We start from the raw sequence: 61915 nt of genomic DNA on the forward strand, positions 1-61915 counted from the left end.
AAATATCTAACAAATTATCATATAAATGTCTAAAAATTTGTAATATCTTTCATAAAAGCTAAAATGTTAGCGGAAAATTGCAAATTAAAATTTAATTTATTGATAAAATTAACTACTTATTAAATTAGTCGACAAGTCAAAAATAGCACAAAAGAACAAATTCAATTACTTAAACATAACTTAAAATTTGATAATTATATATATTTATATATTTATCACTTTTCATATTTCAATTTGTTTCAAATCATTTATCATAATACCTGGGAGTAATAACATACTTCCCAATAAGATGTATAAGACCAAATAAATACTTACCTAAGCAATTATTAGGTTTTAAATTTCCGCTGCAACAAAGACCTGTGACCAGCAATGATGCTCATATTTTTATTATTTTCTGAAAGTTGCAATGATGAATGATATTGATGATTACATATGGCTTTTGTCTCTGATAAGGCTTTAATTTTGTCTATAGTAAAAATAACTGCGACTATAATACAGCTATGGTTAGGAAAAGGAGCGTTTGTTGCGATGGCACTTGTATACTCGAAACAAGCGACGGACGTGACCAAATAAATTTATACTGTAACGTGCATGCATGTGTGATCTTGGATCCAAAGTTCCAAACCATTGTAGGGGTCACTATTAAACTTTTTGCTAAAAATTAAGAATATTAAATTGCAGTGTTTGCTTGTTACCATTAATTTGGATTCTTCAAGGGGAAAAGAGATGCTTTGTCATCACTCTCTTTCTCTCATTTTGATAAAGAAATAATCGAGCACAATAATTATTTTTGTCACCTAACATGAAAATATAATTTAATCAAATTTGTTTAATACTTGCTCAAGACGATTTACATCTTTAATTAACTCACTTTTGTGATCACTCTCTTTCTCTCATTTTTATCCATTAACATTTTTTTAATAATTATCAATAATCATATTTAAAACTTTCATTTCATTACTACAAATAATAACTTTAATATTGTTACGTTAAAATTGATTTTTATAAAAATTGATGACATATTCATAAATAACACAAATTTGTTAATATTGATTTTTTAAAAAATAGATATTATTGAAAAAACGTAGAAAAAGTTAAACATCAATTTTTTTCAAAAATTAGTGTTAAGTTACTTCGTCAATATCAGTTCTTAAAAAAAATGTGGAATTTTTTTATAAAAAAAACAATAGTTTTTATCTTTTTTATTACTTAAACTAACAAAAGTAATAAAAAAGTAGGATTGAAAAGGTGTAGGATAGAGTTGAATTTATTTCAGCTTAACTCAAAACTCAATGTAATAAGAAAATTAATTGAAGTCAAACTTCGAGTCAAATTTAATTAATATTTTTTTAACTCAAACTCAAATCAATTTAAGCCACCAAACAACTGAGTTCAAATTGTTCGTTAAAATCACATTAATACCATAAAATATTTTGACTTGTTTTTATACTTAATCATTATATTATATATTTTATTTATTTATTTAGTTATATTATTTCATATAACAATAAACCAATATAAATTAATTAGAAAAATAATTATATGAATTTAATATATATATATATATATATATATATATATATATATATTAAATTCATATGGTCATTTTTCTAATTATTGATGTGCTGTATATGTGTATTCAGGGGTGAATCAAATGAGTCCTAATTAATTTGCTAGACGGTTAGAAAAGGAGTAAAAGTCCAATTAATGTTTGAGAAAGATTATTTTAGATAAAATTAGTTGAAAAGTTACTTGGAAACTCAAAAGTTAACTTGTTAAAAGTTGGTATTGAAAAGTTAGTTTATTAAATGATAAATGTTCGATAAAATTAATTGTTTAAGTAGTTGAAAAGTATAAAATAACAGAAAAAATAATAAATGTATGATTTATTTTTAAAAATATAATAAGAAAAATAAATAAATAAATATATTAAGGATAAAAATAAAAAAAATATATAAAAAATTATAAGTTAAAACTTAGTGTTTAAAAAATATTACTTAAAATAGTATTTCAAAAAACGTCAAAAATTATTAAAAAAATTATTTATCAACCGTCAAATAAATTTTTTACTAATAAAAAAAATTAAAATATCTTATAAAACATAGCGGAATTCGAACTTCTATAACAATTTGATTCACTTTAATTTTGGGATTGCACATTTATCATAATAACGTTTGATATGAATAAATGCAATTTGCATCAAAGGCAACGACTGATTATGCCACAATACCCTCCAAATTACACTGCCACCTTCTCCTAATTAATCAATTATTGATTTGCTAAAGAATAGTCCATCTCATATCCGAAGCAACTTTAATTTATTGCGGCCCCTTTGATGTAAGATGCCCAAGAAAAGGGATTGATTGAAAATTTCCCTGTAAAACATTTCTTTGTGAAGCTGGTGTTTGCTTTTCGTAATTTCTCATCTCAAAGGCTCAAACAAATATCAATAAGCTCATATTTTAGCCAATGCCGTACATCCAATAATTTATTTAACTTTTGACTTCTCTCCTTTTTAATTTCTTTCAAGCAATTACACATGCCCGGAGGAGTTGCTTTAGTGCAATCATAGAGCTTTGTAATGATTAGTTCTATCTAATTTCCAAACATGAAAGAGGGTAAGAAAAGAGAAAAGAATGATAGAAACATGTTAATTTTTTTCATGAAGAAGGAAAAATCACATCCACATGCTAAGGGTCCTGTTATATTTTTTGGGCAACCAAGTATTGAGATTAGATGTCATCAATATACTGTCCCATGTGTTACTCTAAAGTGTAACCCAACTAATAGCCATTTTTTTTTCTTCTATAGATTGTAGTAAAGAGCACGCACCTAATTAACTAATTATTAATCTCAAAACTTGACTCATTTTGTGTCGTTCAAGACGGACTCACCTGCTCATTAAGAGTTAACGTGAACCACAAAGAACGTAAATCATAACCCTGTTTAAATTAGTGTATATATATATATATATATATATATATATATATATATATATATATTAGCTTTAAGTAAAATAATTATTGTATAGAATTTATTTTAAAAATAATTGGGATAAATAATTGTATAATTGGATTTATTGATTTAAATTAATTTTAAAATAATATATTTCATTTAGGTTGTATAAAAAATCACCTTTATTTAATAAATTATCGGAATAAATATGAATGCATCATCTTATAATATTATTTGTTAGAGAATAGAAAAAGATTTTTGTGATAAATTTGTTAATAATTACGAATAAAAAAGGTTCAACTTGACCCTTTTAGAAGAAAAGATGATTATTTAAGATTAAGGTAGAGATAATATAATCAATCCATAGCCTTTTGTTTTTCTATCCAATCATGCACAACGTGAGAGTGAATAAAACAGACCCAAAATTATATTTAGGCCACATTAACTAAATTTTTGGTTCATTGGTCTAGTTATCTTTTTTGAATTATACAAATAATGTAAATGTTTCTTATATTATTATTTAACAGATCGTAATATTTTTTTAAACTATCATAAATAGGGTCCTTGTCTTTTTGGTGGAACCCCGAAGTAGAGTGACTATACTCAATTATAGTCTTTTGTCTTTCGATCTAATCATGTACAACGTGAGTGAATAAAACATAGGCACAAAAGTATATCTAGGCCACATTAAATAAATTTTTTATTCATATACGGTCAAGTTATTTTTTTTAAACGGTAATATTATTATTTAAATAATGTAAATGTTTTTTAAATTATTATTTAATTATCAATGATAATATTTTCTGTAACTAATTAGGATTTTTTGTTCTTTGGTAGAATCTTGATGTATTTCCAATGACTTTGATCATTTGAGCCGATAATGAGACTGATTCTCGGTTTAGAGTTTAATTAGACTAATATGTGTGCATTTATAAACCGTTGGTAAAATAATAGTTGCAGGAAAGGGTAAAATAGGTATCAAAATAGTCAACTTAGGTTTTTAAGGGTAAATTTTGAAAAAAAAAACAAATTAAAAGTCTATTAATTGTTTGGTTATTAACAACATTTTTTTATTTTCACTTATAACATGTCTTTTTTTTATTTTAAAAATTGTTTGGAAAAAATTCATTAATTTTATATAATAATTAAAATACATTAAAATAAAAAAATAATATTTTAATAATTAAAATAAAACATTTTTTTTCTCAAAATATTTACCCATTTTGATGATCCATTGTATATTACTTGCAAAAATTATAACATAATTAATGATGGAATTGATGATAAAATTGGGGACGAAGGAAGAATAAGAACATCTCCAAATAAAGGATCGTGCAGGAAGATCTTAGTCTCAAAATCTGATTTTGTTAAAATCCATTATTGAAGTAAGATGTTGGATCTCTAAGTGAAGATTCAATTCATGTAGAAGAATTGATAAGATTTGTAATAATTTTTTTTAAAAAATTGATTTTTTACTCTCTCTCTCTACAACATCTCACGGGAAGCAACAACCATCAATTGAAAAAATAAAAGCTCTTTGAGAAGAAATACACAACAACACCAACACCAACATAGATGTCGTCCTAGCATTGAACAAAATTCAACAACAATTAAAAATGAAAAAAAATAAAAAATAAAAAAGATGTGGAAATGCTTGTCTTTGAACCCATTCGTTCAAGTTGTGGTGGTGTCATCGTCTTCTTCGAGGTTGCAACGATGTTTGGTCAGGTGCATGCAAGGTCATTGTCATCTTCTCCGAGGTTGCGGCGGCATTTGGTTGGTGTCGATTTGAAGGAAGATCTGGATGAAGGACCATCGAATTTGAGGAAGGAGAGATGGGAGAGGGAGAGGGGGCGTGACACACTATGGGGGAAGAAGGATGAGATTTGAGGAAGGAGAGATGGGTGGGGTGAGAGGAGAAGGGAGAAAAAAAGAAGAAGAGAGGGAGTAAAGGGTGGGGGTGGAGAAGGAAGGAAAAAAAATGATGAGGGAGGAGAGGGGGTGTGGATAGGGAATAGAAAATTTTAAAAAAATGACACTTGGCCGTTTCAATAAACATTGACGCAAATATGGAATAGAAAATTAAAAAAAAATTAATGATTGGCCACTTCAGTGAATGTGGCTTATCAATGATAAGTGTTTCAATGAACATTGACTAGATGTTTCAGTTAACATTGGTTGAATTTTTTAACAGTTTACACAACACAAATTTATTTGTAAAGGATGTGAATAGGATATTTGAATATGAATACCCGGGAAGGTCTAACAACAACGACATCAATTACCTATTATAAATTGGAGAAACACATGGATTCTCAGATATGTTGGGTTCTATTGATTGCATGCATTGAGAATGAAAAAATTGTCTAGTTACATGACAAGACCAATATTGTAGAGGTGATCATCGAAAACCCACAATAATACTTGAAGTCATTGCATCATAACACTTGTGGATTTGACATGCATATTTAGGAGTTGCATGTTTAAATAATGAGATTAATGTGTTAAACCAATCACGCGTGTTTATTGACGTTTTGCATGGTTGAACTCTTCCAATGCAATTTATAATTAATGGAACCCCATATAATATAAGGTATTATCTTGCAGATGACATTTATCCTGATTGGGTTACATTTGTGAAAACCATCCAAATGCTACAAGGAGAGAAAACAAAGTTATTTGTAAAATGTTAAAGGGAAAGAAAGGATGTTGAGAGATCATTTGGTGTGCTCAAATCTTGATTTGTAATTATATGTGGTCCACTACATAATTGACAAACGAGTATAATGAAGAACATAATATTGACATGCATTATATTGTATGATATGATTGGTGAAAACGAACGAGATACATACAATGGTAACATTGATATTGATAACGATCATATTTCTGAAAAAATTTCAAACATTAACGTATCTCATGACATTCATTCTGACTTTATTGCATACATGCAAATAAAACATTATATGCATACAAGAGAAATTCATCAATGAATTTAAGCAGACTTAGTGAAACATATTTTGAAATATTTTGATCACAATAATGATGAAATTTAATTTTTGTTGTTCAATGTTGATGTCTGTATTTTTTTTATCAATATTATTTATTATCATAAGTTTAAATTATCTTGATGAATACATATTTTAATTATTAATAAATTTTTTCTTTTTGAATTATTATTTTTTGTAATTAAAATTATATAATAAATTATTTTAAAAAAATTGTGAATAAACATTATAATGTGAATTCCTTGTGGCGCCTAAAAAATGATTTAAGAAATCTAAGATTTATTATTAAACTAAAAAATGGAAGACATTTTAAGAATAATAACATTACGGAATCAAAAAAAAAAAATTAAACTGAGATCAGTTGACAAATGACACTATTAAATTATATCTCACAAACCAAATACATGCTTAATGTTAAGATAAAGTCACATCAACACCATTACCTACCAAATCAATGCCATTATCAACCACGTAAGAGAGATTCGTCATTGTTCTAACAAAATCATGTGACTATAAGGTGGGTAAAAACTGCTTTTACAAGTCCAGCAAGAATATTTGATGGGAAAACTTTTCTATTCTTTTATTATTTATGGACTGATACCATATATCACTTTGTACAAGTTAAGCATCATGCCTCATCTCCACAGTCCCCACCAGCAAGTGATGGATCAGCTGAGAGGTGAGGCATAGGGAACCATGGCATACTTAGCTGCAGTGGCTGTCCTTCGTGACAGGTAAGGCTTTCTCAACCATGCAGGGTAGATAGATATGCTTACATTCTATGTTTTTTCAGAGTTGCTGTCTCAAACAAAACAATGACTGGCACTTTGCATGCATGTGACTAGAGAGCTAGCTCCTACAGACGAAACTTTTGTCTCCAAAGTCTATCTGTTTTATCCAAAACACTGTATGCATGTCGGTTAGTAACTATATTAACGGCTTTAGTGTGTGTTTAGATTGGTGGTAAGTAGTGAGTTGAACTAGTTGAACTCACCGTGATTTTTAGAAGTAACATAGTTGTTTTTGTGGTAAACTTACCGTGATTTTGCACTTCTACTATCAAACCAAACACACAATAAGATTATATGGTTGGAAGAGTTTTAATTAATTGGCTTTAATGTCTATATAATAGCTTATAGAATTTGAGAATACAATCAATTAGTTTGTGTGAAATAGTGAAATAAATTAGCTAGGTATGTCAAATTTGTTACTATTTTACGTACTCGTCATTACTTTTCTGAATAACTATATAAGTATCACTTTCTTATATTTATAAAATTTCTAGATTTTGTGCAGTAAATTGTATTCATCCATATTTATTTTTATGCGTGTGGGAAACAAAAAAACAAACGAAAGGAGACTACAACCTAACAAAAGCAACACCAGAAGCATCTGAAAAAAGCATATATGCTTCAAGTATGTTGAACAAGATTCGAAAACTACAAAGGAAAATGAAGTTGAAGAGCCTATATTGCAAGTGAGTCGACACATTGGTTGGCCTCCCTAAACACGTGCTTGAAAGATAAATCACACTGCATGTTCTAAAAGATTTTTATCCTTTATTGAATAATAATGGCTGCATACGGAAGCAGGTGAGTATCTTCAAGTTTGATCAATTGAAGCGCGTTGCCGAGTCACTCTCACAAATCACAGACTTGAACCCAGCCTCCCAATGATATTTATTTTTTTAAAATAGGGCAGAGATAAAATTTTCACATCTTCTATAATGATTATGAAATTTATAGATATTAATATAAAGTGACTGTAGCTAGTGATATTTACTTGCATTATTTAGGAGTTTGAATCCTAAAATAATCTTTCACTCTACGAAAGACTTTATAACCATCATTCTCAACTTACAAATTGTCTCAAGAATATATGATAATGTCCACTGCACGCTCAGCGCATGTTTGGATAGTAGTTAGAGACTTAGAGTTACCGCAACGTTGATTTTGAGGCAAATCCAATGGACCAACGCAGAATTAGCGGTTTTGATTCGTTCACGAACATAATTCTGAAGGCACTTGAACGTTTTCTCAAACATACCATCAAACATAAATGTAACATACATGTTGGAATGACAAATTGGGCAATTGATGGTTTAAAAATAGCCAATCAAAAGCATACTATCAAACATACATAATTCTGTAAGTACTATAATGCAGTAATTAGTATAATCAAAACAAAAAATAAATAAAAACTTATATATAAATTAATAGAAACACTTAATCGTACTCGTCTTTTGATTGATAAATTTACAAGCAAATTTTAAAAAAGATTAAATATGTTTTTCAGTCTTGAATTCTTTACGATTTCTTATTTTGGTCTCTAAATTTTCTCAGACTAATCAACGTCCTTCATCTTTTTTTTTTCATTATAGGTTTTAGTCTTTTTCATTTATTTTGGTCGTTAAGTGATGATATGGTGTTGGTTTTATTAATATTTTATTTCATTATGTTCAACTAAAAATTATCAGAAATTATTTTCCTGAAGAAAACCCAAACTCAATTTCTATCCACGCCCTTTCCTCAAACCCTGAGCCACCCATTTCCTCCTTCACCCCCAAACCCTTTCTCTCCCAAACCCAAACGCCAACAGTGGTGAGAGGGGCGAAAGGTGCCAGTGCCAAGCGTGAAAAGTAACATGAAGGGTAAGCGAGATTACATATATCGGATTCATCGATTCTTTCCTTTTCCATATTTCAATATTTATGGCATTGAGTTTTGATCGATGGAAAAAAGATCCTTTCTTTAACGTCGTCGAAGATTGAAGTTTGAGAGGCTTAAGTTCATCAGTGTGCAGTGTGCGCAATCTTAAAAAAACAAATTGGTTCTGACAATGTTGTTGCTTTGCCTACTAGTGGCAGAGGAGATGAAAAGGAAGTTGTCAAGGAAAACAACAAAAGTGTTTCATCTTACAAGAACGGGGATGAGTGAGATTTTATTTTGGTTTGGGATTTGATCAAACATGAAATGCGGCTTGATTTTGATCTTGGAATAACTTATATCCTTGGTTTTGATTAATTTCTTTTTGTTGGTTTGAATAATAACCTTCTTTAATTAAGATGTGAGTTAGTTGAACGAAATTATTTTTAAAGGTTCTTGTAATTTGTGACAATTATAAGTCACCACAAATTAGTAATCCTTTTAAAATACTTTATCCATGTAATTTCTGATAATTTTTAACCAAAAATAAACATAATCAAATAAAATAATAATAATAAAATCAATCCACATCACCACTTAACAATCAAAATATATGGAAAGGACTAAAATCTATGACTCAAAAAAAAGTTGAAATAACATTGACTGATCATCAAAAAGTTTAGAGACAAAAACTAGAAGTTGCAAAAGGTTAATAGACAAAAAAACATATTTAACCCTTAAAAATAAGTAATTTAGCCGACAAAACAAAGGGAGGTAAGTTAAACACCTTTGGTCATATTTGCATTCCTACACCACTATCAATGATGCTGACACAAAGAAAGTCTCTTCCTTTCCCTTGAACTTCATTAATTTGGTGAGGAGCTAGGAACAAATGGTTCTTCCCTAATTATTTGATGAATACATGCACTTGGATGGAGAAAATTAGAAAGGAAGAGAAAAGAAAACAAAAGTGCACCTAGCTACAAAAACTTAGAGAGCGAAAGGGGGAGGGAAATTTTACACAGCAAAAAATCCTTAATCACTAGATCACGGTCAAGTTTGGTATAGACATTTAGCAATTTAATACCTTGCTTTATATAGATGCCTTAGCTAGTGCCATCTGTTAGAGAGATCAAGACAGTAACACTTCAAAGTTAGGTAGGCATGATTTCCTCATTGGAATGTTGAAATGTTGAGTGAATCATTTGCTACCCAAATTGGACTATCTTAAAATAACACAGCATGGATGCTGAGGTTCTAGTACAGACGTCCCCAGCACTTGGCGGAACCACAAAGGCAAGGAGATCCCTCTCCAGGTAAAAGATCATAATGATAATTATATGTCAATTCTTCTCCCAAAGCAATCTGATAACAAGAGACAAAGTGAAATCTAATTCATGTAGTACAAGCTAGACAAAACAGCGATGTCCACTATTGGCAATCATGCAGGATTTTGTTACATAAAAGGAAGTTTCATTCTTGTCAAGTGAAGTCCATTATCTAATCCATAAATTCATCCTTCACATAAACGTCCTTAAAGCTGGATATGGAAAGCATATTTCTAATACAACTTAGCCAATGGGCAATATCTAATAGAAGTATGGTCTTCAACACTTAAGGGTATGTTTGGAATTTGGAAGAGAAAGAAGGGGAGGGAAAATATTTTATTTTAAAATTGAGTTATATAATGTTTATAAATATAAATAAAAGATTAACACATTAAGTTTGTGTAGATCTATCATTATATTTCTTTTATTTTAAACAAAATTATCAATTGGATAATAATTAGAAATGAAAAAACTTCCCTCTCTTTCCTTTTCCTCTAAAACTGAACTCCCTTCTCCCACATCAACCAGATACCATATCAAGAAAAGTGTTTGTATGAGCATACTCCCAAGCAACATAAATATTGGGTCACTCTAAAGGGAACGTCATATAGAGAAGGGTTCTTACATCTCGATTTGCGTAAAGACCAATATGTGCACGCTCACAATCCATGCTCTCTACAAGAACTTGGTAACTCACAAGATTGGGCGAGCAGCTGCAATAACCCCAAATTGCAAGAGAAAACCAACAGGCGTTAGGAAGTAAAACAATGAATTAAAAAGTTGCTAGTGATAAAATCTTATGCTTCAATAAAAACCACCATAGCTCGAAAGAAAAAAAAAAGTAAAATCTTTATCATGTTGAAAAGAAAAGAAAAGAAAATTAACAAATTGCATCATGTTTTTGTTGTAGCAAATAACAAATATTCCTAGTCTCCTACATTAAATCCGTGTGCTCACCTGTTATTGATGAACCTAGAGACATTTCCAAATCTAGTTGTATCAATGACATAATGGGCCTGTCCTTCAATCAATCTACCCATATCATTAACATGATCATCAACGTCATAGAAATAACTGCAGTGTTCTTTGCCGTATCTGGTATTTATATAGGGCAAGTCAGTAAAAGAGAAAAAACATCAATTAACTAAAAAGCAATGTTATCAATGGCAGATGGCGCAACATGGGGGAAGGCCAAAATTCCGACATATAAGCATGCCATTGTGGCCTACGGTCCGCCATGGCATGCCTCCCTTCACAAATTAACAATGGCGGTTGGCAGCAAAACTGCCATGGCGGCCATAGTGCCACCATTTAACAACACTGCTAAAAGAAACTACATTGTGAAGAAATGTAAACCTTTTGCGCCGGTTTTGTGCCTCCTGCTTATCTAAAACCTCTCCAATGTACTCACACACAAATGTTCCACGAAGGATAGCCTCACCAGCCCTTACAGCCCATCCCTGTGAATGAAATAATAAAAGTCAATGTAATAGACCTTAAAAGTCATTTGGAAATCATCAAAAGAAGAAAAGTAGCACCTTCTTTTCTGTTTTAAAGACTTCCAATTTAATCCGTATTCCATTCTGCAATATTCTGTTTGGACAGGTTTTATTGCATTTGCACATCTGGTTACATTCATACACAAGGTAACCTTCCTGTAGTTTCACAGAGCAATTCCCAGCATGAGACAAAAAATATTTGTAGATTAGTAACATAGAAATCAAAAAGGGAAATATCTTCTGTATATCCTATATACTTAATTCTAAGTAGGGGGCGGGGGGAGACATAACTTTAGGATAAGCTGGATATGGTGTTGCTAAATAATGCCCAACATATTTAGAACATATTTTATATATAATGGCAGCAAATAATTAATACAAATATTTTACCTCCAATATTATTCGACCATTCTCATCATATGGGAACCTACTACGCATTGGTTTCCCAAATATGTCTTTTGCATCATCATAGTCATTATCAAAAAGGTAGACATGATCACACGTTTCAGGACAGCAGGCAGAAAATGAGCAAGCACATCTTAGTTGCAGACTCTGTTAATAAAAAAATAGGTTAAATATTATTGAGAACCAATTAAAATGATAGTGTACTCAACAAAAATTCTTTCTAGCTTCAGTTTGACAAAGAGATATGTATTACATAAACGTGTGACACTTGTGTGAGTCCTTGAGCATAGAACTCGATCCATTTTAGGTCCTTAAATGGACATGAGTATCAATAAGGTATCTTATGACAAATAAGTATGTGAAATAACATGCATTTAATATAAATGAAGTTTTCTGTTATCTCTGATTTGGATTTGATCAAAGGAAAAACTGAGTCACAATTAAGTACCTCAGTATCAAGGCTAAGTGATTGATCAAGCATTGGCTTTGTAACATAAGTAAAGCTCTCCCAAGGCCTAGAGAGATTTATATCTTCCTCAACGGACCCATGCCTAAGAAGAGAGTTTAGAATATCTTGATCTACTACACAAATCACTGGAATTGATTCCTTCCCAAAGCTTATGTCATCACACAAGACAGTAACCTTTTGTAAGGACCCTACTTTTAAATGTTGTGAATCAATGATGTAATGAAACTCATCCACCTCCAACTCGTCACAAACAGGATCTGATAAAATTACTGATTTTGGCTTTAGGAAACCATTAGGAAGAGATGCTAAGGGAGAGAGATCCCTTTGGTCCTTCAAAACCTTACAACCCCTAAGACAAATGAACCCATCCTGGTGCCAACCCACCTGAATGTTATGATCGCTGCAAAGTTTTGCTGCCTTCAAATAGAGCCTTTCAGGCAAAATTCCATATTTCTCCTCCAGTGAGGCTTTAAGACTAACTTTACAGCATACAGAACGACCAATTGACAAGATATCAAGATTGTTAGGCCGTGGTTTAGTCTTCTGAATCTCAGAAAATAAAATCTTTGCAACTGCCGAGCATTGATATTCTGCCAACTTACCAATATTTCCTGTCTCAGTTACATGAGGTTTTATCTTTCTTTCCACCATGTCAAGTGACTTTGTTGCCTGAATGTGTCTCTTTAAATTAGCATTAGCCCTATTCCTAATTCTAAATGATGCTGCTGCCAAACCATTTTTAAATCTAGGACGGCTAAGTCTGCCAGATTTTAATCTATGCGTATAATAACGAACTCCCCTTTTTGTAGAGCGGCTGGTACCTAAATTGCGGCCCATATGAGCAGCTTGATGATGGCGACCCAGGTCAGGTAGTAAATCAAATTTTAACCCACAAAACCGGCAAACAAACCTCCGCAAACCACCTGGATTCTCAGAATTATTCTCCAAAGAAGCTGAATTTCCCTGGTCAAGATTTTCCGGAGAGTCCTCACAAGGCAAAGTTTGCTGCTCAGGAGCTTTCAGTGGCTTGAATTCAACAGGGTGGACTGATAGAACATGCAGCCATAACTGCTCCATATTTCCAAAATGACTACCACAAGGAATGCATTGGAGAAGCAAGCACTGTTCAACAAATTGCACACGGTGTCTCTCCTGAACATGGGCTTCCAATAGCTTCTTGTTTGTAAAAGAATCCAGACAAATGGCACAAGCATAACCTCTGAACAGCCACTGTGCTTCCTTTTTATGGTTGTCCATCCAATGGTTACCAAGAGTTTGGTCATCAGGAAATTTTGCACAGCAAATCTTACACTTAATGACATTTTCATTATCAAAGCTGTCATTATCTGTGGAAGGAACGAGAGGTGGACCTTCCACGAGTGAGGATACATCTATGTCATCATTGAATCCCCAGATCAATTCAATTCTCTCCTTTTCACTATGAACCAACTTCATAAGGAATTCCCCAACACTAGTATCTTTTGAGGCTTCAGTTAAAGCCTGCTTGAACTGAACTTCCTTAGAAGCTGGGCTTCTTTGTGACAAAATGCTTTTGAATAGCCTGTAAAAAAGCTCACATGCTTTATGCAGGTGCACCTTTTGCTTCCATGAGCAGCAGTCCCTTAAAATTTCTGTGAACACTTCTTTTGATATTATCCTACTCTTTCCATTTCTTGCACGTTTTAGCCAGCTTGGAAGGTGCTTCTCACAATACAAGAAATACCTCTTTGGTTCTTCCAAACAGGGGTCCTTGTCATCATAAGGAGGAGAACCTATACAGTGAAGTACCTCCATTGCAATCTGATCATTGCCAGAAAGGGCAGGCCTCTCATCTAAGTTGCTTCTTCCAAGGAAGGAATCACCATCAATGGCAGGCACTGGTTCTACTTGCAATGAACTTTCAGCATTTATCAATACCATGTCTTTGCTGATCAAGCCCCCTGAACCAATGTGATTTTCTTCATGTTTTCTCTTCAGTGTATTATGGGTTAAATTTGAGATCTCATTTGTTTCAGCATGGGGACGATGTTTCTTACAGAATGAAGAGCCAGGAAGGGCATGATGCTTACACTTAGTACCAAGAACAGTTGTACCTCCACACATTGGAGTATCAACTGAAACAGGTTTTTCGGCTTTCCCTAAGCTTCCCAAAAAATGAGATGACAAATGCGCACAACAATATACCTCACCGTCATTTGCCCATCTCACACATTGTCTTCCCTTCGCTTCAACATAAGCTATGCATTGCCGATTCTTAGCACCAGGTTCTACAATTTTTTTACCAGCCATCTCATTCATAGGTGTTGGCTCCATTCCATTTCCATGCAACATCTCAGAATCAGTAGCCTCAACTACAATTTCATTCCATTTATTGGTCAAATTACTAGTTGCCACAGGTACCTCCTTAATATCTTTGTGTGTAGAGGTCTCAGCTGCTAATGTATTCAATATGTCCTGACTCCTATAGAAACCTGGGTCAGTTTCAAGAGTAATTTGCTGATATGAACCTTTTGTTTCCACCAGTGTAGCATGCGTATCTGCACGACGAACTTCAAGTTTGGGCCTTTTTCTACCAACCTGAAGGCTTACTTGGAACAACCCATCAGAGGTCATTTGATTCATATCCTTGCTGCTAGAAAAGGAAGGTGATGTGGAAAACCATTTCATCACATCATGCTTCCAGGTTTTCCACTCAGAACCTAATGTTGATTGCACCAGTGCATCCCAAAGAGCATTGACATCATTCCACAAAATAGAATCAGACAATTCCTGAACAAGAGGATAAGAAACAAATCAACCTAAGCAAAGCATAAGTTTTTGTGATTATTGTTTAAACAAAGTTATGTATTTATTTCAGCAGCTTTTAGAAATTTGACATATGATTTCAGTCTGCGCATCAGAAAGGAAGCACCACATTGCCCACATTCTCTATTATTAAAGTTTAAAATGCATTAACAAATATACCAAAAAAAATGCATAAAAAATGACATTAGAAGTGTTTAGTATATACTGATATCCCCAGATGGCAGAAGATAACCTTAGTTAATCAAAAGAGGCAATTGAGTGAATATCTGATTTTGGTTTTCACAAAAACCAATCAGATAAACTTCTAGAGACTACATATTTTCTTAAAATAATAGGAATTATGTAAGATCATAATGATTTTTCTTAATCTCTTATACATTTTGGGCACTGGTGAGTAGCAGTGTTCACAAACCAATGCAATCAAACAAAAAAAAAAACAGATTAAAAAACCCCAAAAAAATTTATTGAATTAGATCAGATTTGATTTTGATAACCTATCCAATATAATCCAAAATGAACTTATATATACGTTTATATTTTTATTTATAAATTTATGATATGATTCATGGTTACATGTTTATTTCTCTATATATTTGTAAAATTTTCACATGACTTATACTTATTTATGAAAAATATATTTAATTAAAGATAGTTTTTTTAGTAAATATTATGTTTATTATATATCTTACCATTTATTTCATACCATTTTTCAGAGCAAAATAAAAGTAAGACTAGAACCAAAAAAGGATTTGATCAAAGCTGCTTTAGAATGGATTGTATCATTCGATCGAATTTAAACTTTAAACCAAACCAATTGGATGATGAATTAAGTAAACAAAAGTGCTTTGATTGGATGCTTTTTCTTATCTGTGAACACCCTAACTAGTAAGGATTCGTGGCAGTGTGAGGGCAAGATATGAACGGATAAAAGCAAAAACTTAAAGGGACCATTTCTTTTGTATCTTCACCTCTTGGGTTTATTGTATTGAAGATTATAAAGATTTTTCCCTACTATTTTGTTTAGGTTTCGTTTGAGATAAAATCAATGTTGGTCCTTCACCTAATAGCTAAAACTTTTAACTGAGAGTTGCTCTCAGACATAGTATCAAAGCCTCTATGAATAAGTCATCAGAAGTTCAATCCTTGCCATCTTCCATTCTCTTAAATATGGCTGAGTTTTCAGCACAGGGTAGATTAAGCATGTGTATTCACACTTCAACCTTAATGGATGCATGCATGACGAGAGGTGTTAAAGATAAAAAATCAATCTTGAGCCTTCACCTAATAACTTAAGTCTTTATTTTCCTTGAATGTTCTTTTATCAAAATGCACTCTGGGAAAGAAATGGAGTCAGGGCGTACAAAATAATAACAATATGAGACAACCTTTAGCTGTGCTCTGCTCATGGGTTTTAAGCATTTTATTGTCCTATTTTTATGTTTATTATCCATTTGTGAGTATTAAATAAATAAAAAAATAGTCATTTGCCATGAAGATCATGCAAATATGAGTACACAGTCCTTTTTTCTAGATACATGAATTGGTCACCAAAATTATAAAGTACCTCCTTCAGTAGCTCTACCAATTCAGCACTATTTGCAGTCTGGCATCGTTCAGCCCAAGAGTAAGATGAATGTTGTATCCAGTCAGCATCTGTGTAGTGCTTCACTATGCTCTGTAATGAAAAATGATTACACTACTTAAGTCACCAGAAAAGGTTACCAAGAAATATTAATTGAACCATGATGTTTGTATTTATCTAATGAAAACTGAAAATACTAGGATTTATAATTTTAAAACTACAATATAGCTCAAATGACATAAATAGCACATACTATGCAAGTAATTTACATTAGGTGTTAGCATTCAACTTCAAAGAAGTGCCAGAAATTCAATTCAATCAAATATGATAATGCTTTTAACTTAACGAATTGCCATACTGGCAATATGTGCTCATCCATGTGGAGGATGTCAAGTCAATAGAATTGATGATATGCTATATTGAAATGATACCAAGGCAGTCTCTTTTCTCTCCCCTTGATAAGACATCAGGCCAACTATATTTAAATAAGATTAAGAATATGAATAGGTGAAAACTAAAATGGCTCTTATATCACAGTGGCATTGCTATCTTGAAATACATGATACAAAATGCTAGGTAGAAATTAATTCACCATTAGTTTTAAGACGCAATACTAAGTATGCTTGTGGACCCATGAGACACATCACCCAAATGAGAGGAAAATGGAATGATATCCCTTGTCAGCAAGTTGAATTCCATAAGTCCATAGCAAGAATAAAAAAGACTAGTAGTGAGGGTTGAAGAAACAAGCATGGAAACAATATAAATTAAAAGTGGGAGGATATGAAGTATAAAAACTTCAGGGCCAATGAACTACAATAGTAACCAAGGTATGTGTTAACCCTAAAAGTCACATGTAAGAGAAGAGCAAAAGAATGATCATCAAGGTGTAGTTTGCAATTTTTTCGAATTCAAACTTTATCAAAATCTAACATGTGTAGCACCCTCCAAATGCATTGGAACCCTGTCTTTTTTAGCTTGTAGAATTTTTTTCAACACAAGGTTCTAAAGCTGCATTGTTATCAAGTACTTTTCCAATTTTATTTGACTTGAAAATATATAATAAAAGCAGAACTCAATGTAAATCTATCACACTACTTTGTTATGTTAGTAGAAGCTTCATATTCACAAGAATATTGTTTAGTATATTTCTAGTGCATATTAACCCAATAGAGAAGCATAGCTACAACAAGTTCAGACATTTTAAAATGCAACAATGTTAAAAGATCGAAAAAATGTAAGCTCTCTACTCCATAAACTATTATCAAAAGTTGTAATTTACATTTAGTAACTTTAGAAGCATTCTGCCAAAATCTGAATAACTGTTACAACGAGAAGTCTCCATAGCAAACTCCTTCCAAACCATCACATCACGAGCAGTTTCTAGCAAGGCCTATATTTATCAAAAACATCAAAAGTAAAAAATACAATAAAAAAGTTAGAGATTACAAGAATAAGGAGTGAAGAAGAAATAGAACCATCATCACATACATTAGGATGAAGCTGATCAACAATGCTCAGTATACCAATGGTTAGCTTTTGCATTATAAACCGCCGTGCAACAGTCAAATCTTTTACCATTTTCAATCCTGCTTGATGAGTTTTGTGTGCAATAGGCTGGGGAAACTCATAAATTGATCGAACAAGCAGCATATCAGCCCAAGAATGATTCCTTGTGTGAGGAAAAAATATAACAAAATATTTCTTCCGGTCATGAGTTGGTTTTGCTTTTAAAGTTGATAATGGCCAGTCAGCCCTTGCACATTTGATACCAGCCTGCCAGTTCCCTCTCCACTAAAAAAGACAAGTAAAGAAAAACACAAAATTAGGCCACATTGCATTCTGACTTTCCTCCCCTCCCCCCCCCAAGTTGGTCAATGAAATATGTAAGAGGTGTCTAAAATAAAGAAAATATTTTCTAATCATTGTGATCAAGCAGTAGGCCCATTTTTTAAACTTAAAAAAAGAGTTATTCTTAAAAAAAAATTAAGTGATGTTTTAAGAAGCAAATAGAAGTTGTTTCATTAAAAAAGTAGGAAAAAAAAAAGTTTAGAAAAATACATCAAAAAAGCAAAAAACTGCTTATTTTATAAAAGAAAAATTAAAATAAAAGTTAAAACAAACAGGTGTAATATTAGTAAAGAGATATTAGGAATTTTAAAATAATAAATACAACATTGGCTACATCGGACTGTTGAATAATTAATACTCTAATTGTAGGGAGAATAGCAAACAACTATTAGAAAAGGCTCCCAACAGATAGTAAATAACCAAATTTTGCGCATGCGCACGCACACACATACCTTGACCCACAATGCCACAGGCTCATCTCCCTTCAGCCAGGTGGGTTCAGAAAATGACAGCTCTACTTCCCTACTACCATTTGGTGATTCACTTTCATTTGTATCTGGAATAGAGCCAGAGTTTTCAAAGGCTAAGCAAGGCTTGTTTATTCCATCATCTTCAACATCATGGAAACTAATGGATTCCTTCTGGCCTTCCACTTGGCAGTCACAACATGAAGATCCACCACATTGGCAAGCTATATTAGTCAAGGGTTCACAAACAATCTGTTGCGTTTGGCCTTGTCTTTCTAGCTGAGGCCCTTCCGTTCGTAATGAGTCATTCAGTTGATCATCTTCCAATTTAGCCTGATCACCACTTTCTCCCTGGTTTACAAAAGTTGTTCCTAAACTTGGCTGAGAGCAATCAGATCCCCCAGCATACTGAACACCAGAACAAGGAAGTACTTCCATGATACTATATTAAAATCGGCAGTATGACATGATATGCTTCCTATGACTTATGATTCCCATCTAACCACTATTCTGTCAAAGGCCATTCCACAAAAAAAGTATAATAATGTAGTGTTAAGCATAGTATTGAAAAAAGGAGGCTGAAAATAAAACATAAATAAAATATATTGAAACTAAATGGCATGGGTATATCAAAATCAAATTAAAAGAAAAGGGAGCAAAACAATATATATCGTAGAACTAAGAAAAACACCATGTGTTCCTTGACTAGGAGCAAACACCAATATGAACTTTTATGAAATTCCATTTTAGGATTTCAGTGATTTACAGAAAATTTGGGGGAACATTAACTTGATAAAACCAGCAATACAAATTACCATTTTCAAGATCCCTTCTTAAATTACTGGCTTTATGACTTGACAGCATCAGAGCAAGGAATCATTTGTCAATATATCCATTTCACTAAAGGTTTGAGAGGTGCGGGGAATGCAAGATCACGTATTAAATGAAAAACAAAAATTGTATTGAATATTCAGTTCTCTAATTCTGTATTTCTTAGAATTCGGTCCTATGGCCTAACTCAGCCTCATAAAACCGGTTTGTAACATGAGGAATGCCCAAGATTTATAGATCTATTTAAGTCATATCTCTAGTCAGTTTGGGACTAAACACCACCCTTAAGGCTGCAATTAAAGCAGCACCAAAAAGGTCGCAACTAAGAGGGGTGAGCACAATTAAGGCAACTTTTCAACACTCTCGCAAACGCCCAGGGCTACTAGCTTGGAGCGTGGCAATACAAGTGACCAAACAATGAATCTAAGATAGGCTCTAATAGCATGCTGAAAGAGAGAGAAATATATGAAAGAAATGTTGAAATCATGTTTCTTGAATGTGGAAAAGAAAAGAGGTTTGCCTGGAACAATTAAGGAAAGTGAATGATTTACAAGTACATTAGTATAACCAAGGTTATTGTTGGTGTGTTTATATGTGCATGGAAAACAACGATCATGATCTAAATACAAGCTTGCATAATATTCTTTATTACTTTAATCCAAGAAAGTTAGTGAAATACTCCTCTGGAAGTAGATTTAGATCAGGCAACAAGAATGAAGGTTCCTGGCCACAAATCTCTTGCTTGTTTGAGGGAGCACTTGTTGCACTAACAAGTGATTCGCCCTCAAAAATATTGTCTTACACTGTTTGTGTTGAGGCTAAGTTGGATGAATCACAATGAGCTTCCATAGACTGAGGTGGGTTAAGTACAAGTAGTCATGTTTGAAAGGTTCCTTTTGACATCAGATCAAGCGTTATTCTCTTTAACTTTTGTTTGAGGCTCTTTTTTCTCAAATTGAAAAGATGAATTGGCAGCCATGAATCTCAATTACAAAAAGAGCCTCAAACAAATTTAAAGAAAGTAAAGCTTGATTTGATGACACAAGGTACCTTCCAAATGAGACAAGTTATACTTGACCCACCTAAGTCTGTCAAGGCTCAATGCAATACACCTAACTTAGCCTCAACACAAATAGTCCAAGACAAGATTCTTGAGAACAAATCACATGTTAGTGCAGCAGCAAGTGCTCCCTCAAACAAGTAAGAGATTAGTGGCCAAGAAAACCTTCATTCTTTTTGTCTGATCTAAATCTACCCTCCAAAGGAGTATTACATAGACTTTCTTGGATTAAACCAATAAATAATATAATGCAAACTTATATTTAGATCATGATCATTGTTTGCCAAACACATCATGCATTAGCAATAACCTAGGTTATGCTAATGTACTTGTAGGTGGTAAACCATTCACTTTCCTTTCTCAATCACAGACTCACAATTGTTGGGAACTATTTTTTAATTCATGATGATACTAAGGGTAGTGTAGAAATTGTAAAGATTTTATATCACTAGAAATTTTTCTATGGTCTTAGCACTAGGGACCAAAGCTTAACTTTTATACATGCATAGGAATAAAACTTAAAATTTTCTTATATAGGGACTAAAACTTAAAATAAAGACAACTATAGGGATTGAATAATTTAAAATATAATTTTAATTATACTCAGTTACAAGACTAAAGCAAAGGGATGTAACGTGAACCATGACAGCATATATACTTTGCCATGCATAGAATTTTAACTATACTCGGTCATAAGATTTTGTAATTATTAAAATAAATGAGTTCAATTTCTATACATTGTCAGTATAAAAAAAATTGCACTATCAACTAATCAGAAATCATCATTGACATGACAATTTAGGTATTGTAAAAGCCAACAAACTTACTATACATGATGATTTGTGATTTGATGATAGCGTACAAATCTCTTACTCTGTCAGTGCATACACTGTTTACTCAACAAATATTTTCAAAAACACATTGATTTTAATCTATGAAGTAGTCACTTTTTGGAAGGGTCAATAAGCACAAGCAATTTGGAAGAAAAAAATAAAAAAGAGTTGTGTATATTATAAATGATCTGGGTAAAGCTCAAGTTAAGAGAACTATCCAAATCTTACAAGGAGTATTTGGCCATATTCCTAGCTGATATGAGATCTTGATGCATTCCCTTCATCCCAAAACTGAACTCTATAGCATGATGTTTTGCAGAACCTGCCATCTGTAGGTAGCTCAACATAAGGACAGAATAGGCTCTGATATCATAGCAAAAACAGATCGAACCTACCTTAACCTCAAGCACGAGTTCAGCATGAGAGGATTGCCCTAGTTGTATAAGGATTAGTTTGACCATATTCCCAATCCCATGAGAAATTCCCAATCCCATGAGAAATCATGACAGTGTCCATGACAGAATACCTCAAATTTTAATGTCAGTATAAACTTAGGTGCATTTCTTGCTTTTTGAATGTAAACGCATCATTTTATATCAAACATTTAATGTTACCCCATGGCATGTCAGATAATTTCAAATTTGTGTTTGAGCTTCATAACTAGAAAGTTCAATGAAATTATTTCTTCATACATTTAAATAGTTGTTCATAGACTGCAATAAGATAAAACAATCAAATCAATTAGTTCATAAAATGAGAATGAACAACTTCAAACCAGTCTTAACAAATAAATACACAACAGAACAATAAGCAAGAAGACAACATATAATATCACACTATTAGTTATACCATTGTATAAAATAAGTGAAATTATTTAACAATGAATTGAAATGTATTAATTAAGTAATCTGTTTAAAAAGAATCCCCCACTTCCCATCAGTTTATGGTCTCAATTAAGTGGGCACTTGCATATGCAGAGAGCAGCAGATTGGACAGCCTATTCAGTTCAAATTGGCATACCTAACCACTATTAAGTGTGAGTGTGTGATCTAGCAGAACAATGCATATTTTCTTGTTTACTGCCCTGATAAGAGTAAACCATTTAGTGATGCATGGCAATAGTAATTGAGGCATCATTGAAATTTTATAATTATTTTTATAGCTTCTGACAAGACAATAATTCACATCTAACTTCATAATTGAATGCTATTACCTTGGAATGTTGATCAACAGATGCCTTCCCAAGTATACAACATGATTATAGAGGTTTTTTTTAAAAAAAATACAAATTTACAATCGAGGTCTATTACCTGGTTTATGCAGAAAAGGATAGGGTAAAGTTCAAGCAAAGCAACCCGGTGAGACTCTATCTCAAGATCAAATAGTTCCCAAAATAGACTTAGTAGCACTAGAACTATGACCCTTGGGCAAGGCCTAAGAAAAATTTAACAGATGGAAATCACTTATCTCCATGCTAGTCCCTCTAATTGAAAAATAACATGTCATTAAAAAAAAAAATTCTTTCAAATATAAACATTCTCTCTTTTAGTTTTTTTTTTTTTTTTGTTAAGGTGTTATCTTTAACCGCAGCAGAAGAAAGGGGACAAGTGATTGGATTCCAATTTTAGTGTGTGTTTGGATTGCCGTTGAGAGAGGAGAAAACGGACGTTTACACTTTTCTAGACACAAATAGTAGAAGGAAGTCTCCCCTTTGGTTCGCTGAATGTCCGTCCAGGTTGACTTTAACTTTTTTCCAAACACACCCTTAAACTTTGAAGTCTAAAATGCTACATCATTTTTTTAGTGTAAGAAATTGTGAGTCAAACAAATTCAACCAGTGAGAAACATTAAAAATGGTGATTTTCTGTTAATTAGCAATGGACAACTGCATTAAAATCCAATCTGACAATTGTCACGCGATGTGTAAATTCATCCCCCCAAACCCTAAACTCAAAATCCCAGGAATCAAATGATCTAAGTTCCCACGAGACGTAAAATCCACAACAGCAATAATTTCATCAAAAGCAGCACGAAAAAGCTTCACCCTTAAACCTTTTACAAAACAACACAGACCCAGCCAGGTTGAAATCTAAACCTTAACATCACACTCACTGTGACCCAGAAACCCTCAATGACAAAAGACCCAATTAAAAATCGAATTAACACCCCCATTATTAGGATACTATGATAAACCCTAACCAAATTTAGATTATATAAGATTGATTAAGGATCATAATTCAGGTACATGCACATCTGCATATCTGAAAAATTATTAAGCAAAAAAATAAAGTTGCAGAATCATACAAGTATAAAATTAGGCATCAATTATATCCACGAGGCACTTAAAAAATTCCTAATAAAAGGAAGTTCTTCACGCTGCCATTATTAGCAAGTCTTATATTTGGGCACAAAAATAAAAATTATAATAAAGTACGCGACATATATCATAGGGGTGAGATAGGTCATCAGACACCATGGAATTGGAACCGAAATTGACAGCAAATAAATGTGACATGTAATAGAATAGACATTAGCTAAGGCAAATTGAAAAGAATACACTAAGAAACTAGGAAAAAGGGGGGGCAGTGGTAAATAAAGTACCTTAAAAAAAATATGGGAAGCTTATGCAGAGAGAGATCAATAATCAGAGACTATAGGTTTAGTGATAGTGGGTGAGGTGGGTGGAATTTGATGTTCCTTTTTATTATATGTGAAAAATGTTGTGTTGTGTCTCTCTTCTCTATGTAGCTTTGAAATTGAATCGCTGCCTCACTCGATAGTATACGGTGGCTAATGGCTAGTGATGATTGATATATACAACAAAAGTGCGTTCTGTGTTTTGGGAATATATATGATATATGAAGGCAAAAAGGGAAGGGGGTTCAAGTCCCGTGCCCAAATTAAAGCACGAAACAACAAAGGTTCTATTTTTTAATTACTGCTAACTATTATTATTTTTTCATGTACTAGGGTCTCTAGGGGTATTTTTTTTGGTGAAAGGGTAGTTTTGGATCACACAGGAAAAGATTTGGATTTCCACAAAGAACTGAAAGGTGCAACTGCAATGCAAGGTGAGAGAAACTGAGAAAGGGATGGGATTGAAGTGGAAGAGGGAATAGATGGAAATGGTATAAATAAATAATTAAATATATAGTTTTGAACACAGTTGTCAAACAGTTAGTGTTTTAATATGCTGAAATATATACATATATATACACGCGCGTGTGAAAAAAACAAAAGCTTCGTTAAAATAGACAAAATTTCATTTAATAATTTTTAACTGGGTTAGGAGTTATACTAGTATTTAATCACAAACTCAGATATATAATAAGTTTATTGGTTTTTATAATTATTTTAAAAATTATATTAATATTTTTTTTTTGACAAAAACAATAATTTTTTATTGATTTACATTTTATGGTGTAAATTTTTTTACTGTAAAAAAATTAAACTCAAAATAACTTACATTATTTGTTATATTAGTAATATCATTTTTTTCTTGCAAGATCAAAGCGTTTTTTTTCAAAGGTAACGGAGTCCAGAATGAATTTTTTTTTTCTGGATTCATTGGTCCAGAATGTATTTAATTACTATATTATAAAACTTGTACTTGAAAAAGTGAATTTTTCAAGGAGTGCTAACACATACTATGCAGCACTTTTTTCAACATATTTTCTCCAATTAGCCAAAATTTATAGAAGTCTATAAAATCATGAGTGGGATGCATCAAATCAAATAAGAAGTATGACTCACACAATTTTGTGATTTAACAAATTTTAGTCAATCCATTAATGTCTTAGAAAATTTGTTGTTAGAACTTTTCATTTATCACTTGAACAAGTTTGGACTATATGTATTTCACCTTAAACTTTTGATTAAAAAAATCATTTTCTTTCAACAAAAAACCCTTTAAAAATGGTGGTAAAAAGGAATTGCTTTTAAAATAAACTAAAATGCACATACTTTTATTTAAGCACTACTATCTTTTAAAATTATATAATAATATTTAAAATCTATTTTTGATTCATTTTACCCATAAAGAGTAGAAATAAAAACAATATATATCGTTATAAATAATAATGAGAGACATTAAACATAAAATAACACCACACATTATATTAATTAAATAATAAAAAGTGTTTCAAAAAATGCTTTTTAAATTTAGTTTAACATTTTTTTCTCTCGAATGAAAAAAGAACCTTTAATAATGTCGCATTTTAAAATTTGTATTCATTATTTTTCAATAATTCATGAAAAATTGTAAATTAATTTTTTTAATATAATTATTTTACCTATTTTATATAAAATAAATAGACATGATTTACTTGATATAAAAAATTTACATAAAATTTATGATTTAATCTGTTCGTAAGTTATTAGTAGTAAATCAAATTCAAGTAACTTTATTATACTCATAAACAAATATAATGAGAGAAAAAATTATTAGATTAAGAAAATTGTTATCATATATCGAAGTATTATTTTTTTTACATTTTGAAATATGTTACCAAATGTTATTTTTTGAAAAGAAAAAAAATGACAAACATGAATAATGTAAAAGAAAGGAAGAAGGTTTTCTTACCTTAAATTGCTACTATTAGTTTTGAAATCTTATTGCCAAAAGCTGCAGAAATATGAATGAACAGTATCATCAAACCTCGAGATAAAGGAGTTTTAACCTCGACAAAAATGTTTTAAGGGTTAGAAATAATATTGGATTGGTTTTATGGAGATACTAAGTGTTTTCTGCTTTTGAAATCTTTAATTTGAAAAGGCATAAAAATGCAGTTTTTTTTTTCTTAAAGGAAGATATTCAAAATGTTACAAGTAAAATGATAACTAAAACCATCAAAAAAAAAAAAAAAAAAAAAAGCTTTCTGGCTTTTATCGTTCTTGGTAAGGTTGAAACCTTGATGCAGGTTAGTGTTTGGGTTTTCAAATTGGACCAAATCAATCCAATCATGTTTAGGTTGGTTCAACTTCTGTGATTGTGTATATTATTAAAATAAAAAAATTGGAAAAATGAAAAAAAAAGGAAATTGATGTTAAATTATCATTAATTATCAAATCAACCGTAAGTCATGACAACCAAAAGCCCAAAATACTAAAATTACAAAAACACTATCATTTTTTAACACAACCACTTAAATCTTAGTAAAAATATATATAAAAAAACATATCATTTGAATCCAGTGAATTAGTTCAGTTTAAATAGTTAAAATCAAAATTTAAGATCGACTCAAATTAAATTGATCAAATTTATAGTTTTTAATTTGATCCATACTAACTATCTGAATCAATCCGAAATTTTGTTTTAATTTGAATTTACCAAATTATCGGATTGATTCGGATTCTATCCACTCGTACCTACAATGCAATGGTACAAAAAAACTTGACAAAAAAACATATATAGAAAAAATCATATATAGACATTTTCTTCTTTAAATTCATTTTACTAAATTATATTATTTTAAAAGAAAAAAAAAACATAACAAGCATGAGCAACAAAATGTAAAAGAAAGGAATGAGATTTATCACCTTAATCGCTCCTTTTAAATTTGAAACCTTATTGCAAAAAAATGAATGAACCATGTCGTCAAACCTTAGGATAAATGAGTTTTAATACACACAAAAAATATATATATTTGAAGGGGTTAGAAATAATATTGGATTTGTTTTACAGAGAAATTGAGTGTTTTTAGCTTTTGAAATCTGGAATTCGAAAAGACACAGAAATTGAGATTTTTTTATTAAAGAAAAACAATCAAAATGGTATAAGTAAAATTATAACGAAAACCGTGTAAAAATAAAAAAAGCTTTCTCACCTTGTATATATTTTAAAGCATACTACTCCCTCTGGTATTTTCGATAAGACCCAAAACAAAAGTTAGGCTTTGTCATTTTTATAAGAACCAGTGGTATCTCTTACATTGATGATTTTCTCAATCAAAATATCCTTAATTGTGAGTCATTTTTCTAAGTGCAATAAATAATAATTGAATACATTAATTGTGAGTCATTTTTCTAAGTGCAATAAATAATAATTGAATACATTAATGTCTTAGGATTTTTAGGAGTCTAACTTTATCTTGCACAAAGAGCATTTTATGAACTTATTTTTATTATTCACATGCATATATAGCAAATAAAAATTAAAGCAATAAATATATTAATATATAATCGTAGAGATCAAAAAATCAAAACTAATAAAAACATTGTAATAAAAAGTATGTCTCATTAGAGATATTTTTTTAAAAAAATATAACTGCAAGACAAGATCAATGCTCCTAACTATATTAATTATTTTTATTATCTGGGTAAATTAATTAATTAGGTCTTATAAAAAAACCAGATACATTAATATCATTAAATACAAAAAGAAAACTGAGTGGGAGGTATTAAATTTGTATTAATTTATTTATGTTTCATTTTTTTATCATATTATTAGTATCAAATATTTATTAATTTTGTTAATAATTTATTTCCGCTTGAGGAATTTAGTTGATTATATTTGGTGGAGTTCTCTTTTCTCCATAAAATAACTAAAGCATGAGCTTTAAATTTATCAATATTTGTTATTAGTTTTTCAAAGTAAAAAAGATTACATATGTTAATTAAAAGATCTCATATATCACTATCTTTTAAATCGCATAAAAAAATAACCATTTTCTTTAAAATAAAAATAAAAAATTCTCTCATGGGTCTATCTTAATTCTCACAATCATATTTTTTTTATCCACAAAGCTTGAATTCTAAATTTTCCTTAAGAGAAATAAGTCTAATATAATTCAAACTAATGACTTGAATCATATATACGGGTATAAAAAATTATATATTTAATAAATATTTATTAAAGCTAATAAATCTATTTCATTTAATAAATTTCATATTTAATAATACCATTAATGTTAATTGAATACTATATTTAATAAATTTTATAATTAATACTATATAAAAATAATTTGATAAACTATTTTTTTAAATATAATGAAAATAATGAATATTTTAGTTTATATAAGTCTACGTATTAATTTTTGTAACATTTTTATTTTATAATACTATTGTAATATATATTAATTATATGAAAATTCACACATTTATTAAATTTAATAAGTATTTATATTCAATAAATAGAATATTTAATTATATTATTCTAGTTAATTTTTTTTATCTTCGATGAATACAATAATCAATATGATATATAAGCAATCCATTTATTTATAAAAACATAATAAATTTGAGGAAAATAATTAATATATTTTTAATTGATGAGACATTGTCTTAAAAATATAAAGCCTATTTGTTCTTTCCCCTAGTAATAATAATAATGTGCTAATTAATACTTATATGAATTCTATAAATGAAATAAATAAAAATATAATATATAAATTTATAATTATTTAAATATGAGTACTCGTTTCTATTAGTGTGACTACTTTGTTTATGCTTATAATTAATAAATTTTAAGTTTTTTATTTTAAAAATAAAAAATAATTTAAAATGATATTTTTAATCATTTGTAAGATATTAATTTTAATTATGTGATATTGTTGAAATTTTTAATTGATTAATCTCGCCACTTCTAAAATTGAAAATTCTATGTCAATGCAATAACATTTGTCATTAATCACCATCATAATTATTATCATTATTTAATTTTAATTTTATTACTAGCTATATTTTAAAGTTATTAACCTATAATATCATTCCCTTAAAGAAAGACATATAATATATTAAAAATAAGAAATATATCTATAAATATTATTATTATTATTATATATCAAATTTAATACATTATAATTTTACTGTTATAAATATTATTTATCTACAAGATAAATAATGTTGTCCTTTGACAAACTGTTTTTTGGGATCGATCATTAGGCCAAGTGCCAAGATGTTCAGGCTAAGCGCCAACTACAGAAAAAAAAAATAAAAATCACTTGAGCTTCAAAAGAGAATTGCTTCAATACATTAAATCCTAACAAATCTCATTATAAAGTATTCAAAACCTATTTATAAACTAAGAACAAGTATGTTATATCATTAACGACATCACATTTAAAGTATTTTTTATTGTATTAATTTGAGTCTTATAATTTTATTCTTAAAAGACACTTCAGTGAATTAAGGAAGAGGAATATTTATAAATTATGTTAATCTCAATTTTTAAATGATATATGACTATTTTGATGTACTAGAACACAATCCTAATTAATCAATTAAACACACCAAAAATGTACTAATTAAACAAACATCTTAAGTTATAAAAAGAGAAAATAAGCACGTAATGTACAACAAAAAGAAAAGCATAAATAGCACTTATAAACTGGTTCACACTTGACAGAGTCAATTGAATTTTCAATTCTTTTTACCATTTTTTATTTATAAAAATGTAGTAGTTTCTAAGGGTCGAGTAAGTTCAATCTTCCTAGTCCAAACCGATTAGTCCAATCTAGTTTTGACAACAATCCATTTTGGATTAGTTTGTTTCAACTGTTTTGTTACATGAATTAATTTATCCTGTATAGCATTGAGTGGCCCAACAACTTCATCTGCTTAGATTCAGTTCATTTCAGGTTGCAATTTGTAAACGAAGCAAGTAACCATTAATGTTAGCGCATGTCTCATTTTGTATCCTTACCCACCCTCCCTACCATTAAAAAAATTAATTACTGTAAAACAATTTAGTTTAGGTTCGCCACTAAGTGTTGGGATTGGTAGCTCTAACTAATAACTAATATGTAACGGTTATTTTTATGTATGTCAGATTATAGTTGTTAAGTTTAGTTGTCACATGATCACTAACTACTTAAAAGAAATTAAGTCCTTAAATTAGATAGTCTATTTGGTGGATTTTGTGTGTTTGACCTAGTTCTGCCCATAATATTATTCTATTCTTAATGAGACACTAGACATGCATAACTTGGGTGTGTTTTTTCTTGCAAAGAATTGATCTTACTCGAATGGAATCGGATGCTAATTGCTAACACAGGAGGCTTTTCCTCCACATGAATGAGAAATCTTCGATTTCCTTTAAGGAACACTTTATTCTATTGCAATCTATCCTTTTAAGAGTTACACTTACCAAAAGGGAAAATACACTATCTGCTTAAAAAGACTTGAAAGTTAAGGAGATTATATTCTCTTCTACTTTGTTTATGAATCCTTAACTCAGTTCTTTTCCTTTTGCCACTTTTCTCTTCTAAAAACAATATATCCTAATGTTCATTTATCTCTACAATGCTGAAAATATCAAGTAGGACTAGGAGAATGGCTCAACAACATTTTTGTTGTTCCTTAATTTCAGTTTTTAGGTATATGTTGAGAACAGCTTGTGCAATGATTGAGGGTAGCATATTAGGAAACATAAGCATCATGTTACTTCCTGGTTTTTAGTCAGACGTACCTCATAGCTCAAATTTTGATGCTGCAGTCAAGAATTGTCAAAAGTAACCATCATTATTATTTTATAGGGAAGGTGCATATGATATGGATATACATGGCATAAATGTAAGAATTGCACTTACCCTTTTTAAAGTTTGATAAAATTAATCACCATTAAATATAACTAAGACGTGTATTTAAATTAATTTAAAGTTACTAATGCTAAAGTGATAGAATTAATTTTCTAACTTCAATAAATTTTTCGTAAAAAAAACTCAAAAAATAAATAGGGACAAAATTTCATGGGTAAACCAACCCGAGAATTTGGAGAAAAGACCTGTCATACATGTAATGAGATAAAGGAGGAAAAAAGGAACATAAAAAGCGTTAGGAGCCAACAAATGTTCTGCGCATCTCCTTCACTACTATAGGCTGTGACTGAAGTTAAAGCCTCTGGAACCGCCAGGGTGCCAGCCACCTTTTGGTCAAAATCTTCATATATTTGCAAAAAAAAAAAAAAAAACCTATCATCTATTTTTTTTCATGTGATTTCATTTTTTTATGCATACCCACAAGTTCCTTCGCTGGAGATAACATTGTGTGGACTTATATATTAATTCACTGATCTATTTCTAAGGATTTTTTTCCCATAAAATTCGAATTAGAGATCTTCCACTTAAGAACATTCTTTTGCACTTTATTATCGTGTGACTAGTGACTATTAGACTACCCTTTTAAGTTTTTCATGTGATCTAATTATTGACTGAAAATTTATTTGAGTACATTAAGTGTGTTTGGTTTTACAATGTAGAACTCCAAACCCTCCTTAGTTGGTGTATTTGCTTTGATAACCTTGTTTTGAAATAAAACTTTTCAAACACAACTCATTTTGCTCTTAACATTATTTTAATCGAAATGGTTTCTATAAAATTCAGATTATCTGAAATGAAGTTTGTAATTGTTTATCATGACACATTATAAGGCAAACAAAGTCTTGGTAGCTAAAAAGATTAGTACCAATTAAAATTGTTCTAACATGGGAATTAGATAAATTTGTACAGTAATGAAATCATTGTTGGAGAGCGATGCTTTGGTAGAGCTTTAAAGTATTGAACAATATTAAATTTTTTAGGTTTCGACCTTCAACTACTAGATTATGACCCTTGAAGGAGGGTATATGCATCCATTAAGATAATGGATTTTGGACCATCTTTGGAGGGAGAGAGGTGGGGACAGTAGGAGTAGAAAAAGAGAGACTGAGAGAGATGCCTTTTGCTTGTAATATACGATTGGCATTCACTGGCTTGTCTAAACCTCTTTGGAAAGTTCGCCTTTTATGTCACGCAATTGGGATTCTTCTCAAAACCAACATGAAAAATAATGCACTAAAACATTTTTTCTTAAGCCGCTTTTTACAATGATAAACATGGTACGTACCCATAACTGATGATGAACATAATCAATAATACGGAGAGTAAAAATATTAATCAATTATAATTGATTCATATTTCTTTTCACTACATATTTGTTATACTAATCATGGACAAAAAATAATCACGTACTAATATAATATGATTGACAAATGATATTTTTTATGCATTATGCATGTAAAATAATAACATTTATTTAGGGTATAATTAAATCAATCTTCAGGTTCGTCTATTCAAAACAAATTCATTAAAAAAATGTCAATATTTTAAATAAATCTTGGTATATGAAAAAATTAGAGAGGATACATCCTGGCATAGTAATAAAGTCATATCTTGGATAATCGATTGATCATAAGTTCGAATTTAAAAACAATCTCTTTATATATGCATCTTAGTATAGTGATAAACCTCCGAATATTGGAGTACGCTAATTTTTTATATTAAAAATTAGTTTTTAACTATTGATTAAAAGTATCCTTGCCACACACACAAAAAAAAAAGAATAGTGAATAAAAAATGGGGCAACATATAGTAGTCCATAATACACTGACAATGATCAGTCACAGTGTCCCTCTCTTCTTTCTCTCCACGTTTAGCTAATGGACACAATTTGTGGATTTAGGTGTTGCCATTACGAGGCAGTGAGGCACACTATTCAGATTTCAGATCAGATTCCCTACTCGTAGCATATGTATGTTGCTGCATCAGCCAATTTCTGATTTCACAGTTTGGAACTTTGATTTTGGCACTTCATCATCATGCTCTTATGATTTGAGCAACATATGTACTACTTTATAGTATGAAAGTAGTTTGAAAAGTCACTTTTAATTGGTTGTACTCATAAAGTGCCATGAAGTAGACGGATATGCCCAGTGAGAATTTTACCAACAAGGCAAAAACAAAAGACTTAAACGATAATGAATTTTCAAATTTTGCTTTACAGGATGGAAAAAATAAAGTGAACATAGATAAAAAATAATCAACACCAAAATAAAGTTACAGTTTAATGATGCATATATAGACAGTGTAAGCTATTAAATAATTTTATACCATTAAGTAATAAAAAATTATTATTGACATAATTTTTAAAGTAATTATTTAGTATAAATGATGATTTATGATATAATGATAATATAAAATTATTTACGCTATTAGTAAATAGTTTATTTTCTGGTTAAGTTGTGTTTATACAATACTTTTTTAAACATTGTTTTTTTTCTCTTTTTTTTTTCATCATATTTCAGTGTTTTCTTCTTATTGTACCCAATTTTTTGCAAATTTATTGGACAAATACAATTTTTTTATTGTTCCACTAGCTTGTGTGACTGTGTTGCATGGTATACAAGGTGGTCTCGTAACTCAAGTTGATACAAAAACCAATTTTGATTTGCTTTACGATGCTATTCAAAATTATGTGTTAATTTGTTTCCCACATGCAAACAAACAAATATTAGCTAATATAATATGACTTAGGAACAACGACAAAAGATCACAATTTACAAGTACCACTCTTCAGACAGGTATGGAAGCTCTCCAAGCTTCATTTGAATTTACATACATATGAAATACTTCTAATTTGTCGTCTTTTTATCAATTCATCCAAAATTGTTCATAATATGTTAAATTAACTATCACTGCAACTGAAACAGCCAAAACACCTTTTCAAATCCTATTTGGATAGTGTTTGCACTCTAGTAGAAGCCTTCAATCTATAATATGTTTATGTAAAGCATCTATTTTATTATTTAAGAATCTTCACTTAACTTAGTATTGTGTTTATAAACTGGTTTTTATCAAAATTTCTAAGGAGAATCTCGGCTAACATATATATAACTATGAATTTAGATTCTTACGGATACTATATTTTGTAATCCTCAATTAAAGAATCTAATTAGACAATTTCGACGGTTACATGAATCTAGGAAGCATGTCTGCCTGATATTAATTTGAAAACTGATCCTCACACTTCTGAAACCATATATTACAATTTATTTTTTTCTTGTTTTCTTGGTGTTTTGTGGCATAGAAAATCGCGCTTCTGCTGGCTGCTTATATGAAATTTCCACGACAAGATAAAATAGAAGCTAGTTTCATTTGTTTATTTATTGGGACCAGAATTTTTCGACTCTGTTGTGAAGCTTAAAATATCATATCTGTCCAAAGAAGAACCCTGCATCATATTTGTTTTGTTTTTACTTGGTCCATTTAGAAAATAAACTAACGAGGCTCTTATAAAATTTGTCTCTTTGTCTATTTTTTCAAAAGGAAAACAAAGCTCAGGTGTTAAAATGTTTTGTCATTTTCCCTGTATCATGACTAATTAATTCTATATGTCACACATGATCTCCTTCATCAGCCGTTCAAAAATAAAGCATAATCTCCTTTATCAGGATAAATAGCTAATGTTGTTTGAGTTAACTATGCAACACAGTTAAGCTTACCAAAGATGTTTACTGTTTTCTGTCTGTAGCCTCTCTTGGCTTTGTTGTCTATTGAGCCCTTTACTTTATGCTTTAAATGAATTAATTATTCTTAATTTCAATTATCATTATAAATTGCGGCCACAATTTCTTCGTGAATCTTGTTATTACAGGAAATTTACAAGTAAATGAAGCTGATGTGACCATAATTGTAATACAGTACAATTGTCATAAGTCATAAAACTTTTATGTTATGGATATAATTGCGTTGCAGATTACCATTTAAAACCATAATTTCAATATAAAAAAATAGAAATTCGCGTGTTATGACTTAGGATAATAATGCACAATGTGCATTTCTTATGTGTCCTTTTATTTATCTCCTATGTGCATTAAATAAGCTTGCATGTGAACAAGTTTAACTTACCAACAATAACAATTTCCTCCCTTTGTTATATTCTCTCACCTAGCTTCAGCAATTCAGCTTTTCCTGTGGCTCTTCCCCTCCTTTTTCATATCTTTTTCTCTGTCTAAGGAAGTGTGCAGCAAAAAAAAGAAAACTTTGTTACTCAGTATGTTAATATGACGACAAAAAGGGAGAACTGTCCACCTTACCGCACTCCCATCCTTTTCTTTTTGTATTGGTTTTGGTAAAGGTCAAGTGAGAAGCCCCACTAAACATATACTATATATTAATTAATTATATATTGGTGGATTCTGTGACAAACGTTAGTTTCTTTGATACTGAAAGACAATATGGGGCATCTCTTAATTCCCTCAAAAGACATGTAGACAAAGAGAAACCCCACAAAACCTCATTCCTTTCAAGCTTCCAACGTCTATTATCCTTTAGCTTTCATCACTTTTGAGATAAACCCTTTTTTTCTTTCTTTTCCTTCTTGCAAATTAAGCCACTATTTTTTGTTACCTAGTCACTTGTTTCCTCATTATTATTGGTTATAATATGTGAAAACTTAATCGGTCTAGTAGGACTAGTGTAAACAAAATACCTTTTTCATGAATGGACATGACAAGTACAACACCAAATATGAAAGAATTTTCAAATCAATTTTCGAGCCTTCAATAACACCGTATCCCAATTAATTAAATGTACCTACCTAAACAAATAAATTGTACCAATGTTGGCACAGTCAAAATGTATATCTCTTCGACCAAAAATAAACAACTATCTTATCTTCATTTCCGTTTTCATTGCTCTTTTTTTTTTTTCAGCATCAAATCAAATCAAGTGGCTTAATACTTAAAGATGTGATGCAAAATGAGACAAAGGGTGGACGGACTATCACCAACTCTTACCCAACGAGAGCAGAAAATATTGAAAATAAGACAGCCAACTATATACACATATATGGGGTCATATACACAGTCAATGAGAGAGAATAGCTCATTAATAAATAAATAAATAAATAAAAAGAGGAGTGAATAGCCCTATCTCTATCTAATCACCACTTTTGTTCCAAAAATTACTTGATTTTAGAATGATACTTTTGGTAACTCTTCTTTTAAAAACTATTAACAACGGGCAAAGCTTCTGAGTGACAGAGGAGTCAATTTATAATTTTTTTTATTCAGATGAAAATAAAATTTTCTAAATCTAAATAGTAGAAAACTAAAAAGTATTAAAATATTGATATAATAAGCATATAAACTGCATAGAGCAAGGAGACGAAATTGAAATGGTTAAATGACGAAAGCTTAACATTCAGCACTTGTGCTAATTAACGTAGAATTAAGTGTGTATTTGGATTAGTTGTGAAAATAAAGCTTATTCCAATCATTGATTTCTATAATCATTTTTTAAAATTGAGTATGAGAAAATTCATTTGATGTTTAATATTTTTTTATCCATAAATATTAATTATTAATTTGTTAAAAAATTATCTTTTATTTTTTTAGATACCAAAAAGTTTAGATAAGTTGAATCCGTAGAATTTATTAAGTCTTAAGGCTTATTGAATGTTTATTATTTATAAATCATCCACTAAAATTCTTCATATCGATAATAAAATTCGATATCAATAATAAAATTGGAACCCAGATTCTCATGGGATATGAATCATATACTTACGTATTGGACTCAACGTTGTTGACTCTATTTGATATACTACACTAAACATGTGAAAGTATTCCTCAGTCCTCTATTTTTGTACTTATTTTAAATCATTAATGACAATTTACTCTCATGTTTTTTTAGAGAAGACAATTTACTTTCATAGTTTTAGATATTTCTGCCCTTTGATGTTATAAACTACATAAGGCCAAGCTTTCATTGAAGAATGAGACGTCGGCAACTTCATGACCCTTAAAACTACTATGAATGAATAATATGTGACTTGTATTCTTCAGCCACTATTTTATTTTTTTCTTCTCTAATAAGGTGACCTTGGATCTGTGAAAAGCCTTTTTAGTTTCACAGGGAGCTGAGATTTTCATTTGTTAACATTTTTTGGTAAACGTTTTGACATTTCACACCGGTCTACCAGTGCAAAAGGCCACCCTTTTACAAAAAAGGCTATGAACATAGCATAACACAAAACAATTAGCAGCACCAACCACACCATTGAGGTTGTCAAAAAGAGAAGGCTCATTGGTCAAAAGGCTAATTAATCTTTTTCTTTGTGGGTTTGGTTTTGTGTGGACTGCTTCCATTATTATAGTTATATTTTATGTCTAAGAAGATTGTATTAGTAGTAGCAGGCACTGCTGCAAATGATCCCTTTTGTGGATACTATGGAAGCTTTTTCTTCTCTGCTGAAATGAAGCTAGTCAAATCAAGTCAAGTCTTGGTTGGAATCTAGTCTATAGACTCTCATGGTTAATTTGGTATCTGTCTGGGCTATATAGTGTTTCTGTTCTGCCTTTTTGGCTCATTGCATTGCTCAATCAAGTGTAGTGTTGTTCACTGTTCTTCTCTTCTTCAGTTCTCGGTGGTTGTTTTTGTTATGTTCCAGGGTAGGATGGTGCTTTGTTTTTTCTACTTCTTTTTTGGTGGTGTTGTGTATTTGGTTCATTGGAAATGACTTTGGTTTTGGATGGCTTTTTAGGCATGATGGGGTTTGAAGGGTTGGTTCCAAGGCACAAGCGTTCTAAGAGGTGCCCCTCTATTTCTTATGCTTGTTTTCTATTGATTCTGGACTTCATGCATGAGAGGTTGCTTGTTTTTCATGGAAAATAGAAAATAAAGCTTTCCCATTTATATTAATGTTTTCTGAAATGATTTGTTCACTCATTCTTTTTGGGTCTAGCTTTGCTTACTGTGTACCACCCATTTGAGCACCTACTTTGGGGAGAAGGGGTTTCTTGTTTAAAAGTGAAAATGGTTTTAAATTGCGGTTACGGTGAGCCAGAAAACCTTTACATTGCAGGCAATTGCAGGAAAATACCGCCGTAGTTGCGGTGGTCATGTGATTGCAGAGCAATTTAAAACCATGAAACTGAAGGCTCATGCCTCTCAGAATTGATGAGAATTTGGGGATTTCATTGAATGTAGCCTGTGCATCTTAAAGGGAACCACAATGAACTTATCATATATTAACTGTGTTTTACTGTTTTCATTTTTTGCAGCTTTCCTGATAAAAAAAGAGACGGGGATGATAATCCATATAATCATCTTGAGGCCTCAGATCGAACAAATCAGGTATAATCAATCACTACTTTGTTTCATCAATATATTGCCTTCTCCTTTTCTTTCTAATTTGGGAATTTGAAGGTGCTATTCTTTTAAATGAATTGTACACATTTATGATGCTTTTATTTGGGGGGTGGGGGGTTGCAGTCGGTATCACAACGAAAAGGACAGCCAGAAATTTTAATAAACTTATATATTTTCATATTTATGTAAGGGATGGATGAACAGAGAATTGATTTTATGGAAAGCATATATGTTTGACATAATTAATATTGTAATAATAATGGTCTAATTTAATATAATTTTATCTTTCTCTGTAGTCCATAGGCATTATAAGTTCTAGTATTAGACAATTATTTAGAAGAAAGATTTTCAAACCTATGTATGGTTTTGATATGGTTCCAGGATACAGGGTACCTCACGGAATGCGTTAAACCTAGGAAAAAACAAACCCCTACAAGTGATCTTCAACATAGTTTGAAGCAAGAGGTACAACACCAGAACTGTTTATAACAATTCTTTAGTTGCATAATTTTCTTTTAATCTTGCTTTAGATTTTTCTTGTGGCTCAACATACTTCTACCTAATAGCTATGTCTATTTTTTTTGTTTAAATTGTCTTGTGGCAGATTCTACTATTAGAGAAAAGACTACAAGACCAATTTGAGGTTAGATGCACGTTAGAAAAGGCACTTGGATACAGACCTACATCTCTTGTTAATTCGAATGAAACGATACTGCCCAAGGTTGGAACATCTTCAATAAATTCTTAGCCAATAACTGTGCTTTTGCTTCTGATGTCATAATTTTCATACAATTTATTAACATGTGTGTGTGACACTCTAAGATTTAATGGACTGATTTATATGTTCTTTCTTAACCATTAAAAGAAAATTGATGTTGACATACAGTTCTGCTTTATGTATACTACTAGACTGATGGTGAAAATGTTTGAGGCTAAATCATGCCATGTATGTGTTTCCAGTCATAAGATTATTTTGCAGGCCATAAATGATTATATATGTTTTGTAATTATAGGTCTGCTATGAATTTCTTGTCAAGTATGGCTTTCTGTTTGTGTTGACTTTTATTTTTGGTTTTTTGACTCCAGCCAACGTCCAAATTAATTAAAGAAATTGCGGTGTTAGAGTTAGAAGTTGTGTATTTGGAACAATATCTTCTCTCCTTGTATCGTAAAGCATTTGATCAACAATTACCCTCTGTAGCTCCATTCACCAAGGAGGAAAAAGTAAAGTCTCCTCCATCAACACCTAGAGCAAGATTAGTTGAAGTATCTAAGCCTGAAGTGTTAACCAAAAGAGGAAGCTCTGCAGTACAATCAATTGATCATGAGCTTGATACTCTACAAAAGGAATATAGTGGATATGAACATGAGACGCTAAGGAAAGAATACAATGTACATCAACCAGAAGGAAAGCATTTAGACTCAGGTGTATATCGTTGCCACTCCTCGTTATCCCAGTGTACAACATTTACAACAAGAGTATCTGCTCCAGCCGCAGAAGTATTAACCGAATCTCTGCGCACCTGCCATTCCCAACCATTGTCCATGATGGAGGTAAATCATGTTTCATGGGAATTTTCTTTTACCTGTTTTGTATTTAGTATGGCTCCTAGCACATTGAGTTGCTGCAATCATACTGATAGAAATTGTCTTGGTTACTCAAACAGTCAAACTTGTGTTTATCCTTTTGGAAGAATACACAACAGTATTCATTTTATTGTGAAGTTCTGTTATGTACATTTCTCTTTGTAAACATATCAGTGCTAATCCCAGAGAATAATATTTGTGGATGCCTTCTTTGGATTTTTACTCAGTTTAATCTATGCAGTATGCCCAAAATGTTGATGCTTCATCAAGAATAATCAGCCTGGCAGAACATCTTGGTACCCGAATATCTGATCATATTCCAGATACACCAAATAGGCTTTCTGAGGATATGGTCAAATGTATATCGGCTATATATTGCAAACTCGCGGATCCATCTACAACAAATCCAGGCCTTTCATCTCCCAGTTCATCCTTGTCTTCAACTAGTGCCTTTTCTATTGCAGATCAAGTAGACATGTGGAGTCCAGGTTTGAGGAATAATTCCTCATTCGATGTACGGTTAGACAATCCTTTCCATGTGGAAGGACTCAAGGAGTTTAGTGGGCCATACAGCACCATGGTTGAGGTATCATGGATTTACAGAGAAAATCAGAAATTTGGTGATACCGAGCAGTTGCTCAAGAATTTCAGGTGAGTTTATTAATATCTAATTGAGACCATGAAGCTTTCATGTGAAAAGTACATGGTTAAGTTGGATTCTTCAGTCTCTTGAAGTTGTAATGGCCATCGACTTCTATGTTGTTTCAGGTCACTTATTTGTCAATTAGAAGAAGTAGATCCTGGGAAGTTGAAAAACGAGGACAAGTTAGCTTTCTGGATCAACATACACAATGCTTTGGTGATGCATGTAATTATTATCACTCTCAAAACAATGTTTCCCTTTCTTAGTTTTCCAATGCTCTCACTTCATTGAGGTTATAATATGTTTTTGGGTTTCTAATAGGCATTTTTGGCTTATGGAATTCCACAAAACAATGTGAAAAGGGTATTCCTTCTGTTAAAGGTAAAATCTAAGAGTAATAGCTTAAATAGTCAATTAGGATGAAAGTCGTGAAACTTAGTTAAGCCTATCTTCTTTTGCTGAATTGCTCAATGTGATGCCCTATGCAGGCTGCATATAACATTGGGGGTCATACAATCAGTGCAGACACAATACAGAACACTATACTCAGGTGCCGGTTGCCTCGCCCTGGACAGGTGGTTCATGCAACCCCAACCTTTCCCTCTAGAAAAATAAAAAGAAAAAAGAATGGTCATTCCATTTATAATATCTTTGAAATATCTCCTCAATATGCAAAGAATTTATCTTGTAAATCCTATCGAGTGACTTATATGGAAGCTTCTTCTTACTTATATCCTCTTGTAGTGGTTTCGCTTGTTCTTTTCTCCAAGGACAAAATTCAAAGCTGGAGATGGACGACAAGCATACCCGATTGAGCGTCCTGAGCCTCTTCTACACTTTGCACTCTGTTCAGGAAACCATTCTGATCCAGCGGTACTTATTTTTACTCTTCTCTGTGTGTTTGTATGTGATTTTTCATTAGACTTGTAAGTTGTAACGTCTCCATTTTTCAATGCTTTAACATTTTTTTTGGGCAATTACTTACTGTGCTGGAAAATTAAATTGACAAATCGTGGCACATATAATTTCAACATGGAATAATTTCATTTAGACTTGTCTAGTTATGTACACTACATTGTTTGGACTTCAAGGAATTAAATCCCTTATAATGGTGGTTCTCATGCCTGCATTTGACTCTATACTACTATCAAATCTAGAAGAATTAAATTACTTAGTTAATGTGAATTTATATGGACAAACAGACAAACATTACATAACCATTTTTTACATGCTTAACTTTAGTGAGTTGCTTATCTTTTTTATAAACTATGACAGGTACGCATATATACACCCAAGAGAGTGCTTCAAGAACTAGAAGTTGCAAAGGAAGAGTACATTCGAGCTACCTTTGGGGTACGCAAGGACCAGAAAATAATTTTTCCCAAGCTTGTAGAGTCTTTCGTCAAGGACTCGGGTTTGTGCCCTGCTGGTACCATGGAGATGATCCAAAAGTCTCTACCTGAATCTCTAAGAAAGAGTGTAAAGAAGTGTGACCTCGCAAAATCCAAGAAGAGCATAGAATGGATTCCACACAACTTTACTTTTCGATATCTCATACCTAAGGAGCTTGTAAAATAATTGCTTGGTAGCCCTTTTTTCTTACTATGGGAGACAATCTACTTCAAGTTTTAAACAACAGTTCACAACTTCAATTGTAGTTGCATTAGTCGTATTTGTCTGCAATTTTCCAATCGAGACAAAACTGCTACTACAATTGCTACTGCAGTTTAAAACCTTGATGTGCGTTGTTTGCTCTATGATGTATTATTCTTTTGTACAAAGTTGACAGGGTAGCAGCAACAGAAAAATCTAATATTGCAATGTGTAGCATTGAGTCTGTATTGTGTTACAATTTCATTGTAATATCTGTAATTGATGTACTCTATTCATAGAGTTGAGATTCTGATATTAGCAGTGTAAATGATTTGATGCTATAATCAGTTGCATGTGAATTTTTTTTTGGTGTAATTTATAACTAGCCTTTTATTATGCGTTGGTGTAACACGTTTGCATACATAGGTACCTACATACATACATACATATATATATATATATATATATATATATATATATATATATAGTATAAAACTAGCTATAGCTTGAGATCGCTACAATTAATATTAATAATAATCACATGGCTCGACTGGGGTGTCCAATCATAAATGGACACTGGTTACTTGTTGTCATGTGACGAGTTTTTCACCCAACTTTCAATCTCAACTGAAATACTATCTTATTGTGGAAAAATAATAGTTTATTTTATTAATTTTTTACAAAGATTTAAAAAAGGAAAAATGTCATGTTCACGTGTGGTACATGTTTGTTAATCTTTACACCAAATCATACCTTATCATAATTTCTGATTGTTTAATAGTTACCAATTCAACTCTATTATAATAATTTCTGTAAAATTAAGTTAAGCCAAAGGTAACGTTATTGGATATTTATGGGTCAACTTTAAAAAATTGAGAAATTTCACCATATAAATGAGCAGAAGAGGCAGAGAAAACTAATCGATAGAATGACAAGTGAACAGTGAACACTCACACAAGAGAAAGACAAACGCAATATACATATAATGGCGATTAGATACTTTGGATTTGCTTGAAACAAAAAGTTCCGTGTTTAATGGGGTGATCCTCAGCGTGCCCCGCATGTGCACGTCAACTCCAGACATAATTCATCGATGCCATAAAGTTACTGACACGCGGTTGACAAAAACCCCACAATGCCTTAAACACCTCTCCACCAAACTAAAACAAAACTTTTTATGACATTTTTTGGCAATTAAGGAAAATAACAACCTTCCACAAAGATTACGGATCCTGAGATTAATTTAACTGACTTTGGCCCACCAAATCAGTATTGAATTGTTACAAGATCAAGATACGAGTGAGTGAGTGTGTGTGTGTGTTTGAATGATAGAAAACAAGATCTGCTAGCCAAAATTAAGATAACATATTAACTTGAAAGTTGCATGAAGGATCCAAATCAGGATCGGCTTACGGCTCAAACAACGGCTTTAGCCCTCTCAAAAAAGGTTTCAATTTTTTTTTAGTACTAATATATTTCAAAAAAAAATTATTATAAAATTATATTTAAAAATAAATTTTAATTAAAATATTATAAGTAACGATTAATTTTTTTATTGGTATCGTAAGTAACAATTAATGAGCAACAATATTTTATCAATATTATAATTTTGTTTAGAAAAAAGAGATTTAATAGTTAATAGCTAAAATCTAAAAGATTTTTTTTTATTTCTATTCTCTTCCTATTCAATTCTAATTCTGTCTTATTTTTTTACTGTTTCTCATACTTCTCTATTTTCTTTCTCACCACCTTCTTTTTCATTAAAAGGTCTCATTCCTAAATTTATTTTAAGTCTCCTAAATCTAATTTGAGGTACTTAATCCAAATCATCAACACACCCATCTTAACTAAGAACTATTGTTTTAAATTGTAATCTATAATCATAACTGTGGCCGCATCCTAAAAGTTTAAAAGGTTCTTTTGACTCATAATGCATTGTTACTGCAACTAATTAAGCATACTAAGGACTAATTAAGCATCAAATTAAACTCATGCAATGTGATGAGCCATGGCAGGAGATTCTACTTATATGGCCAATTCATAAGCAATCCACATACATCATCACATAATAATGAACTAAAGATACATACATTTTCTGAATAAAACTTTCAAAAGCTATTCTAGCTAGCTTGTATCCAAAGAGAGAAGCTAAACATGATAAGCTTAAGGTTTATTTGAATATAAGTTATAAGTGTTTTTGAAAGATTTTTTCGTGAAAATGTAGAGCTTTTTTTAATAGAATTTTTTTGAAAAGCTCTAAAAAAACATTTAATGTTTTTATATCCGAACAATCTTAACAACATGCTACCATATAAGTCAAAAGTACTTTTGAAAGTTTTTCTATTAAAAATATATAAAAAATTTTTAGGAGAGACGCTCTTGAAAGCACTTCTACTTCTAGTGGCTGGTGTATCCAAACATGTCTAAGCATAAGATGATAAATGATAAGTGTTTAGTATGGGCTTTCTCCAATGTAGTTCCCAGGAGGATTATAGAAGCAAATGGTCAAGCTAGCCTGTTCCTTCACACACGTCGCTCGAGCGCACCCGAGCTCAAGCGACTTTCTCCACACAACCTGCGTGTAGACGCCGCACCGGTGGTTGGGGACGCAGGAGTTGTCGGCGTGGTTGTAGAACTGCTTCTGCTTCACCCACTCCTCAACCGCCATGCGCGGCGTCACCGCCGTGCCCCATGCCAAGAGCTGGTTCGCGCCGTACTTGCCGGTGCTCAGGTTCGCGAACTGGCACCCCAGCTTGTCCCGCTGGTACCGCGCCAGCTTGCTCGTCACGTTCGCCAGCTGCTCGCTCCACCGCAGCGGTTCCACCCCCACCGCCGCCCTCGCTTGGTTGTGCGCCTCCAAGAACTCTCTAGCCGCCGCGGAGAGCTCCGGTGCCAGGGGCGGAGCTTCCGCCTCCGATGACACGTGGAACGTGGCCACTGCAGCCAGCAAAAACAATGCACCATGAACCATTTTCATTTTGATGTGGCCTACTTGTGTTTGTTGTGTGTGCAACTCTATTGTGTCTACTGACTCTACGTATATATACTACCAGCAATTCTTCCTTGTCCTATGCCTTTTATTACTGGGTTGATTTTTTTTTTTGTTTATGAAATTTGAGACAAATTGTTTTTGTCTTCGAAATTAAAAAAAAAAAATCTAATCCTCAAGTTTCTTAAAAAAAAATATCTTTAGTCTTTGGAGTTGATTGATAGAGGTTGTAAAAAAATAAAACTTATATTAAGTAATAACAGCTCCAAAGATTTTTTGTAATTACACATTTGTTTTTTTACTATTACTTCACCTTTCTTCTAGGGTGTTAGTATAAGTTTGATGGAACGTCACTGTAATAGTTTTAAACTTAGTAGGGATTAGTGTAAGAAAAAAAAAAGTAGCTAGAACTATGAATAGTTTGATAAAGTTCAGAAAATGTTGTTGTAATTTGTTCTAAATAAATTTTTTTTGGACTGTTAAACTTAATTTGAACAATTGAAAAACTATAAAAACTTAATGTAAAAATTAAAACTAGGAAATGAAAATCACCCACAAGATTTCTTAAACAAAAAAACCACCCATAAAGCAAAATATGACGCGATGTTTTTTATATTGTTGACATTTTTCATCATTGTTACACATATATGGGACCTCCTCTCCTTTTTTGTCAGAAAAAAGGTCCCCTAGGAGAATATATATTGAGAAGGTGACAAGTAGCTTAAGTGAACTTACTTCTGATGTTCAAGTGTTGTGTTTGAGTAATTCTGGGTTTTGTTGCCAATGCAATAGATGAATTTTATGCGTTCGAGTTAGGTGAGGTCCATTGCATTTAATTTGAAGCATAGAAATGGGGGAAGAGCTATACGGTTCCCTGATCAGTGAAAATCGACTTCACCTAGATTCCTAATCAATGTCTCTTTACGGGTGATTTTTTCTTTTAATTTCTTACTCACTCTTCAATTTTTTCTATGTTTTTATTTATATTATCATCCATTTAAACAACAGGCTTTCCCCCCCTCTATACTTCTTACCAAACCCACCCTCAACGTTGAAACACTACATAAGATTGAAGAGCATGATGCATTGCTATTACACTATTACAGTGGGGTGGGAATATGACACTACTAACAAATGAGTGGCTGAAAAGTCAGCGCATGGGTTTGCGAGCTAACTCATTGCATGTGTCATGACTGTGGTGGCCAGTGGAGGAACTCGTGCCCCGTGGATTTGTCATTTGGACGGCCATTAACTAACAAGTATTTGGTTTACCATTAAGAAACCTAAATAGTCTTTGAATAAAATATTATGAATTTTTATTTCTCATGAAATATGCATGTGAATAAATATTTATTCAATCTAACCTTAAATCAAACACATTTTAAGAACTTCATAATTCATTTAACACTGTTTTATGTTCCTCTTAAGTACTAATTAGTATTATAAGTAATAAAAGTCTTTTATTTTTGTTTCAAATATAAACAAATCTTATTTATTTATGTTTTATTTAATGAGACTTTTTCTAATATACTTTTCATTTAATATGGTTAAGAACTTTTTTATATTTCATATCAAGTTTTAATGAATGATAGTTTTGAAAAAATATTTGTTTTTTAATTGAAAATAATATAATTTAATGAAGTTAACTAATCTTCTTAATAAGTGTGAAGTATGCCTTTTTTTCTTATAAGTGAAAGTAATTATAGTAGGAGTACCTCTTCCATACTCAAATACTAGTATTATCTTTATTTTTATTTATAAGACTCAATTATTTAATTCATTATGACTAAAAAATGATTAGTTTAGTTGATTGTAAAAAAATGTGCTAAATTTATATTTACTTTGTCCTTAATTATAAGATATAGTTGATTAGTTTATGCTTATTTAGAAAGTTAGTTAATTTATTTATTAGCTTATATTTGTCTATAACTATAATATGAGAAAATAAGTTATGCATGGTTAGTGTAAAACATTTTTAAATCATTATCTAATCACACCCACCATTTATAGTAAATTTGTTAGCTTTTAAGAGAACCTTAAAGTCATATCAACGATGTTTTATGATTGGATAACAATGGAAAAATATTCTATATTATCGGTGCATTAAATTTGTTTGTAATTATAATATGAGAAAATATGTTTGTCAAAGTGTAACTCAAATAAGATAGAGAGAGAAAGAGAGAAAAATATACTTGTGGATGGTGTGACACAATTGTAGATTGTGTGTCATCCCTGATTACATCGCACAATCCACAATTGTATTATGGATTGTGTATCATTACTCTCAATATGTAATATATTTGTGGATGGTGTGACACAATGGTGGATTTGGTGCGACATTGGTCATGGAGTGCATTAGTGGTGTTGGGTGGAGGTTAGGTGCAATGATCATGGAGGTTTGAGGAATAGGTATTGTTTATTTGCTTCGGAGAAGAAGGATAAAAAGGAGGTATTAAAAAATATGGGGTACACCAAGCAAAAAATAGAGTGGGTTAAATAATTGCTTCCATTCCATTTATGCATGTGTTTCAGTAATGATATTTCTTGGGCTCAAGATTTTGTTGATTTTTCATCAAGGCAGTTGTTATTCATACACCTTGTTTTGCAGCTCAGATTAATTTTTTTTTATATAATTTTATCCCTTACCCTTCCCTCCTCCTCCATCCCTCCCGGAAGCCATTCTCTTCCTCTTCACCATGCACCTTTCTACCATGCTAGAGACCAACCAAAGAGACCAGAAGTTCCTCCCTTTCTCTCCTTCATTCTCTTCTATTGCCACGCTATAAAATAGAAATATGTTTTGTGACATCTATGCAAACCAGAAAAATATTTTTATTTTGAATAGATGTCACAAAAATGAATTTCTATTTTACATATGGACCAAAAGAAAAATGGAAACATATTTTCATTTTGCATCAACACAAAACGCATGTTTCTAGTCCAAATGCAAAACGAAAATGTAATTTTATTTGCATTAGGTTTTTTTATATAAATAGTTTTATTTATGTGTTTAAATTGTGATATTATAAGTTGCAATATTATTATCATTAAATCAGTTTTAATTAAAAAAACAAAAAATAGTTTTAATATTTGTATTATAAAGTGATAAAAAATAAGATATATACTGTAAATATTGAAAACGCACACCCTAATACAAAACAGAAACGTCTTTTTGTTTTGCATTGGTGATCAACAGAAACACATTTCCAAGAGGAGTATTTTCGTAAAAATAATTAAAGAAAAGGAGGGGTGCACTTAGGTAAAAAGGTTATGTAAATAATAATGAACTTTTACTAAACAAGACCTGTCCATTTAATAATGGCTACAACTGATTTTAATGGGCCATTTCTTGAAGCAAAAAGGAGGTCAACGTCTCACCCTCTACAAAACCAGACTCCTATAAGCAAACCAAAGGAGTATATCAATTGAACCATGCTCCGTAAATGCACTACGTCATTTTATTTCTGTGATGACTGATTGTCTTGCATTTCGCACTTCTTCTTAGTTCTTAGAGTAAATTATTTTTCTCATTCTCGAAAAATATATCTTCCCTTATAAAATTAAGGCTTAATTATCAATTTGTTTCCTAAATTATTTAAAATAATTTAATTTGATATCTAAATTTTTAAAAGATTTAATTTGGTCTCCAAATTCTTAAAAATGAATAAATTTAGTCTTCAAATTTTTAAAAATGAAGGTCTCCAAATTATTTAAAATGATTCAATTTAATCATCAAGTTTTTAAAAATTTGGGGATTAAATTAATTCATTTTTAATAATTTGATGACTAAATTAATTCATTTTTAAAAACTTGAGACCAAATTGATTTTTTTTTAAAATTTGGGGACCAAATTAAATAATTTAAAATAACTTAAGGACCAAACTAATAATTAAGCCTAAAATTAATATATTATGTTTTTCCTTTTTAATAAAGATATATACCATTATCTTTATCATATTTGTAACATTAATTAGCGATATTATAAATATATAATATTTTTTTGGTTTCCTTTTATTTAGATTTTAAAAAATTCTATTTCTGCTTATATACAGGGAAGATTATGATTAAATGAAAATTTGATAATTTTTTAATTCTCAATTTTTGTATTCTTATGAATCATCGATTAGTTAAAACTCTCATATTTATCATCATGTACGCTACATCAAATTAGTATAAGAGTCAAGTTGAACTTGGTGATCATATCATATTGGTATTCACCAATTTATATATTAAATTTGATTCGTTTTAAATATTAGGTGATCAAAACATGAAATGTCGTCGGATTGTATTTGTATTCCTCTTCATCGACATGGTGATAATCTCAATCTGATGTGTGATGAGAGACTCCACGCCGGGATCACACTTTAATTTGTGGTTCGAGTAGGGTTTGAGGGGAGGAAAATCACGATGGAGAGGCCGAACCATGTGATTAAGTTAATTTGTGCATGGTTCCAGCTAAAGAGGATCCCTGAGTTTGAAAGCTTTCTGAGTCCCAAAAGTACAAAAAACACTACTGGTTATTAACTAGGACGTGAAGTTCATTCCATAGTGTGTCACAAAAGCACTTAAAGTGCTAATTAACTAGAATACTGTACTTTGCTAAAAAAAAAAAAAGAACTAGAATACTGTATTGAAGATAATTAATTAATAGACATAAGTTAATGCTTCAACACTAAGGTGATGGATAAAATATAGATTTAGATATTTGTCATACTACTTTTTAATTTCGTCAAATTCAAGAGCTAATGTGACATTAAGAAGCAAAATTCTTCAAAATTCAGAAACTAAATTAGATTACAGCCCTTCACATCTGATTATAAATTCTTTAAAATGAATGGTTCCTATACGTGTGAACTATATCAACATTCACATAATCTACAAACAAAACACTTAACATACCGTGTAAAATATTTCATTAAAATTAATAAAAATAGGTTAATGATTAGACTAACAAAATAGACAAGATATAAGGCTAAAGCTACAACGACCGTAAACTCTGCAGGAACCAAAAGGGGATTTACTCCCTCAACTGAAATGATGATAATCATCAATTTGCATTACACATCTTTGTCATCTATCTATTCACAATCAAGGATTCGGTCTTTATGTTTTTTTATGCAATTATTATTTGGTAATTAGGGCAACGTGTGCCTAAAGGCACAGGTCACAGACAGTGATTATCAAGTCATAATGTGAAAGTTAACTAATGAGTTGTGTTATTGTTTCCTACTTTGCTACCTGCTATTTCAAAATCACACTATATATCCGAGTGCGACTTTTGATCAAAAGTAACAACTTGATTAACAAGATCATCGCACCGTCTTGACTCTTGAGTATATATATATATTCACTAGATTGTTACGTCCACGACCAGTAACATCTAAAATTATTTTATCGTACTTACTACTGTTTTTGTGAATAATTGATAGACTTTTTATTTTTATTTTTTTAATGTTGGACTACTCAATGAAAGGTACTACTGTTATTCATCTTAGGCTATGTTTTACTCTTTTTGACTATATGGAGATTCCAAGTGCTATCTCAATCGTAATTAATGATTTAAGTTAATCAAGTTCTCTTTCTTTGACTATATTGCGAGGAAAGTTCCACAATTGTTGTCTATTCTCAGGAATATATAATTTCTCTTGCAAATACATATAATAACAACAGATATCATTATTTAATTTTCTGAGTAATATATTTATTTTCTTTATTATATTTTCATTCATCAATGTGCAGTGAATATAATTGTTGTAATTGTGTTTGTGTGAAAAGTACTAGTGATAATACCACAATAACAACAACAAAAAAGTTCCATAATAGTGTACGTTTCATGTCACTTTTCAACGTACGGTACTTAATTGCATAAGGAAAACTACCAACGAAAAGGAATAATTAAAAATGATAATCAGTTCAATAAATACTTTGAAAACGATTGAATTTATATATGGAGAATTTTCAAAATAAAAACATTTTGGTATTATTCTACAGGATCATTATGGGTGGTACAACTTTTTTTCAATATTTAATGTAACTTTATACTAGGACTAGTCTAAAATTGAGAGAAAAGGTTAAACATGATTTGTTAATAATTAGAAAACTTTATTGAAATATTAGATGCGATCATTATAGGATTATTAGGTAGGATCATTATACTAAAATTAGATAGACTCGTATAATCTAATATGAGAGAAATTCAACTCAAATTAGATAGGTTGGTTCATTATGAGCGTTTTCTTTTTTTTGTGAGAAAAGAAAATTGAATTTTACATTGAACGAATTTTCTTTGGCATAAAATTATTCCTAGATCACGATATATATGAAATTATTTATAAACTACTACTGATGATGTTAGATTATACTAGTCTAATACAAAAAAATAAAATTATACTAGTCTTTTTTTTTTTTTACTGAATATACTAGTCTTTTGTGATCAAGTTGTTTAATGGTTATGATAATTCACCTCATATTTTTATTTTCAAATTTCTATTTAAAATTTAAAAATTTCATATGATTCATGGAAAAAATTATAATTATTAATAAATCATGTTTAAGTTCATAGGAAGTAATTTTTTATTAAGTTTTCTACCTTAAGAATTAGGTAACTCTCTTCGAAACTTCACTACCGAAAAAAACAAAAATTAATTAACCCGAAATAGATGAGAAGAAGTGGTGTACTGAGTGAGTGACTAGTGAGGACCACAAAAGAAAGAGCTGTACCTTTTAACTATAAAAATGTTCGTCCTGATAGAGAAATTGCCTCTCCCACTTGTTGCTGATCAAGTGGACAACAACTCAACAAGTATTGTCACCTACTCACTTATAATAGGCCCTTGTTTATCGACATGTTGTTGGTCTAAATACAAATTTAGACTCTTAATTAAATTTTTAAATTTAATTTTTATAGATAAAAAAAACGATTAAAATTTTTTAACAAAGATGATTAATGAGATTTTTTTTGAAAGAGATTAATAATTTAAAAAGTACTTGTGAATATTTTACACCTGTGTAATGTGAAAAAAATATCGTACGTATTTTTTTGCTACTCCAATCTTAAATTTTTTTAAGACAATTTGTTTTATATATTTATAAAATTAGTTTTAAAATTGTCATTAAAAAATCATAAATTGTTAAAATAATTAATAACTTATTTTAAAAAAGTTAAGTCGAAAGATTCAATTTTATTATTCACATGATATGAAAAAAAAAATAATGACACAATTCCTTATAAATTCAAAATTAAAATTGAAAGAATAATAATACTAATGTATTTTGTTCCTCCTTCATTGATCAATATTGTTGGGCAGTGCGATGCCAAAAGCTTGACATATTTGCAGCAAATTGATATTGATTTCGTTTTTAACGGAGCTTGCACTTTATTATCCTAAGGCAAAATATAGAACTAAATGTAATTTCCTTTTCACCATCCTTTCACGTTGAGCAAACACACTTTTGAAGGGTTCAAAAAGTTAAACCAAATTGGATCGATCGAGCACTAAATTGATATATGCAAGTCTTTTTTATCTGAGATATCAGCATTGGATTCCTCCAGCTGGCTTTCCTTCATAATGAACGTTAAAACCAACAACGAGTTATACACATACATTCATATCATGTTTCCTTTCTTTGCTGAAAGGTCCAATCTTATATGTATCGTGCTAAATTTGAAATAATTAGTTCGTTGACAGAGAGAATGACATGCGATGGTAGTGAATGCCCATTTGATAATGTTATTCTGATTAATTCAAGTGGGAGAGGCAATTATCCTATCGCTTTTTCTCTCATTATGCATTTTTTTTATTATCAAATACATGTTTCATTTGGCTTTTTAAATATATATGTAACGTACGTACACATCCATCATCACACATTCAAATTTGGAAATTTGACCTTAGATGTTCATACAAGTATTTTTATTTTTCTTTGTTGATATCGCATCATATATTAAAATCTATTTATGAGCTTTACTGGCATGAAGCTTAAAAAACCTTCATATTCAAAATTGATTATAAAATTCTATCAGCAAAATATGGTAATTTGTAATAATGCCCGAACGGAATGTGAAAAAGAACATTAAATGTGCTCATAACTATGATTTATTATCTTTGAGAAAACTTGATAAATTTGATTGGTCCTGTGATCACTCATCATGCAAGCACCAGTTCACCTTCCAGGGCATTCATTACCCATGCAACAAATAAACGCGTTATACTAAATAGAAAGCTAACGTAGTTTTTTTATAAAAAAAAACTTTAGTTTTTATTTTCTTCATTTAATAAAAATTAATAAACCTAAAGACTACCAACTGGCATGAAGCTATTCTAAGTTAGCTCATGAACTTGAGTTTGAGCCTTAGATATATAATAAAAAAAATTAAATATTCAAAGAATTTTTTTTTATCATAGATAATATTTTTATTCATCTAGAGTAGATTGTTTCTATTAGATGATACATGTAGTCTAAATTTTTTAAGAAACCTAAGAAAAACATAAGCATTCAAAGAGAGAGTTTTGTTGTACATAAGCCATTTAAAAAAAAAAAATTGACCTTATTTGATTTTCACTACTCTACCATGCGCGGCACGCTAACAACTACTTCCAAAAACTAAATGGCCGAAAGCAAAACGGCAGGCAACAGCTTCTAATTAAACAGGTCAAAAAGTATAGTACGTACTGAGTCGTCACGTATGTTAATGTCATTGTCATGTCCTCAACACGCTAAAACAAGTACCTACAAACTCGTGCTGTGCAACACCTTCAAGGATTCATGGACATCATTTCCATTGTTTGTGAAATTCCTTGTCTTAGCAGTATATAACATGGCAAAAATGAAAAATGAATTCGTGAATTCTACCTTGTAATTACTTATAACCTAACCAAATTACGGTTTCATAGTATTGACACTTCAGTAACCATGCATATTCTTAAACGCAACATTAATTATTCATTAACTTCATATTCATATTTTTATTATATTATTATTATTATTGTTACGTACCCCGATACTGCATATATAGGCTTGTTACAGCTGTACTTAAGATATTTTTCGATAAAAATTAAAGATTAATCTATTGAAATACTTAAATATATTTAAGGAATTATCCTTTCTCAACAAAAGTTTTTTCACATATGAATTTAAAAATATAATATTATAATCATATATTTAAAGAACAAAATTATTTGTTAGTAATGTCAGACTACTGAATAGGGTTCTTGATGAACTGATCCTTAATCTTTTGGTCTGAATATCCCGTCCATGTCACATTCTCATCTAGATTATTATTTGAGGCTACTTTTGTCACCGATTACAGTACTCACTATAGTAGTGTCACTCAACTCGCTCATGCATGTTGAAAGAAACGTCGAAAACAAGGAAAGAGCGTCTTCTGTGCAGATTTCCTTGTCACCGGCATTTGTACCCTTGACAAATGTGCAAGGATAAGTTCTTGTTCATCAACCTAGCTATTCTATGTAGATGAATAGGTTTCTGTTTGTGCGATTATCTCTTAGGCCTAACCGACTCAAATATAACCCCTTTCCTTCCGTCTTCATCATTTTTAAAAAAAATATATAAATTTGGTCTCATTCTTGGTTTCTGTTGTTGATGTTGTTTCCTGCTACATTTGACGTGTGAGGTTTATCTTATTTTTACATTGTACCGAGCCAGGTGGGGGCCACTTAACTAAGCAGCTTCTCGATAAACATTGAGATCCCATTCTTAATTCGGAAAAATTTTAGTGTCCGCCCCAAAATGGGATGAATATGAGTGGTAGAGGTAAAAAGAAAAAAGACAAAGATTAAGAGAAAGTGTAAACGTGGCAATTATAATATGATAAAAAAAGAAAATAAAGTAAAAAATGAAATAGATATGAAAGTGGGCAAATATTTATAGGGTCTCGTAAACTGTAGTGTTATTAAAAAAATTATTATAAAAATCATGAAAAAACAATAATTATTAGAACATTGGGTAAATAATTATTTTGATTAATTCTGTCGTGGAAGGCTAGTGGTTGTACTTATACTCGATAGAATATAGGAGTATTAATTGTGTGGATCAATTGTTTTAATTTAACCGATGATATCGAGTTTTAGTTTTAAGGATGTAAATGTTAAACACAGAGAGTTTGCATCTTATAGTGTTTCTCTAAAACTCATATATGCAAGATTGTTTCTGGAGGATGCTATGAAACGCTTGACCGCACGCAGATGAGTTTTTTGTGATAACTTTATTTTTACGTTCAAATTATTAACTAGATCTAACGACAAAAATCATAACACTTGTGCGATCAAGAGCTTTCCAGTGGCACTTCTCTTGCGACCCTAAGCAGGTACCTTGGTCTCCCCCCAAAGACCATTAAATGTATATATATAAAAAATTAAAATTAAAATTAAAAAATATTAATAAAGAAAATATATAAAAAAGAATTTTCTAGCTGATACTTGCTTAATTTTTTAATAGTTATTTATTAGATAAATATTTTTGTTAAATTTATTATTTATTAAATAATTATTTATTAGAAATTAATTTTTTATTTAATAATGTAAAAAATTCTGACTCCTATTTAATATACTTCTTAATCCGCCTCTACTTGTAGGATGTTCAATATGTCACTGTCATTTTTGTACTATAAAATGAATCTTCAATTATTTAAAGAAGAAAAGATTGTAAGAAAAACGATATTAAAATTCTTGACAGCATTATACAAATTAAAGAGTTACTTTATTCTTATAACTTTTTCGTCTCTATTTATTTGTTTCTTTAAAAAAAATTATAAAAATGAGTAAAAAGAATCTCTTATATGAATGATTATGATTATTTGATACCCTACGTGTGTACAATTAAGGGAAAAGAGAAAAGAGAAAGACATTAAAAATGAGAAAAATAATGTGTCTTGAGTGATAAGATGAAAAGGAGGAAATATATATGAATTAAGCAATGTGTCAACAAAGAGATAAAAGAAATGATAAACACTTACTATTTGGTATATGATAGTGTGTTTGGTACGATATACACTCATTTTACTGTTCCATCAATTAAGCTCCTAATGTTAAAAATGCTAGACATATATAGTCCAACAACAAGATAATGGAGGCATCAAATCTTGCCTATACCAATTTTTGCTATAAGATTGACCAACGAAACTGCTAGTTCGTTAATCTTGTCGAATAAAGAGAAAATTCAACAAGGTTTATACAAATTATTCTTGTAACATATAAAAATTATTTAATAATATCTGGATTGAACCTTAAATTAATTTAGAATATCTTAAATTATTTATTAAGAGTAGTTTTTATATTTTCCTATCACTACAAGAAAAATCCACTTTATAGACCGAAAATCCAGTTGCTAGAATATGAAAACCATTCACTAAAACAGTTAGAGACTAAATTGGAGACCAATTTTTGTAAGTAGCTAAAACCTTGGCAGCTGATTTTGGAGACCAATATACAACTGATTTATAAACCTCTTCCAAATTAGATCCACATATTAGATTCAATGCTAAAATGGATCAAGCATTTAACAAAGAATAAGAGAAACCATGGCAAAGAATATACCTCTAAAAGCCAAAGAAGATGTGGTAGAGAAGATTATGAACAGAACAAGCATAAGAGTTGCATAGTGTCAAATTGGTGATCCAAATACATCCTCTTTGCATTACTGAACACAAAAATTAGGAAATATAATCACATGGAATTGAAAAAGGTAAAAATCATGAGATTTGATGTCAGAGATGAAGAGTCGGAATATCTATCTCTTAAGAGCTTCACTTTTGTGTCATTTTTCACTTCTCTATTTCAATACATGCTTTCCATTTGCCTTTGTTTTCAATAGAGAGCATAGGCTATGGTTTGGCACATTGGATGAGATCTCTTCGTATGAGATTTCTTGATCAAGCTCTTCTCCTCTGCCACCATGAACGCTATGTCTCCGTTAACACCAAAAATCCTAATTGCTATGGTGATTGTTCTTTGATAAGTTTAGAGTGTTGATGGTTTTCATGAAGAGAAGGGGAGAGACCAAGAGAGAGTTCAAAGTGCAAAATAGAGATAAAGTAATTAGAATGTGATAAGCAAAGTTTAACCACCGTAAAAATATTTATGTGAAATATTAAATGATTTTAAATAATATTATTACAATACAATATAGTATTATAATATATAATAATAAAAAAGAAGTTTAGTTTATTTTTCTTTGATATAATAGATAAGAAGTTAAGTTAAATTATTCAGTTGATATTAAAAGTATAAGATATTTTCTCTATATGATATATCCATATTACTAGTAAATTTGAATTTTAAAGAGATTATATATATATATATATATATATATATATATATATATATATATATATATATATATATATATGAAATTTATTTCTTGTATTCATTTAATTGAAATTTAAAAACATAAACATATATATCATATGCATGCTACGAGAGTACTGAATTTCACCACTTCATGACAGAAAAACATTAAAAAATATTAAAATAATTATAAAATATTTAATTTATTATTCATACTATTATTTTTAAATTTGTATTGAATATTATAAAATTAATTATTATTTTTATAATTATTATTTACATTATGTTTATTAATTTTAATATTAAAAATATATATTTATATTATTAACTTATATTACTAATATTTCAAATTTTATATTTCTTGTACATAATATATTGTTAGTTATACATAAATTATAACAAAAAATAGTCATAATATATTGAAAAATTAATAATTATTAATTAATTAGACTGATTGATTTTAATTTTTAATTTCAATTTTTAATATTTAATATACTATTTAATTATTTCTTTTAAAAAATAATATTGTTTTATAATTATTTTATATTATATAATAATAATATTAAATAGTTTCCGAGCAATTATTATAATTATTGTAATTATATTTCTATTAAACCCTAAAATTTCAGCTTCTAATTCTTTTGCAATTAGAGACTGAAAAGCAGTGTCTAAAATGAGTTAATAGCAACTGAAAAATCAGTCTCTAGTTGTATTTCAATTAGAAACTAAAAACCTTTGGTCTCTAAAATGATTATATAGAGACCAAAATCAGTTTTTACGAATACTAATTAAATAAATATATTTTTAAAATCATTTAGCCGCTGAAAATTCAGTCTCTAATTAAAACTTAAAATATTGATTCCCGTAGTGACCAATTTAAATTTGTCTCTCTACAGCAGTCTCTAAATCAATATCTACAGTGACTCAATATTTTTGGTCTCTAGATCAGTCAATATTTAATGGATTTATTGTAGTGTATACTTTGTAATTTATTTTATTATCTAATTAAGATTAAAGGTTGAATGCAAATATATATATATATATATATATATATATATATATATATATATATATATATATATATATATATAGATTAGTATTTACCTTTGTATCATATGATAACACACATCATATCATATTAAATTAATATTAATTCTGGATAGCTATAGTCTCTACTAAAATAATAATATAAATTTTAATATTCAATTTTTTTTTCTCACTAAAAAAAATAAACAAAATTCAACATGTTCCAATTAATCACTCGTCTCCTTAGCCGGAAAGCACTACCCTTGAAACCATTCTTGTGCACAATAGTATATTCTGCAATTCCTCTTAAAGGACAAACAAAAATCAACCACCTTCAAATGACAATCTATTGGGCTAGAGTTAACAATTTTCGAAATTCTTAGTAACTAGCCAGGAAATGAAAAACGATCGAATTGATTAAAAACACTCTTCAACATAATATTCTTTTAAACGCATTCTTTTATTGGCTGAAATTTATTAAATTTTTTAAAATTTTACGATTCTCAATTAATATTTAAAAAAATTTCAGTCATTTTTAATAAATAATAAAGAACACGTTAAAAAAAAAATTGCATTAAAGAGTGTGCTGTGACTTGTGAGCATTCTTCTACGAAATTTGTAAAGAAATCTCAATTGGTAGAGGTGTAAGGAACATAAATGCACACAAAGAAAGAGCTAGTAGAAAAGTAAAAATAAAATGGAAGAAAAATAATTACTACGGCTACAGAAGTTGGTATAATAGGAGTAACTGTATTAAGTTTTCTCACGTAAGATTTCGTAAAGTTCTTTAGCAACACCGCTCTTAATTAATCAAACGCGTATACTTCAATTCAATTGTTGTTCTAAACTTTTAATGAAACAGATCTACAATGTTCAAAAATTAATATATATTTTTCCTCTTTTTTATTTTTTAATATATACAACCATACAAAAAATTACCAGCGAACACATATTTTTATCTCTTTCCAAAACTACCCTTGTTCCGGTATGGAACTCAACGTAGCCGTGAACTTGCCCATACCCCTACCTCCAATTTTACTCCTTCCTTTCCTCGCCACGTCATTATTACCGACCGTACCTTCCGGCGCAACTTTCCGGCCAGGCTTCGTATTTACATCGCAGGAGGAGAGAAACACAATCTGCTTCCGGCGGGAGCCGCATTTGGCGAGCGCGGAGGTGGCGACGACGGCGAGAGCGGCCATCTCCTGCGGCGGGAGGTGACGCTTGAGGCGGCTCAACGGGAGCGCGAAGTAGAGTTGACCGGGCCTCAACTCCTCGTCCTCGTGAACCGCCGTTACGACGTCGTCGAATCCCATCTCGTCGGAGTCGCATATGAAACACGCCGGATAGAGCTGCAGCAGATACGACACCTTCACCGGGTATGAGAACTCCTCCATCCTCCCGTCGTGAACTACAACCTTCACCGTCGTCGTCGTCGTTTCGTACGAGCTGAACAAGCAATTCCCCATGGAGATGGAAAGAAGAAATAAAAATAACAAACCTCAGTGAGTCAAAATTTGTTCGTGAGAAAGGTAGCTATATGTTACCAACCAAATGCTTAATTGGAGACACGCTGTGTTCTTGAATGGATATCAATATATATAAATAGGACTAGGAGGAGTCTTAGCTTAGGAAAGAGCCAGCGAGACGCGACCATCTTGGATGTCATGTAGGATAACAATTAATTGTTTTCATTTTTATTATTTTTTTTTCCAAATGGGAATGAAATTAAAAACTAATATATGTCTTTCATAAATATTAAAATAATATTAAGAATTCATTCTTCTAAAATTTTCACTAAAACTTTTTCATTTTCACAAAATTAAAATGTATGTCTTATTTTTTTTTTGTCTTAGACAGTATTTAAATATTTGAATTTTCATTGGTTATATGCATAATCAATCAAATATAAAAGTCATCATTTAGATTTATTAGAGTCTATGTTTGAATTTTCACATTTTAATTTTATAAAAATGAAAAATGCACTCAAAATTTGATCGGAATTGAACATTTATATTTTAGCAAATTAAGATTAGGAATTAAAAAAAATGTTGTGCGTGCATTGGGAGAGGCTTTACAGGCTGTTGACAGGTTGTGGTGCATGCAGTGTGGGAGTGTGGTAATTACGGAGAGAGGGACTGGTACCGTATTGTGTATGTGCATGTTGTAGCTTTGTTGGGTTGTTGTTTTGTTTATCTTTTTGTTTACTGTGTCGGGTGCTTAATTGGTTTGGTTCTTCAATTTGCATATAGTGGAGTTGTAATAATCTCGAACGTCCCATATTCGTAGATAGAGTGGGACAATGGGTGCTAAGGTGAGAGAGAGTGTGGGCACGTCGTTGTTTCACGGTTTAGGTTTTACTCTGAATAATTTATTCTATTCAAAGGGGAGGGCAAAATGTCTTCATATTATTATTTTCATCATATTAAATCACTCAGTATATTAATTAGTACATTTTTGTTTTTCAGCGTCTAATTAATTAATGATTATGTGTTGGGGAAAAAATGTCCTTAAATACCCAAGGGAAGGGATATAAAAACCCACAAAGATATAGGCACAGTAGAGAGGAATACCAATGGAGTGTTTATAATATTTTAAAATACCATAACTTTTTATCTAATAATAATAAGTAATTGATGTATAAGAAAAGACGTAATATTAAAGAATATTTTTTATAATTTAATTCAAATTATTATTTTTCAATTCGCTCTCAGTTATGAATTCATCAATGTATATCTTCTTGTTTGTTTTCTTGTTTAACAAAATTTAGAGAAGGGGAATTGAACAATACTCAAAAGTACTGGCAGAAAAAAAATTATATTTAGTTCATTTAAAAGAACTAGTGAAAGTTCAAACTTACATACAATGTGTTAGGAAGCTAATTAACTAGACCTCGTCATTTTCCACTCAAAGTGAAAAGATTATAGACATAGTAAAGAGTAATTTTGTAGGTGACGTCCAAACGTTGGAAAACAAAACAAATTAAGACATAGTGAAGTGTACACATGGTAGGGTGGTCCAGTTCTTCCTATAAGGGTTGGACTTTTGTGTCATGTTTCTCCTCTCCCTCTCCCCACCCCGAACAGCTTCACTCACCACGATTAATTTCAAGTTACCAACATCTTGA

At 30.7% G+C, this 61915-nt stretch overlaps 4 protein-coding genes across 8 annotated transcripts; 1 reads left to right on the top strand and 3 right to left on the bottom strand.

Annotated features, from left to right (window-relative positions):
- Positions 1–9241: 9241 nt before the first annotated feature.
- LOC114382516 (histone-lysine N-methyltransferase SUVR5-like) lies at positions 9242–24834 on the bottom strand. 5 transcript variants are annotated; one of them, XM_028342011.1, is made up of 14 exons: positions 24340–24834; positions 22134–22264; positions 21967–22067; positions 19000–19524; positions 18188–18490; positions 17979–18089; positions 16679–16789; positions 12289–15078; positions 11826–11987; positions 11475–11591; positions 11293–11396; positions 10894–11031; positions 10562–10649; positions 9242–9973 (listed from the first exon to the last, which is right to left on the bottom strand). In XM_028342011.1, the coding sequence occupies exons 4-14, from the start codon at positions 19450–19452 to the stop codon at positions 9866–9868; spliced, it is 4485 nt and encodes a 1494-aa protein (XP_028197812.1). In that variant the 5' UTR covers positions 19453–19524; positions 21967–22067; positions 22134–22264; positions 24340–24834; the 3' UTR covers positions 9242–9865. The 5 variants fall into 5 exon arrangements, with proteins under 5 accessions (XP_028197812.1, XP_028197821.1, XP_028197805.1 ...); XM_028342020.1 differs by having other exon boundaries at positions 21967–22060; positions 22134–22451; XM_028342004.1 differs by having other exon boundaries at positions 22134–22451.
- A 12351-nt stretch (positions 24835–37185) lies between these two features.
- Positions 37186–42827, top strand: LOC114382541. The gene is made up of 12 exons (XM_028342043.1): positions 37186–37945; positions 38038–38086; positions 38558–38630; positions 39027–39110; positions 39250–39366; positions 39732–40199; positions 40474–40883; positions 41001–41100; positions 41197–41256; positions 41364–41450; positions 41620–41748; positions 42151–42827. Exons 1-12 carry the CDS (start codon positions 37936–37938, stop codon positions 42451–42453), a joined length of 1890 nt encoding a protein of 629 aa, XP_028197844.1. The 5' UTR covers positions 37186–37935; the 3' UTR covers positions 42454–42827.
- A 1898-nt stretch (positions 42828–44725) lies between these two features.
- On the bottom strand, positions 44726–45490 carry LOC114370548 (STS14 protein-like). Its single transcript, XM_028327934.1, has one exon. The coding sequence runs from the start codon at positions 45443–45445 to the stop codon at positions 44921–44923; it is 525 nt and encodes a 174-aa protein (XP_028183735.1). The 5' UTR covers positions 45446–45490; the 3' UTR covers positions 44726–44920.
- A 14163-nt stretch (positions 45491–59653) lies between these two features.
- LOC114382549 lies at positions 59654–60355 on the bottom strand. Its single transcript, XM_028342056.1, has one exon. The coding sequence runs from the start codon at positions 60255–60257 to the stop codon at positions 59760–59762; it is 498 nt and encodes a 165-aa protein (XP_028197857.1). The 5' UTR covers positions 60258–60355; the 3' UTR covers positions 59654–59759.
- Positions 60356–61915: the final 1560 nt, after the last annotated feature.

The sequence above is a fragment of the Glycine soja genome, chromosome 2 (genome assembly GCF_004193775.1).
Source record: "Glycine soja cultivar W05 chromosome 2, ASM419377v2, whole genome shotgun sequence".
Taxonomy (NCBI): domain Eukaryota; kingdom Viridiplantae; phylum Streptophyta; class Magnoliopsida; order Fabales; family Fabaceae; genus Glycine; species Glycine soja.

Excerpts from the sequence above, each read along its gene's own strand:
- LOC114382516 (XM_028342029.1), bottom strand. The coding sequence starts at position 19,452 with ATGGAAGTACTTCCTTGTTCTGGTGTTCAGTATGCTGGGGGATCTGAT. Across the intron at positions 18,491-18,999 it reads CTGTGGCATTGTGGGTCAAG|TGGAGAGGGAACTGGCAGGC; the intron begins GTATGTGTGTGC and ends TGTCTTTTTTAG. Across the intron at positions 10,650-10,893 it reads TCTAGGTTCATCAATAACAG|CTGCTCGCCCAATCTTGTGA; the intron begins GTGAGCACACGG and ends GGGTTATTGCAG.
- LOC114382541 (XM_028342043.1), top strand. Across the intron at positions 39,367-39,731 it reads ATGAAACGATACTGCCCAAG|CCAACGTCCAAATTAATTAA; the intron begins GTTGGAACATCT and ends TTTTGACTCCAG. Across the intron at positions 40,200-40,473 it reads AACCATTGTCCATGATGGAG|TATGCCCAAAATGTTGATGC; the intron begins GTAAATCATGTT and ends TAATCTATGCAG.
- LOC114370548 (XM_028327934.1), bottom strand. The coding sequence starts at position 45,445 with ATGAAAATGGTTCATGGTGCATTGTTTTTGCTGGCTGCAGTGGCCACG.
- LOC114382549 (XM_028342056.1), bottom strand. The coding sequence starts at position 60,257 with ATGGGGAATTGCTTGTTCAGCTCGTACGAAACGACGACGACGACGGTG.